General features: G+C 27.9%; 7 protein-coding genes and 1 non-coding gene across 10 annotated transcripts; 5 read left to right on the forward strand and 3 right to left on the reverse strand.

Moving 5' to 3' along the window:
• Window positions 1-1,405: 1,405 nt before the first annotated feature.
• On the reverse strand, window positions 1,406-3,241 carry LOC101266324 (lysM domain-containing GPI-anchored protein 1-like). Its single transcript, XM_019213166.3, has 5 exons — window positions 2,570-3,241; window positions 2,217-2,331; window positions 1,951-2,112; window positions 1,772-1,803; window positions 1,406-1,681 (listed from the first exon to the last, which is right to left on the reverse strand). Exons 1-5 carry the CDS (start codon window positions 2,928-2,930, stop codon window positions 1,461-1,463), a joined length of 891 nt encoding a protein of 296 aa, XP_019068711.1. The 5' UTR covers window positions 2,931-3,241; the 3' UTR covers window positions 1,406-1,460.
• A 1,102-nt stretch (window positions 3,242-4,343) lies between these two features.
• LOC101266016 (B3 domain-containing protein At2g32645-like) lies at window positions 4,344-5,072 on the forward strand. The gene has a single exon (XM_004236371.4). The coding sequence runs from the start codon at window positions 4,344-4,346 to the stop codon at window positions 5,070-5,072; it is 729 nt and encodes a 242-aa protein (XP_004236419.3).
• A 2,364-nt stretch (window positions 5,073-7,436) lies between these two features.
• On the forward strand, window positions 7,437-13,360 carry LOC101244654 (carbon catabolite repressor protein 4 homolog 5). Of its 3 annotated transcripts, none has more exons than XR_011220179.1 (14): window positions 7,437-8,002; window positions 8,151-8,314; window positions 8,652-8,717; window positions 8,813-8,865; window positions 8,947-9,169; window positions 9,779-9,825; window positions 9,907-10,044; window positions 10,971-11,063; window positions 11,148-11,180; window positions 11,279-11,355; window positions 11,500-11,605; window positions 12,429-12,514; window positions 12,615-12,699; window positions 12,911-13,360. XR_011220179.1 is itself a non-coding variant. In XM_010320307.4 (14 exons), exons 1-14 carry the CDS (start codon window positions 7,678-7,680, stop codon window positions 12,977-12,979), a joined length of 1,509 nt encoding a protein of 502 aa, XP_010318609.1. In that variant the 5' UTR covers window positions 7,437-7,677; the 3' UTR covers window positions 12,980-13,360. The 3 variants fall into 3 exon arrangements, 2 of the variants coding, with proteins under 2 accessions (XP_010318609.1, XP_004235772.1); XM_010320307.4 differs by having other exon boundaries at window positions 9,963-10,044; XM_004235724.5 differs by having other exon boundaries at window positions 9,088-9,169; window positions 9,963-10,044.
• Window positions 13,361-13,718: 358 nt separating this feature from the next.
• On the reverse strand, window positions 13,719-16,058 carry LOC101265720 (uncharacterized). Its single transcript, XM_004236370.5, has 2 exons — window positions 15,703-16,058; window positions 13,719-15,476 (listed from the first exon to the last, which is right to left on the reverse strand). Exon 2 carries the CDS (start codon window positions 15,281-15,283, stop codon window positions 14,090-14,092), a length of 1,194 nt encoding a protein of 397 aa, XP_004236418.1. The 5' UTR covers window positions 15,284-15,476; window positions 15,703-16,058; the 3' UTR covers window positions 13,719-14,089.
• Window positions 16,059-31,253: 15,195 nt separating this feature from the next.
• On the forward strand, window positions 31,254-31,855 carry LOC101261799 (uncharacterized). Its single transcript, XM_004235783.5, has one exon. The coding sequence runs from the start codon at window positions 31,401-31,403 to the stop codon at window positions 31,734-31,736; it is 336 nt and encodes a 111-aa protein (XP_004235831.1). The 5' UTR covers window positions 31,254-31,400; the 3' UTR covers window positions 31,737-31,855.
• Window positions 31,856-54,179: 22,324 nt separating this feature from the next.
• On the forward strand, window positions 54,180-63,166 carry LOC101261213 (uncharacterized). The gene has a single exon (XM_069295637.1). The coding sequence runs from the start codon at window positions 62,273-62,275 to the stop codon at window positions 63,002-63,004; it is 732 nt and encodes a 243-aa protein (XP_069151738.1). The 5' UTR covers window positions 54,180-62,272; the 3' UTR covers window positions 63,005-63,166.
• Window positions 63,167-66,619: 3,453 nt separating this feature from the next.
• Window positions 66,620-67,915, reverse strand: LOC104646555 (non-specific lipid transfer protein GPI-anchored 10). The gene is made up of 3 exons (XM_010320306.4): window positions 67,407-67,915; window positions 67,127-67,201; window positions 66,620-67,017 (listed from the first exon to the last, which is right to left on the reverse strand). Exons 1-3 carry the CDS (start codon window positions 67,741-67,743, stop codon window positions 66,872-66,874), a joined length of 558 nt encoding a protein of 185 aa, XP_010318608.1. The 5' UTR covers window positions 67,744-67,915; the 3' UTR covers window positions 66,620-66,871.
• Window positions 67,916-68,948: 1,033 nt separating this feature from the next.
• LOC101263098 (uncharacterized) lies at window positions 68,949-70,167 on the forward strand. Its single transcript, XR_011220240.1, has 3 exons — window positions 68,949-69,001; window positions 69,217-69,298; window positions 70,087-70,167. It is a non-coding gene; the product is annotated as an uncharacterized protein (transcript).
• The last annotated feature ends 1,922 nt before the right edge of the window (window positions 70,168-72,089 follow it).

The following is a 72,089-nucleotide window of genomic DNA, read 5'->3' on the forward strand; positions in this document are numbered from 1 at the left end:
GTCAAAAACTCCATATTTCTAAGTGTTTAAATAAATTTTGATGACAACTCCAAATTGTAACTAAATATTTTTATCAATGTTTAAAGCCAACAAACATACATATCAATCTCTTTTCTGTTAACATAAGTATCTGTCCACGACAATCGAGATCAATACTTGAAAAAGGCAGATAATTAATTTCTTACCACAATTAAAATGTATCAATAATATAAATAAAATTTACACCATAAATATATCTTTAATAATGTCATCTTATTAACTGGAAGACAAGATAGAAAGTGATGAAGGTGAATTGTTGAAGTCATGGACATTCGTATAAAGAATCTTTGGTACAACAATAAATTGACAGTAAAATAGACAGGCATAAAATTAATGTACTAGTAGAAACTTGCTGACACTTGTCTCAATTTGACGTGGTGAATAAGTTGTTAGAACTATCTTAATTCATGTGTACCAAATCTTCTAAATCACACAATTTTACCTATGATGCAAGGTAACTTTAGGATATTACGTAAAATATGCATGTGTCTATTTATTCAATTGTATACTAGATAAAGTATTTATTTGAAGACACTTAAAAATTGAAGATCATAAATATCAATTGAGACTAAATCAAATGATATATTTATATATTAATTCGTGAATAAACCTTTTATATTAAAAAGTTACAGTATCATAACTTATATATTAAATTAAACACAAAAAAATAATATTTATGTTCCAGAAACACAACACCTTGTTATCTTTTTTTGTCCCTAAATTAGAAGGTTTCTAAATTTTGATTAATGGGGGACCTCACAATTCACTATAGTCAGAGTCATTGCCATCATGTGCCCATAATCTTTGATTAATGACTACATTACCACTTAAACTAAGACCGGTGGAAACTGATTGGAACTCATCAAGATCCAACAAATTAGTTAACTATATTATCCATACCAAAATAAGTGTTGTCTTTTTAGCAACAAATTAGTTTTTTCTTTTTTTTTTTAATCGATTATAATTAGGTTTTCAAGTTCCAACTATTTAAGCACTACTTTTTCTTAACAATGCTAAATTCTCAAGAAATATCTTATAAATTAAACATAGCTGCAGTTTAATATATAATACCCTGTACCTAAAAAAATTAAAATGCAAAAAAGAGATAAAACGACATTTATTATAGGAGGGAGGGACTATTTGGCTATAATTGAAGAATAATCTCATACACCTATCATGTACCAAGGCCGAGTTATAGTTTAATGATTTCTACGTTATGTAACACATTAGTAATTTTCGTATTTTTGTATATCTAAATTTTAATTTTATAATATTGAGTTGATAAAATCTTTCCGAAAAAGTGAAAATTAATTACCAAACAAAATGGAATAAAAGAAAATAATATAAATCTTTTACACAATAGGTGTGACTGTAAGTTTGATTTTCATTACCCCATTTTCTCCAAGATAAAATCTTTTTATTTACAAGAATATTTCAAAGATAAGCTCAAAAAGCAATAAGATTATAAAATGTAATGGTTGAGATAGTGATTTTTGAGTATATCTATGAGCAGAACTGGAATTGAGTAGTCCTAATGAATGATTTTTGGGTGAATGTGAGTAATGAGATGGACCTAAATATGGTGCTATGTAATTACTTGGTGGAGACTCCATTGGTGACTCTGTACCCTCACTCTCTTTACCTACACACATCCCAAAAAATAATTAAACAACTAAAACACCAATATTATAACTGATAAGATTAAAATAAAATCCATGAACTGAAATATTACCTAAACACTTGACATCAGTTGAATTCACCAAACTGCAAACCAAACAAAGAAAAATATTTACTCTAGTTGATCCAAATTAAAATCGAAAAATGAAGTGTTGTGACCCTTGTTCCACATAAATTGGGCCAGAGAGAGTATTATATAATTATTACTTATTTTGGGACGGAGGGAGTATATACCTTCTAAATATTTTGCCTCCGAGATGTCCACGATAAATACAGGCTGTCACATTGCAACCAGATGTTGTATGATTTTCATGCCTTTCTCCAATGAAGATATTGGAATCTTTGCACTGTAAATGTGAACATTTCTCCACAATTCCAGAAGGTGAACAATCCAGGCTATGTTCGATCAACCATTTAAAGAATTAGAACAAAAGAAAAACGAAATTTATCTCTAAATGATTGCAAATCTGTAGCATTATACTAATTTCATTGTTGATTACCTGAGATCAGTAGGTCTGCATCCACATTTGATGCAATTGTTAGCAGTTAAAGCATAAGAACCCTTGGGAACTATTAAGCTTTCATTGTACCAATTCAGATTTGCTGATGAACATGCTGCAGGGGACATTATGAATAAAACAGTACTATACGAAATATCTTAATTTTACAATGAAGTAAGCACTGTATGACTCATAATTCATACCCTTAGGGGTTGTTTGGTAGCTGGTTAAAACAAATATTGTACGATGCATGACGATGGTAGGTGGAGTCAATTAAATCCTTCATCAGAAAATAGTACAAAACATGTTTTATTTTTTCTTTTTTTTGGTGCGTGTGTGTTTTGGTTACTTACCAGCAAGTGGAATAGCCAGAATATCCCCTGGATCAATTTGATTTTGGCCAAGTCCATTTATGATCTCCAAATTACCAATTGTTACACTATATTCTGTTGCAATTTTTGTTAATTCATCTCCACTTTGCACCACATAAGACATATACACACTATCTGCACCATTATTACTATTATTAAAACAAGTACATGGCAAAGGAATCACAACACTCTGTCCACTTGATAAAGTATTTTCTTCATCAATCCCATTAGCATTCCCAATTTGTTCTGCACTAACCAGTCTTCCATACACTTCCGATACTGACATCAAAGTATCCGTTGCACCAATCGTTGTAACGTGTGGATACAGATCGTCGTATTCCATCCACACATGAACATAAAATTGGTACTTTTACCAATGATTTTTGGGGTAGGATTTGATTTGGTTGATTTGAGTCGATAGAGTTCGCTACTAAGAGATCAGAGACGTTGATTCGGAATCTGAAAGCTATTTCGGAAATTTTGGAGTCCCATGGAAGGCGATATGAGAGATAAGAAACACATGAATCAGATGCACTACATGGTTCAATCACTGATTTTGGTAGTATGCGTTTTGGTAGAACGAGAAATAAAATTAGGAGGTAGATAGGAACAAGAAATTTGCATGTCATTTTTCTGATCTGTTTTTCCTTGTACAAAATGACAGTGTTCTTTTCAATTGAATTGAAGTAATGGTAGGTGAGGAAATTATTGCAAGGACAGAGAGACAGCAAAGAGATAACTGGGATTCGTAGTAGTAAAGTAAAACAATGGCATTAAAATATTGGAGGACCAGGCAATTTTCAGATGTCAGACATTTTGCTCAAACAACTATGTGTATTCACACTGCTAGTTTTCAAAATTTAAGCAAAAATATTGCCAAATTAGGTTTGCATACTATTATTTTCTCTTTTCGTGTACTATACTGGATATGTTATTGATATTTATAGCGCGTAGTCCAGGCAGACTCATAGGTGAAGGCATGAGGCATTACAAAGGGAGATGTAATTGTAAGCGTCTAAGCGATATATCATCTGATATATATGCGCGAGGATACATATACTAATGCATGAAGTACTAAAACTTCAAGTGATCAAACAACTATTCAAGACATGCCTCGAGTTTGTTCTCTAATTGTGTAGACCCAAAAAAATAAAAGTAACATTCTTTAGTTCCTATGTTATTTGTCAACAACAACTAGATACTTCACAAGATTAGGATAAAGTATATTTAAAAATAAATAATTTGGTTGGTAGGATAATATATCACAATGCTTACTCATGGAAACAAAATTCTTCAGAATAGCTTAATTATGATCTATAACTATAGTTTGTTATAACTGTTCAATGATATATATCTATCTATCAAATATAAATTGTCATTATTTATAGATAACATGGATAAATTTTCTAATAATGCGAAAAATATATATACGTCTTTCAGGTTTCAAACTTGCCGCCAAAATTCAAATCGTCCGGCAAAAATTGGCCTAACCGGCGACCACAAATATTTACCGGCGGAATAGCCTTCCGTGAGTATCAATACCTAAAATTCTAGTCTTGATAGGTTTTCAAGATTTATTTTTCTTTGGTTAAATTAAACTGTTTCCTTTTCCAAGTATAAGTGGGAGTTCTAGTTTGGGTTTAATATGGAATTCAGTTTTCTTATTTAAGAACTAATTGTGCGATTAGATTTGTAGAAAATCTTTTTCTTCTTCTTATATATTACCAAGATTGTTGGTCCCAAGATGAATATTACTATGGAAGATATTCCGATTAATCCTAATTGGACCCGTCTAGATATTTTGGCTGTTGTTTGTGAACGTGTTCTTGAAGAAGAAGAAGAAATCGTCAAGGAAACTGCAATGCACGAAGCAGAGAGTCGGGAAAAATTAATGAGAGTAGAAAACCCCAATAGACCAATAGATGATCAAGTTAAAACACGAATAAAAACAAGAAAAAGGGAGTATGATCCAGAAGATAAACGTCGTCGTATTATTGGAAAAAAGAGGAAAAAATCTGAAACAGGGAAAATCCTTCCAATGCCCCAAATTGTCAAGGATCGAATCAATCAGTTGGAGAAAGGTGTAAAAGAGGTGAAATTTATTATTGAAAAAGAAATATTCAAAACGGATTGTGGTGAACATCAAAACCGTCTCTCCATACCAATAACACAAGTTGTGGAAAAATTTCTAACAGATGAAGAAGAAAAGTATCTCTGTATGCCTAGTAATGGCAATAGAATTAACTTTAAGAAAGTCCGAGTGATTGATCCGTCCCTCGATATTTATGAATTGGAATTAAGGAGATGGAAGATGACAGAGAGCGCAATTTATGCGTTGAATGGAAAGTGGACTAAAATGCGTGTTCGTAATAAAATCAAAAAAGGCAATACGATTCAAATCTGGGCTGTTCGAATGGATGACGACGAATTAATTATTGTTATTATGAAGCTTTCTCCCGATGAGAAAACGAAGGTGATCAACTAGCAATAAACGAAGAAAATGATGATAATGAAGTTACAATACAAAAAGTTAATAGTGAAGAGCAAAACGATAGTGATAGCACAGAAAATCTTGCTCATTAGAGGAGTATATATCTATATCTATATTATATTATATAAAGAGAGATAGAAACAATACATTTATTTTTTTCCGTTTGATTGGCTTTTTTTAAAAAAAATTGTTTATATTCTAAAACATCTATAAATTTGTAATTTCTCATTTTTTACTTTTTTTTTTCTACTTGTGCGCAATGAAGTGTGATAATAGAGTATTTCTTAAATCTCTTTTAACATTTCAACATTGAGGTCCTCAACTTATATTAATATAAGGGAACTTTCGCAAATAATTCATATAATAAACTTAATTATGGTTTATATATTTATGGGTTATAGTTACAGTTTAAGTTGTCTTACATTGTATAATTTGCGGGAACATATATATAATTTAATTTTTTTTATAAACTCAAAATAACGTATTTATACAATTACAAACATTAAAAGTGTACACAGTTAAAAAAATCATATCATACAAAAGTTATCCAAATTATATTATTACAAATTTTGAATCATACAAACATGTGAATTATACAAAATTAAAAAATTGAACACTTATTATAGCTAAAAATAAGTGACAAATTGTAATTCACATAAAATACATATATTGACTAACTAGTATATATTTACTTATACACATATTTTCCAATAAAAAAACTCATATCAAATATTTTACATTAAAAGAACTCATATTTTAATAACTTGTACTTTAAATTTAAGCAAATAATAAAATATTAAGAGAAACTATGTATAACGAAAAGGTGTCGTTAGAACAATTAAAAAATAATAAGTTAATTTAGGAATTCAAGACAATAATTAGGTTTCGAATTAAAAAGATGGATAACTTTCACATATAGCAAATAAAAAAATCATATTTAGTATGTCATAGCAAAGTTTGCATAATTGCGCTTATAGCAAACATAGAAAATGTATAATTCGCTATACATATACAGTTAAAGCAAATTGTATAAAACGAAGTGTATAAAACAAGAAAGAGAAAGACACTTGGGCAGAAAACTATATAAAAACGAAGTGTATAAAACGAATTGTATTATTATAAGTTTATAGAATGATTATATACAATTTGAATTTGTATAAAATGAGAAAGAGAGAAAGGCAAAAGAGGCTTGACAAGGAATATACAATTGGATCGAATTGTATAAAACGAGAAAGAGAAAAATTAGATACAATTTGAAAATTGTATAGAACGAGAAAGAGATAAAGGCAAAAGAAACAGGGCAGGGGAGTATTTTTATTGTATAGTCATAAGTGTATAGGACGAAAATATATGTATTTACATGTGTATATACAATTTTCTCACGCTTTATACAAACAAAAACGCAATTTATACATTTCGCTTCTGTTTGTATAAGTGAGAAAGGTGAGGGTGGCGAGCGAGATTTGAGAGAGTGGCGAGCGAGATCTGAAAGAGGGGAGAGAGAGAGGAACAAAAATATATGTATTTATACAATTTTCTCTGTTATATATAATTAGAAACAATTTTATTACACTTGTATTTGTATAAAAAGTGAGGAAGCGAGCGAGAGATTGGGGAGGGAGGCGAGCGAGATATTGGGAGAGAGGCGCCTGACAATTTTTTACAAACGCTTGTTATGGAGCCCAATTAAATCAAACACTAGCTACTCCATTTATTTTAAGTTATTAGTTTGTTATTATATATAATTTTCCCTAAAAAGATTGCTAGTAAAGTTATAGAGAAGACCAGCTAATTCCTTATTAAAAATTTTAAATTAAAAGTTATGTACATTTATTTTAAATCATATTCTAATAAAGTGAAATTATGCGATTAAGCAAATATGTATTATTTAACTAATCACTACATATATTAGTGATAATTATGTCACTCGCTTTTTTCAGTTTGTATAAGCGCGTAGATTTTTGAATATAATTTTGTACAATTTTTGTATAATATAATTTTTGTAAGTATTTAAAATTCAAATGTTTGTGTTTGTATTAATTTGTTATTTCGAACTTATACAAAGATAAACACAAATCAATTAATATCAATCAATTTATATTAATACAAAAGAAAATGACTCAATTATATAAATATACTCGCGAATTATATAAATGAGATCGCTTATAACACCTTAAATTATAGCTAAAGCTCATAAATATGTAAACTATTATTAAATAAAATAATTATATTTATTATAATAACTATTTGGGAAAATTTGATAAACGGTGTAGGTAGCAGGTACACCGTACACCAAGCAAGGACTTAATTCCAGTTGAAAATAAAGGTATTAATTCTCGAGTTATGCCATAAATAAATAGAAAATTTTGTATTAAATTTAAATATTAATAATATTTTTTTAATCTTAAAAATACTTAAAATACTATTCTAACCAAACTTTGGCCAAAAGGATTTTTTTTAATTGTCATTATTTACAGATAACTTGGAGAATTTTAATTTTTTTCTAATATGCGAAAATATTCATGTCCTTTTAGTTCCATCCCTATTCGTCCTGTAAAAGGTTAAACACGCGCCGCCCAAATTCAAATCTCCCGGCAACATGGGCCGAACCGGCGACGGCAGAGATCAACCGGCGGAACAGCCTTCTCGATTTTCAGCAATGAAAAGTAGAATTCGTCAACATGATATCGGTAAACACCGTAGCAAGAAGAAGCAAAGAGTATCAATACGTAAAACTGAGACTGAATCTGCAACCGTAACCCTAAATCATACTTCTACTTCTTATACACATTCATATGCAAATTCGTACTCATACTCGTACAGTAGGGGCAAAGAAAAACGGCATAAAGGAAAAGCAAAGAGGGCAATTGCAGATGATAAACGCAAGTGGGTTTACTCTACTCACGACGTTTCCCCAAATCAAGGTTACCGATTGTCAATTGATAAGAAATTTCATCGGTTCTTCTATTTGTAGTCTTTAATGTGTCTGCAATCATATACAGTATTTTTTTTTGAATTTGGCATATGTGTATCCGCCTTTATTGTGTCTGAATAATCATCTTAATTTTGCAGATAGAGTTATTCTTATGTCGTATAACATACTAGGGGTAAAAAATGCAGCAGCACATGAGGACCTGTACCGCAATGTCTCTCCAAAATATTTGGATTGGGACTACCGGAAGAAGCTCATATGCAAAGAAATTAGGGACTATAATCCGGATATAATGTGTTTCCAGGTAACTTTTAATTTCAAAGTTTGTAGTTTTCTGTATATTTATTCTTCATAAAAGGGAAGGAGAGGAAAATAGAGCTAAGAAGTTAAGAAAGCCTACTGTATATTTATTCTTAAAAGATACACCCATGATTTGGTTCAGTGTGATAGAGGTTCGGATGCATTATTCATAGAGTTGGAAGTTGAAAACAACTGATTTCTCGATTATCCAAATAAAAACATTGTAAATGAAATTATTGTTTCACTATTTTCTCGCCGAGACTGTTTGAATTACTGTATGAACACATTGTGTAGATGTTCAGCCATTTTAGAGGAACTTATTTCTTCTTGTAAACCTGCAGGAGGTTGACCGTTTTGATGATTTAGATTATCTCCTCCAGAAAGAGGGCTTTAAAGGGGTTTATCAGGTCTAATGTAGTGGAACTTTTCTATGGATGACCTGTATGTTGAATTCTTTGTCACATTTTTTAATCAAATGGCGTTTTTCTTTTTCCTTTACCAGGCTCGTACAGGTGATGCAAGCGATGGCTGTGCAATATTCTGGAACAACAAGCTGTATGGTCTTTGATTCTTTCTTAATTTCTCTTGGATTTTGTTGCTGCTTACTAAGCTAGGTTCTTTTTATGGGAAATGAAGACCTGCTGGCAAAAGCTGCAGTTTTTGCTCGTCATTTTTGGCTACGTCTACGGAGATTGAAAACTGTCTGCTGCTAATTGTTTCCATTTCTTTCTTATCTAATTTATGCTACTTCCAATTTACAAATATATCTGGTTACAGATTTGACATTCTGCATGAGGAGAGCATAGAATTCCAGAATTTTAATCTACGCAATAATGTTTGCCAACTTTGTGTTTTTAAGGTAAATCTGCCATGCATTTCATTATTAGTTTCTTTTTTTTTTTGGGGGGTGGGTGGGTTTTGCACTAGGGATAATATTGCCCAGTGTAGTGATGATGTGCCTTATTTATTGGAGGCTTTGGTCTCTTTTAATTTGTTTGATATCTTTCTTTGGCACTTCCAGTGTGCTGATTATTTTGATAAGTTACTAAACAATGTTACTTTTGGTAGTTTGTACTTAGCAGAATCAGCTGATCAAACAAATCAGCTTGCTGCAGTGACTACATGCCTTTTTCTGGATTTACTCTCTGTTTGAGACAACTGCATGCTAAGCTTCATTTTATCAGGCATTTTTAATCTTATTTAAAGAATAGGCTACTAATCTCAGAATAACGGTGTGATGTCATTACATGAATGCACTCTACACATGCTGCACATATTATGACATGACAGGATATATCATTTCATCATCTCTGTTCTGGACATTGATGTTGCATGAAATTTCTTAGACTATCATGCAAGCCTGTTCTTATTTCCCCTGCACACTACAAGATGGTCGCAAAGAGTTTATTTTACTCTAATGTTCAAATGGGGTCTACTTTGATGTGTAGTTCTTTTAATTAACTTTTAGATGAATGTGAAAAGTTCAACCAAGGATGTGAGTGCTTCAAATTCGGAGTAAGTCTGCTCTATTTTATTTTATTCTCAAATGTTGAGTTTTGTATGATGCTGTGATTACTTAGTTTATGTAAGTTTTAGTTTCAGTTTCTCAATTCTGGTCAATATGTTATGGTTGCTCGAATGTTTGTGGTTAGGAGTGTATCCTCGCCAAGCTTTCTGGTTGGCAATATTCATGTACTCTACAACCCCAATCGTGGAGACATCAAATTGGGACAGGTATAACTTTTAAGCAACAACTAATGGTTGATCGTTTTACGACGAATCAACTAGTACTTTGGATAATAGTATTGTCACTGAACACTTGGACGAATGTTCCGTTAACTTGGTTTTTTATATTACTGCCAGCACCAATATTCCACCCCCTCCACCCCTTTTAAACCCCCCTTCCAAATAAAACTATAATTTTGTTTAGGCACGCTGTACTGAATGGTATTTCGTCTCTTTTATGCTTGGAAGCTTTTTCCCTTTAATTTGAATAAAGCAGGATAAATTCTGCTTGGGGGTTGGTCTTAACTTTTAAATTCCTTAATCCTTACTAAAGCGTCTTCGCTTCACCTGATGGCTGATGCATGTTTACATCTGCCTCCTTAAAAAAGACTAGTGGTGTGACTGTCACTGAATTTGGTTCTAGGACCAATAGTTTTATTTTGACATTTTTATCTGTCCTATAACATCTCTCTCTCACTATTTGTTTTTGTAAGGAGCGTCTCCATTAGGATTCTTAAAGCTTGCATAGCACTTCCCTTGTTTATTTTGCTTGATCATTAGTTGTTCTAAACTTATCAACTCTTCATTTGAAATTAAATTTTATGAACTAAATCTTAAACTGGTTTCAAATGGTGATTCTGTAGTGAAAAAGTTTCAAAGAACTAGAAATAATCAGTTTACATGAAATGCGCATTATGAAGAGAATGTGGCTGTTTGTGGGTTAACATGAAAAAATGTAGCTTGACATATTGTTTTTCTGATCAAGAAGTCTTACCTAAACTTATTCAAAATAGACAGCGTTCCTGTAGTTCAATCTTGAACTATGAGAAAATTTTAAATAAGTTATAAATATTTTATCAGGGAAAGTTTTAATAAAATTGGTTATAGCTGTTATGGGTTAATTGATTCTTGCAACTTATTTTTTGATGTAATAGGTTAGACTCTTTCTTGAGAGTGCCCAGAGGCTATCTCATGAATGGGGTGATATACCAGTCGTGCTTGCTGGAGATCTAAATAGTATGCCTCAGGTAATTTACCTATCCTGGAAAGTTTTTTTGGAAATGTTATATTTTGAAGCTTGCAGATCTAATTTCCTATTTGTTGCTGCTCAGAGTGCAATGTATCAGTTTTTGACTTCAAATAAGGTGAGACAGCTACCAGAACTCTGTTTCTTATACTTTTTAATCACTTTGAATTTTTTTTTAAGTTTTGCAATTTCTAAATCACGTTGCATTTGGCACAGTTGGACATCCAAATGCATGACCGAAAGCAAATCTCTGGCCAAATTTATCCATTGCAAAATAGAAGCTTCAACCCGAGGTTCTTTTTATGTGTGTCTTTTATTTCTGGGCACCTATTAATGCTTAGCCAATTTGAAGTAACAAATAGTTCTAACTTTAACATTGAGTGGCTAAGTAACAAATGGTAACTGCACATGCATGAAATCCTATAAGCCTTGAACAGATTAAGTTATAGATGGAGTAATGAAGAGCTATTGCTTGCTACCGGAACAGGAGCTAGTCAATTGATACATCAGTTACAACTGCGCAGTGCCTATGCTGGAGCTCCTGTATGTTTTCTTCTTTCCAAATTTCATCGCTTTCTAATTCTTTTAAATGGATCTCTGCCATTGTGTAGTTGATAATGTGAAAGATTTATCTTCAGTTGTTGAATTCAGGGAACACCAACATACTTTGACGTCAATTAAAATTTAATTTTAAAAAAGGGTTGCACCTAAACTGTTGTTTCCCTTGGCCACTTTGTTAATTTCTTATTCTGGAACTGTTCAAAATTTAGAACAGGAAGGGTATATTTCCCCTTGGAAGTAAAAGTAAAGAAAGGTTAGGAGAGAAAAAATGGAATTCGTTATAAGGGAAATTGGCAAAAAACCAAAACAAATAGAGAAGAAAGTCGGAAAAAGAAGAGCATGAAAAGAGTGGGGATAGTTTCCTTTATCGTCTTATTCTTCACTATCTCTTTCTTCCTTTTTCCTTCTTATTCTTCGTTCTCTTTTGTTTTTTGTCCCTCCTTTTATTCTTTCACTGTACCTTTTTTTTTGGGGGGGTTCCTGCTCTGGCTTCCTTCTGTTGTCCTTTTCCTAGTAGTATTTCTGCACTCAATTTTAACAGTTTTCTTTAGAAATATGAGTAGAAATTTTATGAGTTTAAGATCGAACTTCATATACTTAAGGATTGTTTGGTTGGTGGGATAATTATAATAATCCCGAGATATCCCACATAGAAGGTGAGATAGGTAATTCCATGGGGTTAATATGTTTCTTTCTCTAAATTTCTTACCTGCTTATTACTTAGTCCATGTCAAACAGGTTTCAGTTTATAGAGTTCAGTTTTATGTTGTGTTGCTTTCATAAGTCTTTATATTTAAATTTCTAGGGAAGTTCCAGAACCAGGGAAAACTCTGGAGAACCCTTGGCGACATCATATCATTCGAAGTTTTTGGGAACTGTCGACTATATATGGTACTCTTTACTTAATAGGAGCAGTGCATTTGCCTGAAATAGAGTATTACTGCCATACGTCAATGGTAGTTTCCTTTTTAAACATTGTAAGGTGATGCAGGCACACAACAGAGTTTGTTCCAGTACGAGTTCTTGATACCTTACCTGTCGACATTTTAAGGAGAACAGGAGGGCTTCCTAGTGAGGTAATAGCTAGCTATTTGATTCAAGGAAAAACATTTAAGTGCCTTGTGAGTTATTTCCGTAGAGAATATAATATTTGATGAAAGCTGAGAGACGATTAACTCTCAGAAGGCTCAATCCCAGTGCTTAAAATCACTTTTGAAGTTTGCTGGGCTATGATCAACTTCTTCAACTATCTTATGAAGGACTTGTTCAATTTTCTTGTTTCTGCAGAAATGGGGAAGTGATCATCTTTCTCTAGTGTGTGAACTGGCTTTTGCTGATGAAGGGAGTGAGACTTGACTATTCCTTTCGATTAAAGTTAAAAGTTGAAATGCAAAACGGAAGGTCTATCATGCATGACATACTGCTTCATGGGATAAGCAGATTCATCGGTGCATAGAAGAATCTTGTGCGAACATAAGTGTACAAGGAGGAACATGGGAAAGAACAGAGACTCGCGAAGTTACATTATAGGGATCAAAAAGACGATCCTTTTTTTTTTTTTGTCTGTCCTCTTCATCTTAGTAATTTATTAATCATAATTAATGTTTTATTAAATATAATAAAACCATCTGAATTATAGTTTTGTTTCCAACAAAAGATTGCACTATTCATTGTAACTTGTAAAGAAACATGGTAAGTTGCAACCTTAAAAGGAGAGACTGTCGCATCGTTCAAATATCTAGTCAAGTGCTAATTTAAAACATCTTCTACATTTGACCTTGTCATGCCTTAAAAAGCTGCTAACGTTGTGTTTTTTCTGAAAATTGGTTTTAATAACTTGGACATATCTGAAATTACAAAAATTGAAATACTTTTTAAGTTAAAACATTTATGACTTAAGAGTAATACGACCCTCTGTGTCATCCTCCACTAAGTAATTCTTTACCTCTTTTGATATTTCTATTCTACTTGGCTCATGAAATGGTAGATATCCATCATTTTCAGAAAATATTTCACAGCATCAAAGTAAATAAGTTCAGGTCGTGCCACAATTTCAGCCACCCACAACTAAAACGAAAGCAAAAGATCATCTATCTCATACAAAACACATATTCGCGTCGATTTTATTTCAATTTTCTTTTCTGGAAAACATGAAAAGGTCCCCTTAATGAAAGACAAAAGAAAAAGCAAAACAAGGGGCTCTACCTTACACCTTTCAGATTCTCCACATATGAAATCAAGAAAACCACAAACTTATGTGCATAATGTAACATATCTAAGCATTACACAATTGCTCAAATATATTGATAATAACATGAATAGAATTTCCTCTTCCTTTTTAAAGATGAACATCTGTTGAGCAAAGGCAAAAAATCCCAAGAACCACCCCGTTTTCATAGCTCACATTTTTCGACTTTACAACACACCCTCTTCAACTTAACTCAATAATTATGGAGCTGATTGATCTTATACCAAAACTGCATCTAACCATCTTAAGTCAACTTCATCTAGGTCGACTTCATCTTTGAAAATTTTGCAATAAACACACTCATTCCAACCATCACAGCATTGAAAAGTGTTGTCCAAGCATATAGCATCTGCATATGGATCAAATAATTGTGATATATCTTTATCAAATAAAGCATTGTCATCAAAGCCTAGAAGTTTCAAGCTATTCCCCGTAACTGCTGTTTCCTCGATGTTCAAGTGAAGCAGCTCTGTATGAATAGGAGACATGATTGTAGGCTCGTTTAATACACTGAAAATGGACTTGTCATTACTGTAGTCCTCAGTTCCCTTTGTCAATATTTTACAACTTGCTATCGTTGGTTGTCTGGCTTTCGTTTTCTTCCTGATATTCACTTCAGTCATCTCCATAACGCTATTGCTGATCGAGCCTTGTTCTATCAAAGGATGTTCGATCAATTCTGAAATGCCCTGTCTTTGTTTGATAAATTCATGAAGCATTTGGTCCTCAAAACTCAAGCTAAAATCTTCAGAACCTGAATCTGGCATTCGAGCCATATCTCTCGTTAGATTTTCATTGGACTCAACCGGGGCAGCAGCTGATGATGTGGGGACATCTAGCACCGAAGACGGGGAAGGGTGTGAGTACACACGATTTTTCCCATTTGTAGGATGAGACGTACACGCCATAGAACACTCAGCAGGACCAGGGCTCAAATTCTTACCCTTCCCCAATGAAATAATCCTATCAAATTCAGCCCTCTTTGCCTCGTATGCTTGTGAAGCCGCCTCCACAGTCTCAAAAGTCCCTAACCATATTCTTTTCCCCTGCGAGGGATCTCTGATCTCAGCTGCATATTTCCCCCATTTCCTCATCCTAACTCCTTTAGGCAACGCGGTCGATTTTAGCTGCACCTTCTTATTTTCATGAATCTTCTTGGAATCTTTAATCCTAATGTTATCAAGTTTAGAACATTTTTTAAAATCATTCTCCCATGAAACAACAGGAATAACAATTTCCTTAACAACACGCTTGATTCTGTTCACATTTTTATCGAAACGAGCAGCATTCTGATCATCATCGCTCTCAGAGTCCGTAGCATCAGGATCATCATAAACTATGCGAACTTTCCTCACTGAACTAATGCAACCATCCATAACCCTCTCCCTTTTAACATCCTTTTCAAACTTCATATCTTTAACAATTTGGGGCAAAAATAGATAAACCCTAAACCCTTTCACCTTCACATACACCAACACCAAGAATTAAATTTCTGGTAAAATCGTTAGTCCCAAGAAAACCCCAGAAATTCTACAACCAAATCAGAAAAAACACAACCTTTTCACATGAAAAGACTCAAAGCACTCCACTCCAAAACAAGTCCTCCTGTAAACACAACAAAAATACAAAACCCCTTTTAAACCCCATTGAATATCCATGTCTCACAAATAGTACTAATACAAGATTCAAATCATGTAAATCTGTTTCTTTAAAGAAAAAATGTACAAACAAAATCATGTAAATCATACATAAACAAGAATTTGTACAAACACCATACATCACATGCATAGATATATTTTATAAAGTACAAATTAAAAGATCAAGATCATACCTTTTTGGTCAAAAAAATGATGGAAGAAGGTAAGAGACACTTTTCTTGCCTACAAAATTGAACCAAGACAACAGTGAATGTGAAAAAGAAAAAAGCAAAGTTCTTCAGAAGCTCTAAGCCAGATCAATTACACCTCTGATCACAAACGACATATAATTCCTTTTTCTGTCTCCTAATCACCTCATGAAAAATGTTAAATTTTTTGTTTAAAAAAAATAATTAGATTCAAATAAAACTGATAAAATCTCTCACTGTAAACAGAAGTGTTAAAAGAATAGAACTCTGTTCTTTCTCCCAAACAAAGTGGAGAGAATTTGGGGGTAGAATGACAATTTCAAGAACCATATAAAGTGTCCGCGTGGACTCTCTATGGGACCATAATATAATACTACTTTTTTTTTATATATATATATATTTTATTAATTTTTCTAAACTAAAGTTTGAAAGAGTAATTGTTTTTCTATTTTTACTTGTATTTGTATTTTCTCAAAAATAAATATTTGTTTTTTAATGGAATTTTGTTAAAGTCTGAATAATTTAAATTTTGAAGGAAGGTTCTTTATTAAAAAATTTCTATATCAAGCTTAAAACTTTCTATGTTTCTAGTATTTACTTCCTTTTACCTTTTCTCAACTTTTATATTGGAATTTAAATTTTTTTTACTAATTTGTTTTGGTTACTTCCATTAATGTTAAAGAAATAACGTCCTATTTTAGGAATAACAATAAATGTTTCCTTATTTATTTATTTATCAATTAGTCAAGTCTAAGGATATTTTTAAAACTATTAATAATTTAAAGGCGAAACTAACAATTTTTGTCAAATTCAAGAGTGTTTTCGTTTTTCAAACTTTCACTTGAAAAGGAAATAAAATAATCCTTGCTATTTTATGAATATTGAAGGGGAGAGTGATTTTAATTCCACATATAATCTTAATAATAAAATAAAATTGCTAATGTTGTGTTTGGAACTTGAATTAGTGTGCATTTTTAATTGATAAACATGTATTCGAGGAGCTTTTGGGCTTGTTGTAAATGTTTTTCCATAGTTGGAGAGACAATTAATTAATTGACTGGTTAATAATTAAGGAGTGTTGTTTTTTCAATTTTTCATCACCCGTTTAGAGTAACTGATTTTTTTATTTTTTTTTTGACAAATTTTCAATTAATTTTACCACCCATATTTAGCATTTTTGTAGCAAAATGACCAAAGGTATTTTTAATTTCCAAAGATGCAATATTTTGATATCTATATTGATGTTTCGTCTAATTTAAATTTGTATTATATAAAATTTATCAAAGTAAAAGGTCATGTGTATTGGGATGTATTTTATACGTCATATTTGAATGTGCAATATTCAATTATGGAGAGATAAATTGTATTCATTTCATTTGTAATTTTAATGATTATTACAAAAATAACAATAAGTTTGAGTTATATTTTAATAATAATACTTATTTTCACCCCAGGGCGTGTAAAATATAATGAAAAATAGGATTGATTGTATGGTTGGGAGATTAAAATTCAAATTGTAGAAGGAAAAAAATTGAAGGTGATTTTTGTTATTTATTTAAAAATGTATTTTATTAGATTCATTAAGAGATTATTTGGTTAGAGAATATGTGAGTTATTCTGATTGTGAATTTGATAAAAAAAAAATTCATGCTTAGTTAAAAGCATTAGCAAGAATATTATTAAAAATCATAACAATAATTGGATAACTTATGTAGTAAAAGTTAGGATATGTTATTCATATATCAACTTGATTTTAATTGTAAAATTATAAGTTTGAGAAATATAAGTGTTAAATCAAATGGCCATAGAGCATTAACATTTGATATTTCTTATGATTTGTTGTTTGATGACATGATGTTGAAGAAAAGCGTGAACACAATAAATAAAATAATCTAAAGAAAAAACGTGAACTCAGTAGAATTTTATGACTCTAAATATATCATAACATTTGTGTGATTAGAAAAATTTTAACACATAATTTTATACTTATCAAACAATAATATAATTATCTTAAAAAATAATTAATAAAAAAAAGAAAAAAATAAATAGAATTAGAGAGGACAATAGGATGCACGGTAGAGCGGGATTGAATCTTTGCGGCATGGCTTACAAATATAAACATTTAATTAATTTCATAATTTATCTATACTATATTAAAAGTATAAAAAAATGGGCAACTTTCACATATAGCAAATAAAAAATTCATATTTGTATGCTATAGCAAAGTTTGCATAATTGCGCTCCATAACAAACATAAAACTGTATAATTCGCTATACATATACAATTATATAATTCGCTGGCCTATTTCGCTGCAATTGTATAATTCGCTATCCTATTTCACTGCAATTGTATAATTCGCTGCCTATTTCGCTGCAATATTTTTATAAAATTTGCTTTGCGTACAATTGAATCGAATTAAAATGTATGTATATTGCATAATTATAAGTGTACAACAAGAAAATATATGTTTTTTTCTCGCTTTATTGTATAAAGCGAGAGAAAATTGTATTTCACTGTAATTGTATAATTCACAATTATATAATTCGTTGGCCTTTTTCTCTAAAATATTTGTATAAAATTTGCATTTGTCTACAATTGAATTGAAGTAAAATGTTTGTAAATTGTATAATTAAGTGTATAACACGAAGATATATGTTTTTGCATGTATATACAATTTTCTCTCGCTTTATACAAAACAGAAACAGAATTATACACTTCTGTGTATAAAGTGAGAGAGGCGAGCAGAGAGAGAGTGGCGAGTGAATTTTTTTGGAGAGAGGCGACTGACAAACTTTGCCTAACGTTTGCTATGGAGCACAATTAAATCAAATCCTAACTATTCCATTTATTTTAGATTATTAATTTGTTATTATATATAATTTTCCCAAAAAAATCCTTATAAATGTTGATTGAACGCTTTGTCCTTCATAAAAAGCTTCATTTTAAACAAAACCGTTATTATCATTTTTTCCCCTAATATTTAAGAGTTTAAATCAATTAAAGTTTTATTTATTAAAACTTTCAAATTTGAACTATTTTATAGGAAGTCCTCAGTATATGTAGACCAAATATAAGGACTAATTTTATTTCTCCATTAGCAGTGTTTTCGGTTCACACTACGAATATTTCAACTATTTTGTAATCCTTTAGATTTATATGAGGGTCTTTTGTAAGTAAATTTCACAAAGTAATCTATCTATCTATCGTAAAATAAGAATTTTAAACGATAAATATTGATCGATTAAAATATTTTAAATATTATTATTATTTTAAATAAATATTATTTAATTATCATCCTAATATTTAAACCTTTCAAATAGATACGATATTGTAATATGAAGAATCAAGATGTTAGTTGAAATTGTATGTTAGTACCCCTTTATTTTAAATTGTTTATTACGTTCTAATTTTGATATAAAATTTAAAATATTAAAAAATAGCTTTTGAACTTTAAATATTTAAATATATTATGTGAAGAATTAAAATTAAAAAAATTCTTTTTTTAAAAATAGAAAAGACACGTTTTTTTAAAAAAAAAACTTAAAGAAAAGCAATATGAGATTAATTTGTTCTTACTTATTATAAAAGCACGAAAGTCTCTCAAAGAAAAAGGCTCAAATATGCCATTGAATTTTGATTATTTATGCTATCAGTTAAAAGTTTGGTTCATTTATTTACTTACCGTTAAAGAAAAGGTTTATTTATGCCATTATTTTTTAGCGGTGATTTTACAAAACCATTTTTGACACGTGGCCAATTATAATTCGGCCACATCATCAATTTTTTAATTTAAAAAATCAAAAAATATAATTCAATGTTTATTCAGAATTTTGATTTTTTTAATTTAAAAAACTGATGACGTGGCCAATTATAATTCAGCCACGTCATAAATTTATTTAATAAAAAAATTAATTCAATTTTTTTTCAAAATTATGATTTTTTAAATTAAAAAAATTGATGATGTGGCCGAGCTATAATTGACCACGTTCTAAAAATGGTTTTGCAAAACTACGATTAAAAAATAATGGCATAGATGAACTTTTTCTTTAACGGTAATGGCATAAATGAGTCAAACTTTTAGCTGATGGCATAAATAAGTCTTTTCTAAAAGTTCAAATGACATATTTGACTCTTTTCCCTTCAAAATATCTCACTTTTTTATTATTAAAAGAATATATATATATATATATATATATATATATATATATATTCTTTTAATAATAAAAAAGTGAGATATTTTGAAGGGAAAAGAATATATATATATATATATATATTATGAATGAGTAGGGGATTGCGTTTTCGCCACCCTATTTAAGTTATTAACCAGAATTTTTAATTCGATGGAATTTACATGCTTTAATTTGCTATAATGTTTATGAAGAGGTTGATCTTTTCGGTTTATAGTTTTCTTGATTGACGTGAGACACGTGTAAAACACGTATTATAATAAAAATAAAATTTAAATATAAAAATTTAGGTTCACGGAATACACAAGTGACATAAATTTGCTTATGGTTAAATATATAACATAAATAACCTAACATGTACCCTATAATTAGATAAAGACAAGTAGGAAAAAAATTTTAGGTTCACGTGAATGCATAAGTGATACGTAGATTAATTCATGAATTACGTTTAGAGCGTGAATAAAATAACATGTAGCTTAATATTAAATAAAATCAAGTGATTAAGTGGCTTTAGGTACACATAAATCCACACATGACACGTCAATTCACCATGAATTGGAGATAAAGCGTCGATACTATAATTAGTATTCAATACTAAATAAAATCAAGAATGTAAATGAATATTATTCGGATACCATATAACAAAGAATGAAAATCTTGTTCGAACTCATGACGTAAATTATAAAGTTTGGTTAAAGCTATATGAATAGACAATAACTCATTCTTTCAACTAATGGAGATATTCTATTAACTTGTGTGAATTAGAGAGAGCGTTTTTTATATAATCATTAGTTTATGCAGAGTAATTAAAATTTAAATATTAATTAGTTGGGAAATTTTCACATTAGCGACTCAAAAATAGTTTAATTATATTTCATAGCAATAGTTTGCTAATTACGATTCGTAACTACATGCTATAGAGAAGAGAATAGCGAGCGAGATCAGGAGAGGAATGAGAGATGCGGGAGGGCAGATAATAGAGAGAGATGAATTATATATATGTCAAAATAATTGTATAGATGGAACTGGTAAACATATGTATTTGTTTATTTGGCGACCGAGGTTGGGAGAGAGATGAGTGAGGCGAGCGTGAGAGAGAGAGCAACAATTTGTATAATCCGTGCGTTTTTGTATAATTAGTACTACAAAGTCTGAAATTATACAAATATGATAAAACTCAAAATAGCGAATCGATACAAACATAAACATATGAACTTTAAGTAATTACATTATATAAATCATACTATACAAAATCCGAAAAGTACACGTTTATACAACTTTAAAAAGTTATAAAAAAATTGATGGATATGGTGATAAAATTGCCAAATACAAGGAAATCATCGTCATATACGAATACAAATCATTGCATACAAATAAAAATCAAAAAAAGAATTGTTAGTTACGAATTTATACAAATGTGGCAAATTATACAAACATGACTGATGAAAAAATTTGAAATCAGCCCCAATAATTAATAATTAACGTTAATCGTGAGTGATAACTATAACAAATTATATCTATAATAACTAATTAAATAATATAAATTTATTTCATCGTATAATTTTTCCATAATCAGTTTCACAAAGCCGAATGCAGAATATATGGCCTTCTCTTGCAAACTTGCCAACTTATTTGGGCCACGCATTAAATTGTCAACATTTTAATAAGGGCCCGTTTGGATGGGCTTAATAAAAGCAGCTTTAAAAAAATACTTTTAAAAGTGGTGAAACTTATTTTAAAAATAAGCAGTTATGCGTTTGGATAAAAGTGCTGAAGTTGTTATGTCAAACGTGAAAAGGGATAAATGGAAGAAAGAAATGTTAGGGTTATATGGGTAATTTGGAGATTGTATAAAAATATTAAGCACAAAAAGATAAAAATGTGGTCAACTTAAAACAGCTTATAAGCTAAAAATAAAAAAGCACCCCTACTCCAGCTTTTAACTTTTGGCTTAAAATAAATTTTTTTTAACTTAAAATAAGCTCTTTTGAGTATTGCCAAACAGTTAAATAAGTCAAAAACCAGCTTTTAAGTCAGTTTGACCAGCTTTTAAGCTGAGCCAAACAGGCTCTAGATCAAGTTCAATGAAGGAAGATTTGCACAAATAGGATATTTCAGTGCCATTTTAAAATTTGACCCAATATTAAAATGTATTGCAATAAAATAAGATTTTAGAAGTAAAATTTTTAAGTGACAGTAAAAACTAGTTCTGTCGTAATAATTGTCATGATTTGTACACAAATCCTCATACTTTTTTAAAACTAGTACGTAAAAACTATCAAACAAAGATTGAGAAAAGCAAATTACTGTGTAGTGTTTCTAATAGTGTGATATCAGAAAGAATAACAATGAAATACACCGCAGTAATAACAGGTGCGGCTCAAGATAAAGTTAGTAAAGTGTTTGGCCCCAAAATTTTGAGGCATCAAAATATTTATATTATGATTTGAGTCACTATAAATATAATTTAACATTATTAAAAAAAAATAAAGGAAAGAAGAATTATTTACTTTTTCTCAAAAACATTTTAATCTTTGAATTAAACAACTAAATCTTAATATTGATAAATATAGTTTTTACATCAACATCCAACTTATATATTGAAATAAATGTATAACCTCTTGTTAAGCGGAATTAATCTTTATTCTTATAAATAATAAATAATAATATTATATGAATTTTTATGATTAATGTCTTTTAATTATATACAATCAAAAAATAAAAATTAAATTTAAATAAAACTAGAAAAATTCTGTAAATAGAAGTTTTAAAAGAGTAGAACATTGTTATGTTCGCTCTATTAAATGAAAACACATATTTTATACATAACTCAACATGCTTCATAACCCGCATATAAGACTTAAGACTCATTACAAGACAATATACAAATCAAGACTTCCAACATAATCATAATAAAGAAATAGCCAACTTATACATACTTAAACTTCATCTCTCATAATTCCAATCTAAGCCTACTAATGCAATGTACATATGAAGTCCCAGAACCTCAAATATACTTAGTAAATCAGCAAAGAAACCACAAACCAACATTATAAAGTGAAATGTTTATGGAATCTGTGAAAGTTGTTGTCAAATTTCAAAATGAATAATAATTTTTGTTAATATATCTTTTAATTTTGTGATTTAAAATAAATATGTTGATTTAGTTAAATAATTTCTGCATATATTCCTTGATTCATACTCTAACAACATATAATCTTTTTACTTTATAAAATCATCTTCAATACCCTTATTTATGAAAAAGCATATGTAGACATTGAAATTTTGTGGGACTTTACAAGATGCGTTCAATTCAAGTTGAGACTCTACAAATTGAGTTTAACTCAGATAAGGATTCTTGGAAGCTACTCAACCCTAAACCCTAATTTATGCCTATATAAAGGGTACTAAATTCTCTTAAAACGCATCTCGAAAAATCCACAAAGATATTAACATCTCGAATACTCCACATTGATAAATTATTCATATTCATATAGAGATGTCAAATCTAAATTATCAGTTCAAGAAATACGCTACGAACGGCCCTTGAATCATGGATAAATCATCTTAGAAAGTAGAATCAAGGGAGGAACAGATTTGTACTCACTGATGAATGAAATCATGTTTCTTCATATTTTATTTGTATGGTTTATTTATTTTCCATATCTTTAAAATTTGTTGTCAAAGTTATTCTTAAACTATATGGAATAAACCTAAATAACAATTGCTCTGAATTATATTAAAAATTATGAAATCAATATCACTATTTTAAATGATTTTTTATATATATTATCTGTATTATTTTTTCAACTAAATATTTATTTTACGATTTCCTTTTCAAAATTTCTATACAATCCTCACTGAAATCGATAGCAACTTGATATTACTTAAAGTTACAATGAGCAATACTCCTTTCATTTTTAATTTGTTGGATCTTATTTCTTCTTCTTTTATAATCCTTTTTAAAATAGTTAGATTATCTAAATTTATTTCCATTTATATAAGTAAACATCGAAAGCGAAAGCAATCTTAGGATATATTCATTATAAATCAAATATTAGTTGATAGCCAAGCATTGATATCGAACACCCGCTTTCGATGCGTCCAATTTCTTAGAAACTTTATTTTTTAGTGGTGTGATAGGGAATTATTATCAAAATTTCAAGTCAATCACTATGAACTTTGAATTTATTTTTTACCCAATTTATATTCTTTCAAAGACATCAGTACAAAGTAATATAACTTGTTTATCACCAAGTGATTCTTCAAAGCTAGTAGAGTCCAGTATTGAACTACATATTTAAGGGACGAAGATCAATGACGCTTGGTTCAAGAAATTTACGAGTTACATTAGCAAAATTTCAGCAACAATATGATATTTGAAAGTACATAGTTCATGTCCTTGTGTAGGGAGCTAATGATACTAAATAGGTCTCGATCATTTTAATTAATTTAACAACACGATCCATAATTACAAAAAAAAAAAAAAAATTTGAGTCTTGAACTAGTTTCTACAGGAGATTCAAAATCGAAATTTTAGTAAAGATTTAGCAACAAGTAAACGATAATAGAATCATTGATTTACAACATATTACAAGTATATAAATAACAAAATGTATATAATTTTTGGGGTGTTTTACACCTTTTTTTATAAAAATAAAAAATAAAAAATAGATTAAGATATAAATTGAAATTAATTTTTTTATTTTTATTTTTATTAATTAGTGTCAAATTTATGATTGAAATAATTAAATATTGATTGATTAATAATTACAATACTAACTAATGAGGGGTAAAATTAGAATAACATTATAAAAGTAGTCTTGAAAACTGAACAACCAAGTTAATTTAAAAAATGAAAGATGCCTAGAGAAAGATAGTAGAAATATGACTGTGATTAATAATAAGCGTAAATTAGGTACTAAGTGTAAATTATGTATTCATTTTATTAACTGAATAAATATTGATAGACATCTCAAAATAATATAATGGATAACTATTATTAGATGGAAGAGTACGTAAGTAAATGCTAGTAATAATTTATAAGACGTTTTTAAGAAAATGAAATAAAAGATAAATATTTTTTATTTGAAACAAGAAGGAAGAAAAAGAAAAATGGAGAGACTCGAAGGAATGAAATAAAAGCTACTCTAATAATTAAGGAAGAAAGAAGTAGATTTTGTTATAAGTTTTTTTTATCAAAAAGATTTGAAAAATATATAATCAAAATTGAAGATTTTTATTGGAATTCTAAGTAAAAATTTGAGGAAATGGTTAAATTATTACCTAACCAATATTAATATTCTCTTTTGTTACATGATTTCCTTTCTTATTTAAAAGTCATCATAATTACGTAAGGATTTTAATATTTAAGTATGTTTATAAAATTTTGTTCATAGTATTAAAAAGAGAGAGAATAAAGTAGCTATAAAGAAATTTTGAGGAAATGAAATAAAAGTCAATAACGAGGAAATTATATTTATTTTTAAAATTTGAAAGAAGACGGAAGAAGGAGAAGAAAAGAGACAGATTTGAATAAATGAAATAAATTTCAATAATTAATGAAAAAAGAAATATATTTTTTAATAAATTTTTTGATAAAAGAATTAAGATAAACGTTCAAAAAAAAATAGAAATAAAACAATAGTGATACTAACTATTGAGATATATCATTTCATATTTTTTTATTGTTCAACTAATAGTATGTATAAATATAGATCTTTAAAAGAACGAGTGATATGATTTTTTTTTTTTAAAAAGGACAAATCAAATTTGTAAAAATAAGATGCAATGCTTATAAAATTACAATAGTTAATTTCATGGGTTAAATACACAAAAGAAGTTCAAAGGAACAAAAAAGGAAAATGAGTGATGTAAGGAAATGAAATCAAATAATATTAATGATGAGATTAAGGAAATATAAAAAAAGAGATTAATAGCATTGATGATGAAAGAAATTAAAATATAATTATTTCAAATATAAAATTGTAAGTTAAAACTTGCCTTTTTTAAAATTAAAAAAAGAAGACAAAAGAAATTAAAAAGAGAGAAATAGCAAAGGAAAATAATGAAATGATCCCAATAACTAATTACTAGTGAATAAATTATAGTGATAAAATATTTAATTTCATATCGGATTAGGAAAAGAATTTTAGAGGACATCAGTGTTTTGTACTCATGAAAATGTTTTCCATTGGAAATGAATATCTAGAAAATATTTTTTTTAAAAATAAGTAAATTATTTTTAATGAACATATTCATATGCATAAATAAAGAATCTAGAATATTCTTTAACTGATATCTTTATTATTATCATTATTATTGTTATTGTTATTTTATTATTCTTATAATTGCTACTAGAAATAAATGAATGGTTTTAGCTGAATTATGTCCAAACTTAACTCATTATTAATGTAGCCCATATATACTAGAAATAAATGAATGTATTTAGTTGAATTATGTCCAAACTTAAACCATTATTAATGTAGCTAGGGTATGCGCTTGGTTTTTCAGTTCCGTTTTATATAATTCGGTTTGGACTTTTAATTTTTGGTTGAAGAAGTGCAACCCAATTCAAACCAAAGTAAATTTGGTTTGGTTTGGTTTTTCTCTTTTTGGTTTGGATTTTTTTGATTTGGTTAATTCGGTAATGTCAATAATTAGAAACATAACAAAGTTATATTTGCAATTTATGAAAAAATTATATACATATATATATATATATATAATTTTTTAAATATACTTTTTAATATAAATTACAAGTAAAACGTAAAACACAATACTTAAAAGTATATCAATTACGGATATCCAAACATAAAAAAGTAAACTAAATTATAAATTCAAAACCAAACCAAAAATTTTAAAAACCAATACAAATTAAAATTTAATTTGATTTTTCGATTTAATTCATGTGAGATTGATACTTGACACTTTACAGACTCTATATTACTTGTATGCCTTTATTTTATAATACATTTTACATAATTTTTAATGATTTAATACCAAAAGAAAAAAACAAGTTATTCTTTGATGCAATTTTAATGGCATGTGTACTTCTAATCCCTTATTACATAGTAGTATATATATACACATACATAATTTTTGTTAAAAGTGTATCTCCTAGCAATAACAACGTAATAATAACGGTATAACAATATATTGAATGTAGTAAATATCTTACCAGGGAATTATGGACAGTACTATATATCATAGTAACTAACAACTTCATATATATATATATATATATAATAAGAACTTGATAGATTTTACATTTTATCATTATGTCATATAAATTAAAATAGAAAAGGCAATATATATTGAATTCATACTGACATGTATCTAGTTTATTTTATAATTTTGTTCATGATTTTAACTTTGACATAAAATTAGAACTTGAAATAATTAGTTTAGGACTATTTTAAGTAGAATAAAGGTTTTGACCACAAATTTTAAAATTTGGACTTTTTCTCCAAGTGAAATCTTCGTCCCAAGTACTATTTCAACTTTCAAATATTCTTTTTCAATTTTAATACTCTTTATTTAACTTTAATTTTTCTCTCTACTTCAATTTTGTGGACCATTCGATTCGGTCCCAAAATTAATAAATAAATGAAGAATTTAATTTTAAAATTAGTTAGTTTTTAATAATTTTTTAAGTAATCTCTTTAAAATATATATATATTAACATTCTTTTTGTTATATTTTATTTTTATTGAAAACAATTTATTCGTCCCAATAAAAAAAGACAAAAAGTCTATGTATAATTTATTGTTACAGACGTGACTTATGATTTGTGAAATTACATAAAATATATTAATGACTTTTTTATTAAAAAAAAAGAAAGCAAGTAGTACCTAATTTTTTCATGATTTTTTTTTTATATATATATATATATATACTCTTATTTCCTTGGAAGAAATACAAGTATTGGTCATATTTAACTAATTAATACATTATTCTTTTACATTAATTAATATCATAAAATTTCCTACCCTTCAAGCACATTCTAGTCAGCTCCTTGCTTGTGGACCATTCTAACTAGGGGCGGAACAATAATTTTGCTTACGGAGTTTATTAAATTCAGTAATTTTTAACTTAAATTTATATTTATAATAAACATGTATGAAATATACATATAATCAAAAATTAAGTAAGTCGTAATTTAAAATTTTTAAAATTTATCGAGTCAAAATTCTTGTTTCACCATTGATTTTAATACAGAAACAATTAAAATTTCCAAAGTTAGAGCGTGTTTAGCTCAGCTTAAAAGCTGGTTTTTGACTTATTTAGTTGTTTGACAATACTCAAAATAATTTATTTTAAGTTAAGAAAAACTTATTTTAAGCCAAAAGTTAAAAGCTGGAGTAGGGGTGTTTTTTTTTTTTAGCTTATAAGCTGTTTTAAGTTGATCACATTTTTATTTTTTGCCCTTAATATTTTTATACAATCTCCAAAATACCCACGTAACCCTCACATCTCTTTCTTCCATTTTTCCCTTTTCACGTTTGACATAGTAACTTCAGCACTTTTATCCAAACGCATAACTATTTATTTTAAAAATAAGTTTCACCACTTTCACATATATTTTTTCAAAACTGCTTTTATTAAGTCCATCCAAAAGGCCGTTAGTACACTTGGTTGGTGCAGATTCCATCTCCACCCACATCTTTGTTTTATACGAGCGAAGTTTCCACATTGTTTACAGCACACTAATTAATTACCAAAAAAATAATGAAACACAAACAATAAAATGAAACAAATGAAATTGACATAGTTTAAATATATATATATATATATAAAAAAAGCAAGTTAGGAGATTCTAGAAGGTTTTTAACACACTATTAAACTAGACTATATTTTCATAAGTCTTTTTTAAGTAAGAGAGAGAAGATTTCTTATTTCCATCACAATCTATAGGGTGATTAAATTAAAATAATACTTTTAATATGGTAATATTATTCTCCTATTTAGTTCAAACCCTCATAATTTTAACGAAAAGATTTCAAACAATTAATACTATCAACTAGACCATAACTCTATATATATGTGATATGGTATAAATAATTCATATCTTTGTTAGATGGCAATTTAAATAATAAAATAATTATTGGACTAACGTGACTTGTTACATTTTTTATATTTAAATATGTTGACTCCATGGAGTCTTCTTCTTTAAATAAGTCGTTTTCAAGGAAACTTCGTGCATAATAATTTTCTTTTAGGTGATAATAAATAATTAGAAAATTTAGTCAGAAATTTAAAAATTTTATAATATTTTCTTAATTTAAAATAATGTTTTTATTTTTGATAAAAAATATTTAAAATAAAAAATAAAATTATTTAAAAATATAAAATAACATAAATAAAATATTCGAACTACTCCAATAAAAGGGGGAGTAAACTTCAATTGCCAATATGCTTGTTGGGTCGTTCCACCAATCACTCAAGTACTATAAAAAGCCTCCACACATGTAGGGTAAGAGCCCGTTTGGCTCAGCTTAAAAGCTGTTCAAACTGACTTAAAAGCTGGTTTTTGACTTATTTAGCTGTTTGACAATACTCAAAACAGTTTATTTTAAGTTAAAATTTTTTTATTTTAAGCCAAAAGTTAAAAGCCGGGGTAGGGGTGCTTTTTTATTTTTAGCTTATAAGCTGTTTTAAGTTGACCACATTTTTATCTTTTTGTGCTTAATATTTTTATACAATCTCCAAATTACCCATATAATCCTAACATTTCTTTCTTCCATTTATCCCTTTTCACGTTTGACATAACAACTTCAGCACTTTTATCCAAACACATAACTACTTATTTTTAAAATAAGTTTCAGCACTTTTAAAAGTACTTTTTTAAAGCTGCTTTTATTAAGTCAATCCAAACGGGCCCTAAGTAAAATGTTTCTACTTTATTAATTGTAGAATCGTTTGAAAATAAATTATTTTATTGAGATAAGTTATTTTAGTATGTGTATAAGATAATTTATTTCCTCATTTTGATAATCAAAGATGGGATATAATAATTTTATATTTCATAACATAATTATTAGTATATCTTATATCTCAAATCAAAAAATCTATATGAGTACGACCCATTATTTCAAAGAATCTCTTATATTTATTTGTAATCTATTAAAATTTATCTATTATTTCAATGATTACTCTTTATCTTTCACATAATATGTTTATACTTACAAAATTAAATTTCATTTTAATACAATTATCATACTCAAAAGTATCAAATAAATATTTTTTAAATTTTATATCAAATAAATTGAAATCGAAGTTAAACAGTCAAAAGTAAAGTTTAAGTGTGTGGAATGTGGACCCATAAAAAATTCACATAGTGAAAATTGATAAGTATTTTATCACAAGTTATAAGTCTTAAATACGAAAACACTTTAGTAAAAAATTATAGGGAACTAAGAGGGAATTTGGATGAATATGAAAGTTCATCAAACCTATTTTTAATGGGAAATTTTCACGTATAGTCAATTAAAAATAATTAATTACTCTCCATAACTATTGTTTAATAATTATAATTTGTAGCTATATGTTATATGAAAGGAGAGAGGCGAGTGAGATTGGGAGAGAGAGGTGAGAGAAGGGTGAGAGAAAGGTGAATTGTGTATGTATATTGGTTAGACAATTGTATATTATACTTATGTATTTGTATATATTGCAAGAGAGATTGGGAGAGGGAGGAGAGAGGCGAGCGAGGTTGGGATAGAGGGGAGAAAGAGATCAAGAGGGGGAGGAGAGAGGCGAAAGAGAGAGGGCAGAGAGTGGGAGAGAGGTGAATTGTATATGTATATAGGTTAAATAATTGTATATTATACATATTTATTTGTATATCCTAGCGAATTATACATATACAAACATGACTAATTATATAAACTCGAAATCAGCCCACATAACTAATGTATAATGTTAGTCGCAAGTGATAATTATAGCAAGCTATGATGAATTATTAAATGCGTAATTTTCTCATTTTTAAATTAGTTTTTTATTTTCTAAAAGTATTTGACAACAAATAAAAATTACTCAAAACAAGATTTAAAACAAATTTAAGTGCTTGACAAATTGAAAAATTACTTAATGTTAAAAAGTCAAGAAAAATAGATCCCTCCTATTTTTTTTTATTTTTAACTTGAAAAATAAGTAAATTTATTTTTTTTCCTCTTAAATAAATACGAATTAATCGAGTCGCAGAAAATGAGTAGCGCGTGAGCTAGCATTAAACATTGCGCATTGTGTAAAATATGAAAATGAGAAGTGCGATTCCGAAGGTGACATCACGTAACTGACGTCATGAAATTTGTTTAATGGACGGACGGACGCATTTATATTCTCGTTCAGCAGCAGGAAGCAACCAGCCAGGAAGAAAAAAATACACACAGAAAACATCGAATACACATTTTATATTATATCAATCGAATGATAGAATAAAGAGAAGTAATTGCAGTAGCAGTAACCACAAATTAATCAGCTAGCCGGCGTGAATGCTACTTATGGACGGAGAAAAGAAGAGGAAGAGAACATCAATCGTCGCCGGAGATCGGAGTAACGATGACGTAAAACCTACTGTGAAGGAGGAGGAGCCGCCGTCAGAGGCGGAGGTTAACGAGTTCTTCGCAATTTTACGGAGGATGCACATGGCCGTAAAATATCTTCAGAGAAACGCTCAGATTCAGCCGGAAAACGTTAACGCTCACGGCAGCAAGTTAACCGCATCGCCGGCCGGTGTTAACGGAGATGCAACTGGACAGAAGAGAGAACGGGGAATCGTGAGAAAAGGTGATTTGGACCTCAACACTTTGCCGGACTGCGGAGACTAACGCAGTTTAAGCATAGGTTAATTACAGAAATGCACCTTTAATTATCGTAGATTCTTAAGATTGATCTGCTGTACAAATTAATTAAATGAAGCCTTTTTTTATATATATTTCTCTGATAATCGGTTTGCTCTTTGTGATTTACTTTAATAAATTTAATTTATTTTATCATTAGATGTTCCATGCAGCCCATACATGATTTTTTTTCACTAATATAAATTACATTTTAAAATTTTTGTGTCTAAATTTATAATTAAATCGTAAAATATTTCACACTCGAACCGCATGAAAAATCAATATGATGAAAAATTGAGTTCTGCAATTAAAAACCAACCGTGGAAATTACAAAATGGATGAGAAAATTCAACTTTCCTAATTAACTTGTTCTTTTCCTGTGGAATTCAATAGTTAATAATATATATTATGAAAAAAGGTTTAAATATAATTAAGTAAACGGAATTTTATTATATGAATTTTTATTCTTTGTTAATAATCTATATTTCTATCATTATTTGATTGAGTCGAAATTGTCCTTGTTTTACACTAAGTTTAACCGATGACTAATAAGAACATATTTGAACTGACATGCATATATTAAGGTATGTTTATTCCAATTTAGTGTCTAACTACAGATATGTAATTACATGTGAAGTTGCATTTTCAAAGCAATTTAGTTAGTTAAACTATATTGATTTTTTTCACCATTTTAAGTCAACACAGTACGAGTCTAATTTTAAGAAACTTCATATCAATTTAAATTAGAATTTCTAAGTAAAGAACAATAATCATAATGTCATATAACAAAAATAAATAAAAAAAATATAATGTAATATGGAGGTGAAAAATAGGAGCCAATAGCGGACAAAAGTAAAGATTACAATGAGTTTATTCTTACAAATTGTTGATCCCGTTGTACTAGTTTTAAAAGATTATTGTTTTTTTAAAAAAAACTAACCTAAACAGATTTATTAATTGTACTAATTAATCGAAATATGTATTTTAAAAAGACTGTACTTTTGAGTTTTGTCATTTGTGTGTATTTAAATCGTCTTTTTCTCAATAGTTATTTCACCGTCTCATGAGAAGAAGAATAAAAGAGCTGAAAAAGTGGAAGGAATCTTTTACTCCGTTCTTCTCATTTTAGGTGACACTTTCCAGTTTAAATAAGTTTTTATTTCATTTTAGGTGACACTTTTTAAGTTTTAAAATTTAAATACGTTTATTTTTTATCATAAATTTTTTATATATTTTGAATAATTAATTATTGTAATTTATAATACTTTATATATAGTTTATATATATATATATATATATACAAGTTTTATTATTAAAAATTTAAAGATTTCATTTACAAATTTTTAAACAAATTTAAATTATTTGACTCTTAAAAAATAAAAAAATTCACCTAATATATATATATATATATTGTTTATTTTTTCAATTTCAGGTCTTACTAATCAACATATGGTAACCCATTAGTCAAAGACTCGAGAGTATACTTAATACTCTTTCACCACCAAGGCGGACCTACCTTGAACAAAGGGGTTCATTCGAACCTTCTTCGACGAAAAATTATGTTATTTTTATATGATTAAAATAATTATATATATATATATATAGTAGATATTGAATTCCTTCAGCTGTCTATTGCTACAAATTTTTAATCTCTTATCAAAAATATTAGCTTCACCTCTGTCTACTACCATCATATTACCTTAAATCGTATCACTTACGACTTTCAAAATCAGTTTATTTTGAATAATATTTCTTTTTAATGAAAAATGCTTTTACAAAAAGTTTTGAAGAGTAGTGTATTATGTCTGACTAATATATTTTAAAAACGCTCCTGTCAATAGAACAATATTTTGTGCTTGATTTATGCCTCAAAAGTGCTCTCGAGCATTATTTTTTTTTTAAAAAAAAAACTTGATCACATTACACAGAAATAATCCAACCATAAATTATGGAATTTCTTAAACGGTGAATGCATTTGGGAAATTGCAATGTATACTTCTAAGTAATGCCAATCAAATTTACCTTAACGGATTTTTTTTAAAAAATACTATAGTATATAATTAACGTGATTATTGACACGAGGGTAAGCACGTGGATTGACTGTTTGACTAATAAACCTCACGTAATGTGACAAAAATTTCCACCAATAATGTTAGGAAACTTTATATGAATTTTCTGTCAGAAAAAAAAAAGAGTAAACATAACAAGATTTTATTTTAATTTTAAAACATATCAAACTATATTGAGTTTGTGCACATAAATAAGTGCATTTATTGTAGCCGGAATGTTATACTTTATTCATGTGCATGATAATATAATGAAAATACATTATTTTATACGTATTCTTAATATATGTATCCATGTATATATGATGTCTTTGTCCAATTATATCCCTGTGAATATTAAGTGTATTCGTCGTATCCGATACTATAAATAAATTTTCAAATTATTAGTATGTTTTACTGCTATTTCAAATTAATTAGGATTTTAATCATGTAATTTACCTAAATTTCATAATTTTAATAGTTGATTACATTATTTTTTAACTCTTTTTCAAATTACTAAAATATCTTAAAATTTATGGATTTTGAATACATCAAAAGATTTCTGAATATGCAAGTGAAGGATGTATTCGATAGGAGAGTAATGTATCAGCGAGAGAAAAATGATATATTTTTTGATTTTTTATAAAATGATAGGAACTTTAGAGATTATAGTAAAAGAAAATGTATATTTAGGTAATATTTCCTTAATTTCAGTAATTTTAAGACTGGGGCTTCATTTCCTTATTACAGTTATGGAGTGAAACCGAAGGCCTTGGCAAGTCTTTTAGGCCCATGATCATGAGCTTATACTGGAGATCTATAATTGATTTCAATCAGCTATAACTTTGTGATTTATATTTAGATTATTTATATAACGATAAGGTTATATGTGAGTTATTAATATAAAAAAATTGTATATCAGGTTTAAATCGCACAACTGGAGTATATATGCCCTTGTCCTTAAACAACGAAGCTAACCAGTTAAGTGTGCGAACAAAATCTTGTAAAATTAATTTGAAAAAAAAGGAGCTATCAGCATAAAAAGTACTTTAGAGTAAGGATCCTAATGAAATCATGCAAATTTTGGTATACTATTTTACTCTATATACATATAAACTAATTTTAAATAAATATAAATAATATAATTTATCCGGCGATGGGATTTGGATGAGCCTCCTTCATACAATGTAGCTCCGCCCCTGAGATGAAATAATCAAGGTTATTCTATGAGTTGGAGACTAAAATGATAAGTTAAAACAACCTCATGAAATTTCTCAACATTATTATCCTTATCCCACCAATCAAAACAGAGAATAAAAGTCAAATTTTCAAATCAGTAACTTTATTTTGTATAGAATCATAATTTCCACAAAAAAAAAAATGTCTTCTCAATTTCTTATCACTTTACCTTGATTATAACATGGATCTTTTTAAGTCGTCGATTATTTATTCAAAAAAATATATTTAAAGTATGTACCAGTAAGTGTTTTGATTAAAGAGACGTAGTGGTATGGGTGCTTTTAAGTTCTTTAATGGAATAATAATTATAATAATAATAACGTGAATGTACCATGTTTTCTATTATAATAAAATATATTGACTCATCGAGTCTCTGTCTTTTTTTTTATCCCGGGAATATCGGTCATTTATTAATAGTGAAGAAAAATAGAAAAATATAAAGTGCGACCACCGAAAAATAATAGAACTACCACGACTTACAAGGAGCGTAAAGATCAATCGAGTAGAACTAAAAGCAATTGACCATATATTTTGGCAATTTTAATTATAAAATTATTTAATACAAAATACAGTATATTAAATACTCAATCTGTGGATCGGCAAAAGGGCAAAATTTAGTTTTCTTTTCAAAATCGCTCTCCCTCTTGATTTAAAAAAAAAAAATTAACGTGCCTTTTAAAATTGTTAATAATTTTTTTTGCCCTTTCAATCTCGAATTCCACATATTTTAGACGCTAAAAAATGTGCGAGAGCACACCAAACAACAAAGATGTTACTTTTTCAATTAAATTGAACGGTATTTTTGATTGAACCAAAAATAAATTATAAATAATAAAAATTTAGTAATTGTGATTGCAGTCTGATTAACTGCTTCCTCAAACACCCGATCACCTAACAGGTATTATATAATAGGATATGAAATTAGATATGTTCGAATTGAACTGCATTTCAATTCTTAAACTGTTAAATATAATATTTTTTTTTTCTAGGCTCTCATGTATATTTCATTTCAATAAATATAATATTTTTTTTTCTAGGCTCTCATGTATATTTCAAAACTCATTAGTTTTATTAAAAGCATAATATTTTGATCCAATCTCAAAACATAAGGGACTAATTTTGTCATTCTCCGAGTTTATGTACCAAACTGGAGCTGTTTTGTGACGCACAGAAGGAAGCGCGTGGGTGAATTTTACAAGTTGCGCATTGTTGAAGCATCAAAAAATCAAAAATGATAATGCCATTTCCCATGAGATCACATTTCTGACATCAGCATATTTGTGAAATCAGTGTAACGCATTAATAATTATCAACCACCATTCATAGAGAATAGACTTCTTCATAGACTATTCTAGAGAGCAGAGAATAAAATTAAAATCGACAACGGTGAGGCTACACTGATGGACCGGCACAAGAAGCGGAAGAGAACTGACAACGGCGGTGATCGAAGCAGACATGAGAGAGAAAGTTCTGTGAAGGCGAACACCGTAGTATCGAAGCCGCCGCCGCCATCGGAGGCGGAAGTTAACGAATTCTTCGCGATCTTACGGAGGATGAACGTGGCAGTGAAATATCTTCAGAAAAATGCTCAGATCGGTGAAGTAGAGGATAGCCATAAAAGAGTTGATTTGGATCTGAATACACTACCGGAAGGCGGAGATTAACGCCGACGAAGCTCCGAATTTTAGACGGTGACGGTCCGTCTGTACTCTGTACAGGTGAAGTGCTTGCTTTTTATCACCGACAACGAATTTGCAATCGCATTTTCGGAGTATTATAGCTGCTACTATTTAGTTAGGTTTTGAACTTTGTAACAAAAATCTCCAACATGTTTAAATTTGCATCAATAAATTTTCTTTAGTATTTCACTTATATAATAATAATAATAATAATAAAATATATTATTACCGTCAAACGAACAGATTGGGATCCCTCTACTTGGTTATTTAGCAATTTCATTTGTATATTTTATAAATTAAAATTGTTTTTTTCAACTATGCGCTTTTATATTAAGAAAATTGATATACAAAATTGTTAGAATTAGATTCATAAACAAAAAAAATATATATTCCCTGTGCAAGAATAAATTGTTATAAAATTGGGCACAAGGCATAACACTCATTGCTCCAGTTTACATTTTTTTAAAATTTTGTTTCTTGAATAAATTAGGCTAAACTTTTTGACTTTTAGCACATGTTGATTTAGTTAGCTTGGGAATAAAAGTAAGAAAAGTGATATGCAAAAAAGGAAAATAAAATTAATTATCCTTGTCCATTTATTTAGACATAGCGAAAGGGACAATTCAATGGAGGAAAAAAAAGACTATATATATTCTAATAAAATAGGAAATAAAGATAGCTCATTAAATTAAGGGCAACTTTCACATATAGCAAATAAAAAATTCATATTTGTATAATATAGCAAACTTTGCATAATTGCGCTCCATAACAAACATAAAAACTGTATAATTCGCTATACATATACAAGTGTATAATTCGCTGGCCTAAATCGTATAATTCGCTGGCCTATTTCGCTGCAATTGTATAATTTGCTGTGCATATAGTTGAATCGAATTAAAATGTATGTATATTGCATAATTATAAGTTTATAGCAAAAAGATATATGTTTTTCTCGCTTTATACAAAAACAGAAACACAATATATACACTTCTGTTGTATAAAGCTAGAGAAAATTGTATTTCACTGCAATTGTATAATTCGCAATTGTATAATTCGTTAGCCTTTTTCTCTGCATTTTTTGAAGTATAATGGTTGTAAATTGTATAATTAAGTGTATAACACGAAGATATACATTTTTGCACGTGTATATACAATTTTCTCTCGCTTTATACAAAACAGAAACAGAATTATACACTTTTGTGTATAAAGCGAGAGAGGCGAGCGAGAATGGAGTGTGGCGAGCGAGATTCCTGGGAGAGAGACGCTGGCAAATTTTAGATAATGTTTGCTATGGAGCACAATTAAATCAAACCCTAGCTATTCTATTTAATTTAGGTTATTAGTTTGCTATTTTATACAATTTTCCCTTAAATTAATTGAGATGCATCCAAGGAAATTTAAATATTATATTTATTCCAATTTATTTATCTTAGTTATCTTTATAGTTCGCTTCAAATCATAAAATTAAAGAGTATTTTAGTATAAAAGAACGTGATGTATATTCACATCAAGAGCAAATAAATTTGTTGTAATATTTGTTTAGAGTTTTACACTTTCACTAGTTAAGCTCAAATTGGGCTAAAAAGATGGGCCCTCCAAGGCCCAAGCCCATGAGCGTCCAATCTAGTTAGTGGGCCTCATTGCATGGAGTGTATGTCCAGTTAATTTGTGAAATCCAGTTCCTGTCCATTAGCCCAGTAACCTGTATCGTAGATTTTGGGGCTCATTCGATTCGAATTTGTGGTGTTTACCAGCCAAAGCGATTCGATTTTGTGCACACTTAGCTTTCGATAGAAAAAGATGGAAGTAAAAGCGTGTCATAGTCGATATTTCAAAAAAGTATCTTGTAATAACAAAACTATCTGTGGAGTCTCTATAGACCACTGTGGACAACAACTAACTTAAGCCTTAAGGTGTTGAAATATCTAAAGAAAGAGATATTCAACTTATTTGTCGATACTTTTTATTTTAGTTTGTCCCAAGAGAATGATTCTCCTTTTTTTTTGGGACTATTTTTTAAAAAAATTAACCTTTTGTATGATACGCACAGTAAAGATCATTTTACAATAGAACTTTCAAATATAGCTTAATTATTCTATATAGTTATACTTTGATAATTACGATTCGTAGCTATATGTTATAGGGAAGAGAGATGCGAGCGAGACTGTGAGAGAGAGCAGAGATGCAAGAGAGAGGGCAAAGAGTGGAAGAGATGTGAATTGTATATGTATATCGGTTAGATAATTGTATTTTACACGTATGCATTTGAATATATGACAAGAGAGATTGGAAGAGGGAAGAGAGAGACAAGCAAGAATAGAAGAGGGATGAGAGAGGCAAGAGAGAGAGGGCAGAGAGTCAGAGAGAGGTGAATTATATATGTATATTGGTTAGATAACTGTATATTATACATATGTACTTATTTATCCTAACGTGTTATACATATACAAACTGACTAATTATACAACCTCGAAGTTAGCCCAGGTATTTAATAGTATAATTATATTCGCGAGTGATAATTATAACAAACTCTAGTTATGATGAGTAAATTCGTAGTATAAGTTTGCTTAACAACATAATTTTTCCATTAAAAAAATATAAATATCTTTCGCTTAAACACCATAAGATTCAAAAAAAACTTCATTACTTTTTTCAAAATTTTAATATCAAAATTAAATTAAATATGTAAATTCATAAAGAAAGAAATAACAAATCTGAGACATTGAAAATGGGAAAGGAGCATAAAAACCTAGTGAAGTAGGTCCAAAAGAGTGAACCCAATATAATAAAACAAAAGGGATAAAATTTAGGAAATATTAGGAGAAATGACAAACATCTAAGTATATTATGAAATATATAGCTATATTTTGATTATTTTTTTTAATATGTGTATAATTTTGTAAAATTTTGTTATTCGAGTTAATAATTGTATAAATCAAGAATTTATATAATTGAATCCTTGTTTGATAAATTAGGAATTTGTAAAATTCGATTCTTGAATGTATAAAATCTAAAATTTGTATATGCTTACTCCATTTATTTGCATATAATTTATGAAGAAATCATGGTAATTATCCCATTTGTATATTAACAAACAAAATATACAAATGAATTTTCAAAAAATTCTTAAACATATGAACACATAATTCATATACACGTACCATGTTTGTATATTCAGAAACGAAATATACAAACCCGCACACAAAAAAATACAAACTTTAGACTCCATTTGTGTATACTTACCCCATTGAATATTTGCAAATGAAATATATAAATATGCAAATTAAAAAAATACAAACCGCATCCTCCTAGCAAATAGAACTATAGCTATAAAGCATAATTACCAAAATTTAATAAATAAAACTTAAGATATTATTATAGAGTTTTATAAGAGTGATTAATTTTGAAATAAAAAAAAAGGCATAGAATAATGCATGAGAAATATTTCTACTAAAAAGTCACAATTTGGATAACGACTTTTTCCAACTTATTCAAGAGTCACAAACTTGGAAAAATAGACACCATCTAATTTTTACCACATACCATTCCTTCTTGCCTTTTATATATTGAGATTATAAAATCACTAGAACTTCGATTGTTACTATCTATAAGTTTCAAATAAATCTTAAGGGGCGTAGCCGCCATTCGTTTTCAGGTAGAACTCAATAATTTTTAATCGAATCTTTTTTTCTTTTTTTTTTATGTTTCATCAACAATCCAACTAACAAAAATCATTGTACTTCATTATTAATTATTCAAAAATTCTAAACTCCACCTCATATTGTGAAGAAATGAAAACTCGTACAATTAAAAAAATAAAAGAGGAAATTTTGAGGTGAACGAACAAACAAACAAAAATAGAATAGATATTGAAATGGTGGGCCGTCGCTCTCGAACGTTACGATCTCTCAGCCCATGAAGGATCATAGCATGGCCCTAATGATAATGACATCCACCATAGACAAATTGACCCATTATTGAGCCCATAATTTTTTGCTTTTTCTTTCCCATTTTTTTTTTTTTAAAAATTCACAGGGCAACTAATTTTGACACCGTCGTTTAATTTACATACATTATTTTAAATATTTCGTTATATTATATATGTATATTCGAAATATGATATTTGAAGTAAGGCTTGATAAAATCTAACTTTAGACATTTTGTAAGAAGATATTTTATTATTGTGCGTTATAAATTGTCTTGAAGTAGAATACATATAAAAAAAACAGTCACAATTTAACAATGAATACAAATCGGGTGAAACTTAAGATATGTTACTCGAAGTTAGAATTTATCGCAACTAGTTTCAACTATTGTATGTCAAAAAATTTCACGAAGTGAAATATAAGCAAAAAAATAATTTAAAATAAACACAAATTAAGTGATGTTTGGCCATATTTCATTGTTTATTTTTTTCAAAAAAAATATTTTCAGAATAAAAATTAATAATTTATTTTCAAAATAAAAAATAATATTTAAAAATTAAGTTTTTTTTTTTTTGGTATGTGTGTGTGTGTCTTGTCATGCCTCAATGGTCAGAGATGCGTTATCTTCTTTTATTTGCCCGTTGCTATGTTTAAAAGTCCAAAATCCAAATAGCTTTTGGCAAGTCATAGATATATTGATTTATCTAATACTATATAATATAATATTATGATGTTGATTAATTCGATTAGTATACACCTCAAGAGCCACATTAAACATTATTATTGGATAGGTTTTTTTGACTTTTTGCAGAATAGGGAGGTAATTAGGAAGAGGAGCTAACAAGATGTAGATGCATTATCTTAATTAATTTTGGATAAGATCTTTATAATAATATATATTTCCTTCTGATATTTAATTGAAAGGGTTGCTCAGTAAAAAGTAGGTTAATTGCGAAACCTAATCATTTATTTTTGATGATCTTGCGCTAAATCCATCCGTTAACTAAAAATATTGTATCAGTTACGTGTCATTTAATTTTGACTGATCAAGGCAATGATTGATGAAAATATTATAGTAAATTACACAAACATTCCTATTATGTTTATTATTGGAAAATACATAATAAAGTGTTCTTAAATTAGGTGAAAAAAATTAAAATGTCTTTGTTATAGTTTGACTTAAAAATATCCTTATCATTAATACTTTGGTTCAAAAATACGTTTGCAGTCATTACTTCGATCCAGAAAGCCCCTATAGTTATACATGAGTCAAAATAACCTTTTATCGAATAAATATATATATTTTTTTTAAGCACTTTTTCTTCTTAATTAAAATATTAATATTGTATTCTTTCTTCTAAATAACTTAACAAATAAAAATATAAGAAATAATTTTTTTCAACTTAATCTTATTTTGTCAATCAAAATAGAATAACTTCATACCATTTGGACAGATAATAAAATTCACACACACACACATATATATAAGAACATATATATATTCTTTTTTGATATATGAACGTTTTTTTATCGATTAAATGACACTAAAGACATTTTGGATCAAAGTATTGACGGCAAGTAATTTTGGACCAAACTACAAACGGAGAGCATTTGTATTCCTTTAACATTGTTTAAGGACATTTTTCAACCAATGTATTGACGGTAATTAAGAGCATTTTTAGACAAACTATAAATTGAGGGCATTTTTATTCCTTTCACATAGTTTAAGGATATTTTTGACCCTTTCTCCTTTATTACTTTTTCTTTAGTTTGAAATAATTATATATTCTTTCACTACTTAATAATTTTTTATCAAATTTCAAATTAAGTAAAGCTAAATACATATATTTTTGCAATCAGGTATACTCTAAAATGCAGATATGTAGGAATAGAGGCAAAAAAGAGGGTAAAGGAGTTGAATGAGATAGCAAGCGGGAAAAAAAAGGGTGAGCAAATAAGAAAGAGCGGCGAAAGAGAACTTTATTTTAAACATAAAATATTTTTAAAACATCATTTTCTTCTATTCAAATTTAAGAAGATAAAATAATATTTTTAGGGATAGCAATGGGGCGAGGCTGATGCGGAGCGGCGTGGGGTGGATTAAAGACCATGTGGAGCGAGGCGAGTTTAAGGTTGTTGAGGCGGGTCGGATGTTGGGTGGGATTGAAGTGGGTTTTTAAAAAATTAATGTGAGGTGGAGCGGACTGGGGTATACGAGTGATAGAACATTATTTATTAAGATAATTTCATTAAAACTACTAAAATATTGAAGATAACAAATGAAAATGGTTCAATAAAAAATAATACAATTTCTTACATGTTTCTCGATTGATCTTAACAAATAAAATTTGAAGTCACTATCCTACTAAATCAATAGAACTTAATAAAAAAATAAATTTATTTTCATAAATTTTGTTGTTGATATCAAACGCAACAAGAAAAAGAAAATATTAAAAAAGTTAGGACGAATCTATGAAGCACGAAGTGGAATAGATTGAAAATAAAAATAATTGTTATGGAGGCCGGACGGAGCAAATTAAAAAATTTTTGAATAAAATTCAACCCGCACTATTCCCGCCTTAGATCGCCTCATTGCTATTCCTAAATATTTTACTTTATCTGAAAAATAATGTTCAAACAGGAATATTTCAAATTCGAGTAGTTTAACTTTGAAAAATGACTTATATTTTTTAACTCTCTTTTAATTGTTGGAGTTTTTTTTTTATTATTATTATTATTTATTTTTAGCTTATTTTTTTCATTTTATAAGAGTAACTCCGTCCTTTTTATATGAGACGAGCCACCAACCAAAATAAATATTCAACTACCATAACTACCCCAACTTTTTGGATAAACTAGTAAAATTAAGTGATTTTGTTAAAATTTTAGAATTGTGAAATATAAATAATATTTTTAACTTTAAAAAATATTTACATAGAAATATAATTTATATCTCCATTATTATTTCTTCTATCAAGTCATCCAATTTTTTTTAAGTCATCCAACTTTGAAAACACACATTACTTTATTTTTATAACCATATTATTAACGGCAGAACAATTATTATCAGAAAAAATGATAAAGAATAATATTAGAAATGTGCAGCACCCTAGATATAGATCGTCGGTGGAATAGCGTCAACAATAATACTTTATTTTGTACTTTTACATGCTTTTTTTTAATTTAAAAAAATATTATTTATGATGATTGTAATAACTTTTATTTGGATTTTTTTCAAAAAGAATTGGAAAAAAAACTAATTCCTAATTAGAGTTAATTTATTTTAAAAATTTAACCTCTAAAAATTATAATAATGAGACAAACAGTGAGTGGTAGAACCATTTCTGGATAATAGAGCCATAAGCTTTTGTCGGTGGAGTTCAAAATTGGGCCAATGTATTCTCACTTATTTTGATGCCATTTTCTTTAAAATAGAGACTCGTGGGTCATGATTCTCAAATATCTTTTTCTTTTTCTTTATATTCGATATTTGTAATAAGATTTAATAAAATTTGAATTCATATTTTTTGAGATTTTATTTGGATGTAATCTGAAAATTTTTTTTGTCATAAAAATTTTAACTTGAAACGTTTGATTAAAAATAAATAAATCCCAATTATTTTGTCACACCCGATAATCAGGGGGCAGCACCATCCTATAGCCAGGGACGAGGGTGTCCAATTTAGAAAATAATACACAGTTAAAAAATAACATATTTTAAACACTTTAGATAAAATATGATGTTGTGGTCCAATAATTTTAGATACTTTTAAAAAAGTTATAAATGCTTATGTATTTAAATTTCACTAGCAATAATTTTTTCTCTTCTCTTTTCTGACTATCCTTCGTGAAATTTTTAGCTACATCTCTATCTTCTTTGCTTGTACACAATACCTTACATCTTTGAATAATTGCACACGAGTAGGATCCATTAATTAAATTAGCAGAGTCTGTGATATTTCTTTAAATTAGTAGTACTTCTCTAATCTAAATAATAATAACCTAGTTTGATTTGATATAAAGTTCAAAAAAAGTAAAATAGATTTTTAAAATTTGATAAATTTAAAGTGAAGTTACATTAGATGTATTAAAATATTTTTTAACTGTTGAAGTGGAAATTTTGTTACTCTTTAACATCCCGTATCACGTCAAATATTTAGCATCTAGTGGATAGGCAATTTTAATTTTGAGGGCCTCAACATCGAATGAGACAGGTCTTAGCTTAAAATAAAAATAATTAAAAAAAGATTTTAGATAAATGTGAACCCTTGTTGTTTCTCAATATAAATATATATATATATATACATAATTTTTTTGAAGTTAATAAATACATATATACTTTTCTTTAAAGAGTGGATCCGCCTCTGATTACATATTAAATATGATATAAAAAAATTTTAAAAAATTAATACATGAATAAATACTAAACAAGCCTGAAGTGTTCATATTTTAAGAATTGCTTGCGTTAAACTTCACAGCCTTGTTAAGTTATTTTAGCTAAGAGCTTGCGTTAGCTTATTCAATCACCAAGAATTAATTTTTTATTTTATAATTTATATCAAAACAGTTTATATATAAACATGGAAAAAGGATAAATAACTTTAAACTATTATAAATAGTATGTGAATATATTTTATTATATTATTGTGATATTAATATTTTTATTGTAAAAAAATTATAAATATACGATTGTTAAAGAATGACAAAAGTCTCAAATCGATGGTTAATGAGATGGTTCAACTCTTTATGAGGCTTGGGCAATCCTCCTCCCTTTGATCTAGCTTTTGAAGTGTGAGTTAGACTTAAAACCTAATTTCACGTGGTATCAGAGCAGGGCCCATCTCACCCGATGTTGGGATCCCTTAAAATTAAAATTGCCCACGCACCAGATGCTAAGCACTGGGCGTGAGGTGGGGTGTTAAAGAATGACAAAAGTCTCACATCGGTGGTTAATGAGATGGGTAAACTCCTTATGAGGCTTGGACAATCCTCCTCCTTTTGAGCTAGCTTTTGGGGTGTGAGTTAAGCTTAAGACCTAATTTCACAATAATACAATTTTATTCCTCGATCCAATATTTATAATAATTTAAAATATATTTATCTTTTTTCTCTACTAACAAACAAATAAAAGGTTGTTGAGGACCATATCCTTGCATACTTTTAATTTCAATCGTGTGCGTCTTGTTCTCTAAATCTAAATTAAAAACAAATAAATACGAATCACTTTTGTCTTATTTAAATTCATCTAAGCAAAAGACCAAATCAATGGGATTAAGGTGGGGTTGGAGTTGGAGGGTAGCAGGTAGTGATTTGGACCGTGAATCGATAAACAGTCGAGAGAAGATAATAAATTTGAAATATATATAAGAAATTTTTTTTTGTTAGAAGGTCATTTTTTTACGAGTTTTAATATTTTTTTAAAAAATATTATCTATAAAATATAAAAGATTATTTTTTAACAAATATGTCCTCAATTAATAATACTATAGACCTCATTTAGGATTTAACCACCTAACTCTAACTTAATTTTTGTAATTAATGTTATTTTGTTTATCTAGTTTTTTTTTTTAAAAAAAATAATTCATACAACCTTTTTACAAATATGTAAAAACAATATATATAATTTAAACTTTTCACATTAATTTTTTTGAAAAAAGAATTATTACAATTAAATTTATACATAGGTGGTTAATGTCATATTTATATATGAGTGGTTAATGTCATGTTTACCTAATTCTAACGATTTTAAATTCGAATCTCCTATTCAAATATCGCCTTTTCTATTGAATAATTATAAATATGAGATAATTGAAAAACTTATTAGTATCAGAATAATTTGGGAGAAAGAAAATTGATATACATCTTTAATTTGGAAGAGAAAAAGATCTTTTAAAATATAAAAAAAAAATGTAAAAAATTTTTTTTTTTTTGAATAGGAGAGAGAGAGTAGTGTGTTAGCATTAATGCATGTGACATAGGTAACAACAACTAATAAAAAATGCATGGGTCCCACTCCCCACAATTAAAGGATCCATATTTTGTGGTAGCAGCTAGCACGCCATCCATATCCGTCCGATTGTTTCGTAATTTCAATATATAAATTTGTTAGCCTTAAAAAAATCAATATATAAATTTGTTAGACTTCAAAAAAAATTTCTTTTTTATATTGATTAATTAGTTTAATTAATAATTAATTAAATAACTAAACTCATGCCTATTTAGTAAAAAAAAATTTTCAAAAAAATTAAATTAAGAACACAACAGTAAACTTATTTTATTTTTTCCATTAAATCTCAAAAATGAGTAATTGATTAATAAAGTAGGAGAAAACATGAAAAAATTACAAAATTTAAGTCAAAAGGATACGAATAAATAAAGTAATGTTAAATTCAATAGTTTCTAACATTTTTTTTTATATTTTTATATTTTTACTAAGCAATTACTTATTTTTTTAATTTATCAAAAAAATAAAAATCAAACAAATTTGTTGAAATTATTGAATTTAAGGTTACTACATTTATTTGTAAATTTTTGGCTATTTTTTTTTCATATTTTTCCTATTTTTATTAAGAAATTACTCATTTTTTAGATTTCTCGAAAAAAATTAAAATTTAAAAAAAATTGAAATTGTTCAATTAAGATTACTACATTTATTTTTAATTTAAGGTTACTATATTTGTTTGTTTTTAACATTAATTTATCTTTTTCATACTTTCTTTAATTTTTATTAATCATTTATTCATTTTAGAAATTTATCGGAAAAAACTAAAAATAAACAAAATTGTTGAAAAATGGATGGTATTAGGTATTTATGTGTCTGAATTTTTTAGAGACATATTTGGTCTCTTTCCATTCTCATAAAAAATTAAGTGGATATATCCAACATACTAACTAACGCTCATAAAGGCATATCTGAACCAAAATTTGGACGATGAGAATTTCAGTGAGCCATACTTTAAACGAGAAGGAAATATCTAGTTTAAATTATTTAGGGACATATTTGCCTATTTTAACCAAAAAAAGAAGAAGAAGAAACTAGATTATTCCATGCCAAATCCCAAGCAGATAATATTAGCCACGTTCTGCTTTAGTTTTAGAAAATAAGTGTAACATGTGGGGGTATTTTTGTACTTGTGCAAATAGTTGGTCATTAAAGAAAATAAGAGTAACGTGTGGGGTATTTATGTAATTTTACAAACGGTTGGTCGTTAAAGAAAATTAGAGTAACGTCATAGGGCACTCTAGATACTTAGCGGTTGGAGTAGAAAAATCTGATTGGTCATGAAAGAAAATATAGAGTAAAGTGTAGGGTAGTAATAGAATTTCCTACTGAACTGGATAAAAGGAGTTGGTTGTTAAAGAAATTTAGAATAACTTGTGGGGACAGTAATGTAATTTGGGGAAAAAAATATCTAAAGTGATATTCCAGATCGCATCACAGGCCACTGCGGGGACCCACGATACAGAGCACGTGACATCAACTGAATATCAATCATCTACACGTGTTACTTCCTTTGTGTTTTCTCCGGTTGTTATAAAGCCTGTTTAGATGAATTTAAAAGCTGATTAAATTAATTTAAAAGTTACTTTTCTCAGCTTATTAAAATGTTAACAAATATCAAAATAATTTATTTTAAGTCAAAAATGACTTATTCTAGATCAAAAGTTAAAATCTATACTAGAGATGCTTTTTTCTTTTAACTTAAAAGTTATTTTATGTTGATAGTCTATTTTTTTACTCTTAATTCCTTTATTTTTATTTTTATTTATATTATTATTATTATTATTTATTATTATTATTTTATTATTATTATTATTACTATAATTATTAGTATTATTAATAATTTATTATTTATTTTTATTATTCTTTATTATAATTATATATTATTATTATTAATAATATTTTATTATTTTTATTATTAATAATATTATTTATTTATTTTATTACTATTAATTATTATTATTATTATATATTATCATTATTATTATTATAATAATTATAATGAAAATAACTATTATTATTATAATAATAATAATAATTATCATTATCATATTATTATATTATTATTATCTATCATCATTATTATTATTATTTATAAACAATTTGTGATAATAAATGATTATGTGAATAATAGCAAAATATAATTATCAATAAATGTAAAATATAAATTAATTTTGTTTCATTTTTTCAAGTATAAAAAATCTTAAATTAATAAATTTTACATGTTAACAACTTTTAAGGGTATTTTAAACATTTTTATTAAAAAAGTGTTTATCAGCCCTTATTTTCCAAACACATAAACATTTTTTTTAACTGCAACACTTTTATGTAAACACAAAGCTATTTATTTTATAAATAAATACAGCACTTTCAAAAATACTTTTTAAAAGATACTTCATCCATTTATAATATTTTGTCATGTAGCGTTTATCGAAAGTAAATTTAATTACATTAATTCGATACTTTAAATAAAACAAATCGATATTCTAAAACTATATGAAAAGTACTATAAATTTTAATTTTTTGTATATTACTGTGTTGAAATAATACATCTTAAAATGTTAATCAAATTTTTACGATTTTACTCTAAAAATATAAATTATAACAAATAATATTGGACGAAGAATGTACTTTTTAAACTTATCCAAATGGACTTATATAGTGTATTCGGTACGTTTGAGAAAACTTTTTTAAATTTTTTTATTAATCAGTCTGTTGATTATAATTTTTATATATATAAGATACGTATATAAATCATTTCTAAGAATTTCTACCAAATTAAAAAAAATTCTCTCTATGATAAATTTCTAATCTTTTCGGATAAATTTTTCTATTATGTATCTAAATGTTTCTTAATATATATAAATGTCATGTTTCCTCTATGATACATCATTTCTTCCTCGAATGTATCTAATATCTGTGAATCTGAATATTTATTAACATATCTGAAACTCCATTGATTTATATGAAATATATAAATTTTAAGAGATATTTATAATTTTAAAAAAAACATGAAAATAATGCAATATACTCTTTAACATTGTAGGATAATCTGTAAAACTTAAGATAAAAAATAATTTCATAGTAAAATTATTTTTATCTACAGTAATTAACATGAACCTTCTCTAAAAGTTTAACTATATTTGGACTTTTTCCCTAAAATAAAAATATGAAGTATAATTTGCTTTTCTTTCTTCGTTATTTTTACACTAAAATATAAACAACTGTCTTTAAGCATCTTATATTATTCCTTTGTCTTTAATATTTGTTCATTTTTTTCATTTTTAATAGTCTTTAATTATTTGTTTATTTTGATAGGTTAAATAAAGGATAAATGTTATTATCTGTTATATTTTTAATGAATTATTTAAAGAAACGTAAAAAGAAGATAAAAATTCTTAAGATTTCTACTACATTAATTTCATAAATAATACAAATAAAATTTTAAACTCACCATATCAACTATTATTTTTTCTTTCACATATATAGTAATTCAAAAGCGAACTAATAATTAAGGGAAGCAGAAACATATCACAAAAAGATTTATGTTATAACATTAAAATTACCATGTACTCTGCTTATTGATTAATTATTTCTTAATGCAGATGCAAATAAATAAAGATGATTTATAATATTAGAAGGAGGAAATACTAATATACCCAATAAAAAAATTAAAGTCATAAATTTATATTTAATGAGCTTAAAACGTCAAAGTAAATGACATTAATCATGGTGGTAACGATTATTAGTGCTCATTAAACAGACATCAAAATATCAATTTCAACTTCCAAACGTCAAACTAAACGACATTAGTCGTTGCAAAGAGATGAATATTGATCACCATACTATTTATGAAGGAACCAACCAAATTTCATTTGTAATAGATATAATATTAAATATGGAAAGGTTTAAATAAATTTTAATTGAAATTATTTTAACGATATTAAATTTTAATTTTTTTTTATTTATGCATTATTTAATATTATATTTTACACGTATATTAGTTATTTTATGTAATTATAAATAATAAGAGTCCCTCGTAAAGGACATCATAACAATAATTTCAATAAAAATTAAAATATTTTTATAAATTTTTTCCTATTAAATATATCATTTAACTTTATTTTAATAAAAAATTTTAAAATATATACCTTACATGAAATAATACGCACTATAAAAGATGCTACTTGTCACATAATAGACATGTTAAATATTATGAATAATCAAGAACAAAAACAAAATACATGTTAATATTTTAAAATGGATAAAGCTTATCCGCACGAATATATACATCGATCTAATATATATATGTACATGCTATATTTTAAATTTATAATACATCTTATTTAAATTTAATTAATTTACATTTATTTTATTTTATTAAAATATATAATAATAAAATAGATTAATAATTTGATATAATCACCAATACGGATAAGTTTTTTCCTATATTCAAAACACAAAGTCTTTGGGTGTGTTTGGTACGAAGAAATTTTTTTTTTATAGAGTATGTATTTCTAGAAAATTTTTCCATGGAAAATAAAGTAAATATTTGATTTATTTTCTCATGTTTGATTGATGAGTAGAAAATATTTCCGAAAAAATATTTTGGTCTTTATTTTTTGAATAAAAAATATTTTTGAGATATATCTTTTAAATTTTACTAGAATAAAAAATAATTCTTGAAGTTGAATTTTTTTAAAAAAATAAACTTAAAATTTTTTTCATGGTAAGATGGAATGGGTGGAAAAGAAGGTTAAAAAAGAATTTTGAAAAATATTTTCCTTAAATATTAAAAGGAAGTTATTTTTCTTAAATTTGAGAAAAATAAATTAATTTAAAAGAAAATTCCAAAGCATTTAACAAATCAAATAAGAAAAAATTAAAAAATATTTTCCGCCATACCAAATACACCCTTAGTAATGTCAATACACCCTTAGTAATGTCACTTAACATGAATTATCGGGAAAAAACTCATTTAATTTCCTTTTTGAAAGTTATGTAGATTCATTATATATTTTTTAATTCTCCTTGTAATTTAACTCACTTAATATATATTTTTCTATCAAATATATTAAGATTGAAAATAGAAAATATGAAAACAAAACGATCCAGATCCCAAAAAATTATCATCTTTACATACAAGAAAATTATATTTAACCCTAAATTTTAAAGCTTTTTTTTCAAATAATTAGTCATAGAGAAGGTGATTACGTGGCGGCCTGCATGCACCTCAAAGCTCGATCCCACTACTCCTATCTAGAAATTCACGCCCTCCATGGAGTAGGTTTCGTTTTATGGTTGATAATTCCACCTAATAATTCTAAATTATTTTTTAAAAAAAATTTATAACTAAATTATTAAAAGTCTGATTTTCATATGAATTATCACTTTTTAGTTTTAGAAATGCGTTTCTCTCTTTTAAACAATTCTCATCATGATATGTGTAATACACATTTTTTTTTATTTTATAGAATTTATAAATCACATTTTATATGGATAAAATATTCAATTTTGATTAAAAATTAATAAATTATTAGGATTAGTTAAAATTAAAAATTTTAAAAATAATTTTTTTTTATACAATAAAATGTAAAATATTTTCCTTACCCTACTTTAAAAGTTTTTTATTTAGTTTAAATTTCTTTTATAAAAGTATTTCATTTTTCATTCATCTTCTCTCCCTCATCAAATATTAATTTTAAATATTTTTTATTTTTTTAAAAATATAATTCTATCCGTCTCGGTTAATATTCAGTTTTTAATTTTTTCCCCATTGCTTAGATATACATATTAAAAGTATATTTTACTTGTCGCCACAAGACTTTTTATATTTTTTAGTTGTTTGTGTTATATTCGATACACTAGTAGAATTTTTTTCTAAAAATATATGTATATACATATAACACTAAATAAGAAAAACGTAAAATAAATAATAATTAGGAGCAAAAAATTAAATAGAATGGAATAAATTGTTTTAAATAAAATAATATCAATTTCTATTGGGAGAGAAGGAGGGCGAAGGGAGGATGAAATATGAAATTTTAAAAATATTCTATAAATGATCTTTTTTTTTTAAAAAAAAAGACATGATTATCGTAGGAGAGGGGTACGTAGAGGAGGTGATTAGATAGGAAAAATAATTTAAGTTTTTATATAAACAGTATCCTTTAATTTTTAATTAATATTAATTTTTTATTATTTAATTTTTATCTAGATAAAATATTTTATAATTTATCTAGATAATAAATTATAATTTTTGATATGTTAGGAAAATGAAAAATACATCCTAAATTTTCTATTAATTTTTTTTATTTATTTAACTCAAAAAAAGAAAAATTTAACAGGTAAAAGTGGATGGTGAGAGTATTAAAAATCATTTCAATCGAGTGATATCAATTACCTCATTAACCACTAATATCATTTACTATTCTCTTAAGTCTCATTTTATATATTATTTATACTTTTTAATTTAACATAAATTATATTTATAAACTTTTATTTTAATTATATATAAATATACACTTAAAATTATATAAATCTAAACAAATAAAAACACAAACAACATACATAATCACCATCATTAATCGACATACCATTAAGACCGCCACCACCGTAAATAGTCGTAAAACTTTCATTGATATCATTTGAGATCAACATAATATTTTATATATTCCGATCTAAAACTTTTAAATTTTAATACACATTTTATCATTTAAATATGTATTAAATATTATTATATTTTAATTTAATAGAAACAAATTATCCTTAACTACCGAAAATTTGCATTCAAAATCCTAATTTCACTCTCGATTAAGTGCGAACTTTTTGAGGTGGTTGTCAAGTCCAATCAAATCAGAAAAAAATTGTTTTATGATTTTGGTTTGATTGTTTGACATTGAGAAAAAAAATAATTATTCTTGATTTAGTTTGATATATATAAATTATTTTATTCGTAGATAAGAAATATATAATCAATCTATTTTAATAATATATTTTTAGTTAGTTTATAATTTTCAAATTCGACGTTGATAATTTATTTTGTAACTTTTTTGTATTATGTTTGACTATATCTTTTAATTTTATTAATTTAACATAATAAAAATTATCATTTTAATAAAAATATTGTCTTTTTGAAAATTTTTATTTATATAATTAAAAATATAGTAGATCTCTTTTTCAAATTTAATATAAGTATAAAAAATAAATAAAAAAGAAAAATGAAAAGACTACTAAAGCTGAAACTAAAAGGTCCGACTTTATATTTTAATTTAGTTTTCAAATTAATAAATTACATAATCAATTGGGTCCATTTGAATAGATTAATGGAAAGAGTGGGGCACCGCACCATGAATACAATTTATTTACCCAATTTTCCAGTGGGACCAACATTTATTAGCTCAATGAGACATGACACGTTCCTCAACTGAAATTTCAGATTGTACCGTTTTATTTTCTGTTTCATAGAAAATAAGTCTTTACTTCTACTTTAAGCTTCAAATTTCATCAATAGTTTCAGTACGACGTTATTCCTCTTTTTTTTTTCTTTCTAGAAAAATGGAAATGCTATGGAAATTTCCTTTCTGTGAAAATGATAATTTCCAAATCTTCGTTTAAAAATACTTTCTTTTTTTGATTAAATAAATTGAATTCTTTCTAATCATGAACGGATAACTTGGTCGAAGTAATTTGGAATTTGTCAAAGATTCTTTTCCTCCGTTCTCACCAAAGGTCAAGGTTCGTTTTGAAGGACTATTAAAAAAGTCGTTACGCTAAATGAAATTATTCAATCTTTTTGGTGTTCAACTGCTAAAGACTTCTAAATTCCATGCTTTAGAATAACATGAGCAATAAAGAATGTAGTAAAACTTGAGAATCTAAGTATCATTTTTCTTTTTTCCTATCATACATGATAAGTTATTCAAAATTCGATTAAATACTCGCTAATTTTCATCTAGTATTTTTTATTATAATTAATAATTTGTTTCTAATCGTATACATGTGAATATAAAATTCATATTTGTATGTTATAACAAAATTTGCATTATTGCGTTCCATAGCAAGCAAACGTGTATATATATGTATAATTTGCTATACATGTACAATTAAAGCGAATTGTATTAAACAAGAAAGAGAGAAACTATATACAATTTGAATTTGTAATAAACGAGAAAGAGAGAAAAACAAAAGTGACTTGTGAAGGAAATATTAGTATAGTAAAATTATAAGTGTATAAGACGGAAATATATGTATATGTATATATATATATAATTTTCTCTCGCTTTATACAATTAGAAACAAAATTTATGCAATAGCAATTCTATCGTATGAAACGAGATAAGCAAGCTACAGAAAGCGAGCAAGAGAGGGAGAGTGAGATCAAAAATACGAGAGACTAACAAACACTTTGCTATGAAACACAAATAATTAAAAAGATTACTACAATACTCATTTTATATTATTAGTTTGTCATTTTATACTATTATTTTAAAATAATAATAATATAAATTTTTCCTGCGGGTGAAATAGACGTGAGGCCTACAAAATTAGTAGGTGTTCCGTTTACTTTACGTCAGTGGATTTAAAACACAATTTGTTGGTGAGAAATTTACTTTTGAACGTCAAAAATATTTCCAAGTATATGCTATTTTCCTCCAATTTTATATTTTATCTTTCAGATTTTAATAATTAAATAAATTTATTTTTAATCATAATTTTTTCATAGTTCTAACAAATAATTTAAAATATTAATTACTGTAATTTATAATATCTTTATATAATTAACAAATACATAAATTTCAATTTAAAATAATTTAAAAAATTATATTTAAATTTTTGATCAAATTAAAATATTTTAATCCTCAAAACATAAAAAGTTTCATATAAATTCGATCCGAGAAAATAGTAAATGAATTGGTGGGGTCTAATTTCCATTTTTACTTTTACCAGGTCAGTCAGTACCATAGGAAGATTCAGAAATATAAAGGTTAAAGAAGTCCAAAGAAAAACGTAAAGAGAACAGTGAAATGTACAAGAAGAACCAATGAAATTCAAGGAAAGCGCAAAGAACACGCCATGAGCACAGAAAAGTTAAATAAACATTTACAAGTTGCTTAAAAATAATCATTTCCTTTTTGATAATGCATCACGACTTGTGAGATTATGAAGCGTGACTATAAAACAACTTATACGGCCAAGTGTTTATTTTTCTTATATATGATATTTACGTGATATTGACTTAATTTAAATTTACATAAGAAAGTTTTATATTAGAGTAAAATGGTTTCGATAAAAGTAACTTTATATTAAAGAAAGTTTCAATGTAAAGTCTCTGATTAAGAACAAATGAGAATTTATCACTTTACTAAAATCTTAATTATATAATTAGAAAAAAGTTAATTATTTTTATAGGGACAGATCTTAATTGAAATATTAATATAGTGTAATGTTCTCTATGAGCTTCATATTTAAACTATCATAAAAACAAGTTTCATTTCTAAACACATCTAAGTGGTGTGTGTAATGTACTTTATTTTTATTGAGTAACTATCACATATATCAAATATAAAAATTATGTTTGCAGGTCATAACTATAATTTGTATAATTACGATTCATAACAAATTTTATGTTTGTTATGAAAATTTTGATTTGCATTATCGTTAGATACATCCAATTTTTTATACCAATTGTTCAACTTTTCGTAAATTGATTTCTATATTGTGATTTGCATTAGTATGATTATAAATGTATGTAAGGACCTGTTTAGTCGTTTTGAGCAGCAGATTTTACTCTGGAAAAACAGGCTGAGGCGACGGACCCAACGACGGACCGTCATGGGCACGACGGACCGTCGCAGGGTCTCGTTTCAAAACACTTAGAAAATCTGAAATTGGGTACTGAAAATCGACTCTCTGAACTTCATAACGGAATGGCAGGACGGACCGTCACAGGCATGACGGACCGTCACAGATTATTCAGTGGAAATTGAGTCTATGACCCTTGCGACGACCTGCAGGACGCACCGTCGCAGGCACGACGGGCCGTCGCAGGTTGCACAATCCCAATCTGGGTCGGATTTCTTGATACGTTTTAAGGGACGTTTTTGACTATTCTTGCCTTAATTATAAAGTTAGTGGGTTAATGTTAATAAGTCTAATTACTTGGGGGTTAAAAGAGGTAACCTTAAGTTAATTAGTGGGTTATTATTGTCATTTTTTTATTTTTAATTATATACTAATTAGGGTAAAAGAAAGAGGGTTTGAATAAAGAAAATAGAAAGAACAAGAGAAAGAGAGAGAAAGTTGAACGAGAAAGAGGAGAAACGAAGAGGACACAAAGCTTTGGAAATTTGCTTGCTTGATTTCTAATCTTCGGTGGAGGTAGGTTATGGTTTTCATGCTATTCGTAGTAAACTCTTAATAGTGAATGATATGTGTTAGTAGTATTGTAAGCCCTTCTATAGGCTTTAATTGTATGCTTCCATGAATGATGTGATTATGTAATTATGAATAAATAAGCATGATGAAGCTATTGAATTCCAAATCTTGAAAAGAAACCCTAATCTACTTAGTTAATGATGATGCCTTGGTATAAATGAAGGCTTGATGAATGAAAGTAGTGAGATTAGGGGATCGGGTGCCACGTTCCGGTACCAGGATAGTATATGAGGATCGGAGTGTCACGTTCCGACACCAGGATAGTATATGGATCGAGTGCCACGTTCCGGTACCAGGATAGAATATGGATCGGGTGTCACGTTCCGGTACCAGGATAGTATATGAGGATCGGAGTGTCACGTTCCGACACCAGGATAGAATATGGATCGGGTGCCACGTTCCGGTACCAGGATAGAATGAGGATCGGAGTGTCACGTTCCGACACCAGGATAGTATATTGAGGAGCGGAGTGTCACGTACCGACACGAGGGGAATAAAGATAATGAAATCTTGAAATATGTTAATATATCCAATCTAATGAACTGAATTCCCAAATGAGTATGATGAGGAGGTGTGAGTGCTCATTGATGTGCTTGGTGTTGTAACCAAGGGTTATGGTAACTGTAAATGCTGCATGCTAAGGATATTAGGTTATTTTATGATATTGATTAATACATACTGTTTTCTATTTTGAGTTGGCCGATGATATCTACTCAGTACCTGTGTTTTGTACTGACCCCTACTTTTATTGTTTTCTTCTTGTTTATTTGTGGAGTGCAGCAAACGTGCCGTCATCTTCGACTCAACAGTAATTCAAGCCAGTCTTACTACATCGGAAATTCAGGGTGAGCTAATGCTTCTAGCTTGGACTGAATCTTCTTCTTCAAGTCTTGATGCCTTGAACTTCCGGAATGGACTAGCTTCTTACGTATTTTTAGCTTCTTAGAATACTCTTAGTTTAGTAATTTGATTATAGATGTTCTTGTGATGACGACTTCCAGATTTTAGGAATAATAATAGTTATTGATTTTATTAATGAGTTTAAGTCTTCCGCATTACTTTATGTTGATATTACATTGAAATGTTAAGGTTTAGATTGGTTGGTTCGCTCACATAGGAGGGTAAGTGTGGGTGCCAGTCGCGGCTCGAATTTGAGTCGTGACAATGTATAAGACAAAAATATATGTATTTGAATTTGTATTCGTTTAAACAAATACAAACATAATTTATTATATTTGTATATCAAATGGGTTATTGTATAACAAAAATAATTAATATTATACAGAATCAAATGACTAAAAGATTGAAACATTTGTTGGTAATCACAAATATTATAAATTATAATTACAATATTTAATTTAAATTAATTATTTGCTATTTCATAAGATTTACTCCTTTATTTGCAAAACCTTATCACATAACATTCTACAGAAATAACATATTCATCTTGATAAAATTAAATAAGCTATTAATAATAGTTAAAAACTAAAGACCGAATATAACCATCCCAATTTTTCTAAAAAAGGTAAATCATTTTTTTGAAAAAAAAAAAGAGTAAACTCGTACATCACCTTGTGATCTTGTTTTTTATTTATTTTTTTATAATTTTTTTTTAAAAAATCATACTTAATCACCTCCCTCACTTCTTAAAAAGAAATTTGATAAATTTTCAACTTTTATAATATTAATAATTTATTTAATTTATGTTAAAATGAAATATTTCTTTTCCTCGTAGAGAATGATGTGACAATTTTACCTACACCACATTTGTCCACCCAATTTTAGCCCAATCACCTATTTGATATCAATTAAATTAGATCATACCCTCCATTTAAAAAATAATACTATATAATTTCAAAAAATTAAAAAGTTTTATTTATAAATTTTGTGTTACTAAATTTTGAATTACATAATTTTTTAAAATAGCACATGAAATTAAAATATTATTAAAGAAAATGATATTTTTATATATTTTATTATAGTCGATGAACAAATATTAATAAGTTACAAAAATGTAACCACAAACACACATCTATTATGAAGGTAGGTGTGGGAGGGCAGGTGCAGGTTTCAGAAAGAAGACGGACAAGTAGGGAGAAAGAGACATATTTTCCGTCGGAAAAGGGTGGGCCCGGACGGACTTGAAATGCGGAATTGAAATTAAAATTAAAACGAATGGACACCAGAAATGCATGAGACAGGAAAAAAGAGAATTCAAATCCAACTAAATAAAGGAAAAGGAAAAAAGAAAAAGGCAAAATGTCCGTGAAAACGTGATGGTAGGACTGGATGGAGAAAAATGCCAAACACGCGCCTGTCAACATCTATCCATCCCACCTCCCTTCCTACTTTACCTCCTTTAATTATTACATAACTCAAAAATAAACTAAAAATATATATCCACCTCTCTTTCTCTCTCTTAATATTAATACTCTCTCTCCATCTATTTGATATTTTGTATTAAAGTCAAATTACCTCGATTTCAAGTAGAAATTCATGAAAAATAACAATATATTAGGTGTGGATTTAGGTGAATAAAATTTTCAAATATTTTTAATAAATATTATTTTAATATAAATTTAGGTAAAATTTCATCATAAATGATCATAATAATATATTTCACATTTTTAAAAAATATTTATAAATTCTAAAAGCTATCCAAACTAACTATATATTTGTATTACATGGCACATAATTTTACTACACTAATTTGATTATTCATCATTTTTATCAATAACCATATCATTATTTTTATATTCATAAAATATACTTTAAAGATATTTATGTGAAAAATTATGTAAAACACTTCAAATAAATATTATGAAGAGTACTCTTACAAAAGATAAATATTTAATATAAAATTCAAATTATTAAAAATTTCAAATAATGAGATTTGATTCAAAATATTAATTTCTATTAATATTTAAAAATTTAAAAATTACTTATTACAAATATTTATCAAATAATAATAAATAACGTGAATATACATTATCTGTCAAATTTTCCCTTATAAGTTCTCATATTGAGAATACAAATCAATTGTTTTAAGAAGATATATTCACTACACAAGGTGGCTATTACAGTTAGTACTGGCCATTAGGTGGCTATTATGGTAAGTACCGGCCATTAATCAGAATTACTAGTACTAGCCATTAATAAGAATTTATAAGTACGTTCTAACTTTTTTATATGGATGGCTGTTTGGTCAAATTTTTGGGCGGCCAGAAATATTTAATAGGCTTTAACCATAATATGATATCGTGAGATGAAATTAGAGTTCAGATATGTGATTTTATAATGATTTTATTTTATGATATTATATTATTAGATGTGAAATATTCTTCAAAAAGCAATGATATAAAATCATGTGGTGATTTCATATCATATTTTATTTTAATACTAAAATTAATCCATGAGTCTATTTGTTGTTAAAACAATTATACATTTATATTTTAAACTATTTATTTCATATGTAAATAAATTATATAATTACGTCATTACCTTTTAAAATTTATTATTCTTATCAACGTATAGTCACTTTAACTTACACCTATCAATTGTTAAAGCGACAAAATATTATGGCCTACAAGGCTACAAACATGAAAATATGTTGCGGATGATATTGAACAACAAATCACTCAAAGTAACAATGTTAATTTCTCTTCTCAGTCACATAATCGAAAAACACAAATTCAACTTGAGGAAATTGTTCGTACTATGTGAGAGGACTATATTAAAACTTGTATAATATAATCCATGTTCAATTTTTTAATTAAATTTAAGTTAGACGAAACAATTACTTAAGTGGAGAACAAATACCCTTGTAATAATTTATTATATGATTTTTTAATTTTTTATTTGATAAGATTGAATAAACAATTGATAGTGTGTTAATTATTTTACGACTTATGAAATTTTTTATGTATATGAGAATTATACAACACAAAAATTTCATATCTCATATTCAAACAAAACTTCAATTTTATCTTATAATTTCATATCATGATACCATATCGGATGATCAAAAAGAACCATCAATTTAAAAATATTAGCTGAAATATGTTATCAAATTTACGAAATGGTTAAAAAATATTAATATTTGAAATGTAAAAAATAGTTTTATAAAATCAAAGTTACAAAAAACACATATTTGAGCTTTTTCTCTTTAAAAAAATAAGGTATTTATCCACAATCGAAAAAAAAAGAAAACGTAATTTCAAGAGATACTGTAAAAAAAAATCTAGAAGGTAAAAAAATAATTGGTCGACCACTAATTACTATTTACAAACCTTTTTTAAATCAAATGGTCAAACAAACATTTTTTAAAATCAAAATACCTTTTTAAAATAAATACTTATTAAAAATATGTATTAATTTTCTGAAAAAATAATCTCTTTGTTTAAAACTTAAAACGAGAACGCTTTTATAAAAACACTTTACTTCCAATTTTTTACGTTGTATAAAAGAGAGATAGGTAGAGATTTGGGTCTTGACAGCATTAGATTTTTTAGTTTATTCATATTATATTAGAAAATAAAATAAATAATGTGTATATTAATATTAGATGTAAATTTTCAAATAAAATTGATTTAAAATTTCCCAGTTCCGCCTCTAATTCAAAGCATGAATATTAACACCCATTTTAATAATAACTTTAACATTAAAAAAAGTTGTTTAATTTTCATAGATATCATACTAAGTAATCTTAGATAATCACTTTTTAAATGGGGGAGTATACACCTCTTTTTTTTTGGGGGGGGGGGGGGCTAAACGGTACTTAGATTGGATTATAATTGCCACCTCCACTTCCCTACGCCTTTGCATCTTAACCTGAAAACAGCATCTTTTGTCCCCTTTCTCCCCTTCTCTCTCTCTCTCATGCACACAAAACCAAATCTTATCGCTGTCACCTTTTGGCCCCCCCCCTCCTATTCTCTCCCACTATATATAAACAATCGTCCCCTCCATTATCTCCTACATTGCTTCTCGAATTCTCCTTCTCTCTCTTCTAACCCAAAATTCAAACAAGGACTTGCAACTATCAAAAACCAAAAACAACTCAATTTTGATTTTCTTTTCATTTTCTCTCTCTAGATATTAGAAAATTCTAGACTAGACAACCTACTGTAGTTTCCCCCACAAGCCCCCACCATCTCATTTCTAATCATCCTGTTGTCCTTATTCTAAATTTCACATCATGAAAAAAGAGTTGAAAACCGAAAATAATAACAGTAACGGTAACAAGCGGTCCCGAGTTGAGTCAGGATTAGACTCAGCTGGTGACTCGCCTGAGTCTAAGCGAGTTAACACAGAGGTTGAGACAGATCCTGACTCGTCCGAGTCGAGAGTGAGTCCCAACCGTTCAAACTCGCCGGAATCGGATGATGTGCAAACAGATGTGTACCTGGATTCAACGGAGGCCAAGCAGATCAGAGAAGATATATTGGATATCTTAGATGAGCCTGATGCTCTGACGGAATGTCCTCCGGAGATTCAGGATCTGGACTCTGTCATGAAGAGTTTCGAGGAAGAGATCCTTCACCACTCACCTTTGAACGATACACAAACCGTCCTCGACCTGACTCCATCGAAATCTGGCGACTCACAACCGGACCTCGGATACCTCCTCGAGGCCTCGGATGATGAGCTCGGCCTTCCTCCTACAGTATCTCCGGCTAACGAACAGGTTAACGTCGAATCTGCCGTCATGCCGGAGGCCGCTGAATTTGCGAATATGGCTGGTTTTGAGGACGAAATGCCTAATTACGACACGTTCGACTTCGGCATGGACCACGAGGTTAGGGTAGGAGATAATGACATCGATAACAGCAACACCGACTTCGTGACGGTAGGAGGACTGTTTGATTACCCTGAGCCGTCGGATTTTTCCGATTTCTCATGGCGGCAGGAATCCTTACCCGCTCTATAAACAGATGAAATTTCTGTCAAGGTTTTGTGAATGGTAGCGTAGTTTGTACATCTGAAAACCAGAAAGCACAAGATATAAATAGGAATCCCATACTGTAGAATCAAATGTTTTCAGAGACTAGAAATTGGAGTTTTAAAGGGAATTTGCTCATTTGAACTCAAATCTGAATTCTCGAGAATCGATGTTAAATTGCACTATACAATTGAATTGATTTCCCGCCATTAATTATTGAAGCAAATTAATTAAGAACAAACATATTAATCATTTGTGATATTTAATTATTTTAAATACTATTTTAATATGAGGAAGCAAAATTTCAAATTGATTTTTTCCTTTCAGCTGTAGTACCTTGATTTGATTTAAGTGATATTTTTCTTCTTCGATCTCTGTAAAAAAGAATTATGGTATATAATTTATATGTGATACACAACTCACAAGCCAAAATTTGAAATGTTTTTGAGTTATATAATTTAAGGGTAGTAGAAAGAAAGATAATGTATTGGAACAAGATTAGACAATAAGGATGTTCTGATTTAGTGTTATGTCAACGAAAGCAAGTATTATTATTCGGTTCATTTTTATTTGTCGTGTTGAGATTTTTAAAGTTAATTTGATTAATTTTTAAGTTAAATTAAATTATATTAATTAAATATATTGTATATCACAATAATAAAAAAAATATAATTTAAAATGTCAGTTAAAATTTTTACGATTTAATTCTGAAAATAGAATTATAATAAATATTAATGGGTGGAAGGAGTAGTAAAAATCAATTATGTTGAATTATTGAGTGTTTGTTGTTCAAAGATTTTACATAACAAAATAGAAATAGCAGAAATGAATACTTTTGTGGAATAATTTGTATATGGAGTTATACAGGGGATAAGATGTATAAATATAAACTTAAAACACTTTTGTGGTGGTCAAGGATGGAAAATGAAGCTAAGATAAGTGTTGATGCGTGAGACGTAGGCGATGGATCTGATACCTCGTTGATGACTTGAATTAACAAGTTAATTTTCACTTATAATAAATATAAAATTTATATTTGTATGGTATAGCAAAGTTTGTATAATTACGTTTTATATCAAGTATATATATGTATAATTCGCTATGCATATATAATTAAAGCGAAACATATAAAACAAGAAAGAGAGAAATTAAATACAATTTGAATTTATATAAAACGAGAAAGAGAGAAAGGCAAAAGAGACTTGGACAGAAAAATATTTGTATTGTATAATTATAAGTGTATAAGACGGAGATATATGTATTTGCAGGGAGAGTGGCAAGCACGAATGATGGAGAGAAGGACTGACAAACAGTTTGTTATGGAACATAAATAAATCAAACGTTAGCTAATATATTTATTTTATATTATTAATTTTTCATTTTATACGATTATCCATTGATTAAACGATTATATATATATATATATATATTTTGTTTTCAGTTAAAAATAATTTTAACATTTATTTAATAAATAAAATAAAATATTATTCTAAGAAAACTCTTATGTCATTACACTCAAAATATCTTTTGTATTTTTTCAAAAAGTTTATTTTTTTCTTTTACTATTTTTGATATTTATTCTTCTTCTTTCTTTTTAGAATTGAAAAGAGGGAGAACAACAAAGAAAGAGAGAGAGAACAAATATGATATATAGTGTCGATATCCATTTTTTTCAGCAAAAAAAATAGAGGAAGATGATGGTAGAATTAAAAAAGTAATGAAATGAAGAAGAAGAAAAATGACTTACAATTAAAAAAAAAAAATTGACCTCCATTTAAGGAGTTTAAGCTTGAAAAAAAGGTGTGGGTGGTGGCTTGAAAATGGAGAAGAAAGAGAATAAAATAAAAAATGGCTAAATAATACTGGACTCAACAAAACACTACATATGATGTCTAAAATAAACAATGCCTAGTTAAAATGTTTAAGTGAAACATGGTTCTATCTTTAGATACACCGATGGATTTTGCTTTTTGAAATTTTGAATTACTCTTTCTTTTGTTTAAAATATCTTTTTTTCACAATTGATTAGTGATAGAAATTGTTTGCAATTATTTTTAAAATATTTTTATATGATTAGGTACTAATATAATAGAAACGAGATCTTATAAAAAATAAAAATCCTAATTTTTTATTTATCGTATCAATATATGTAAGTCGAAATCGAACTATATATAATTATCAATTTATTATATTGAAATTAACTTAAATCGATACTTTAAAATATGGAGTCCAAAGCTAAAAAAAATTCATAGATTTTGATTTGACTCCATTATTTTGTTAAACAATTAAAATCGCTACCTATCAATTATCTTTTATCCAATTCTTTTTCCATTTTTTAAAAGTAAATCGCTTCGTGCAGTTTTTTTGGGAAAAGTTTTTTTTAAAGAGACAAAGTCTAGCTATTTTGGTGAAACATTTTTTCTCATTTTAGTAGCCTTTTGTCTATTCACGTTACTGATAAAAATATTAAATTAATGAAGGCAAAGTTATAATTATCTTTCCGCTTATAGAAAACCAATTAAAGATTTTTCAAAAAAAAAAAAACTTTTCCGCCTAAATCGCGGCATTTTAAAACAATTTTTTTTATTCTTTATTTATAAAATATGTTTTTCAAAAACGCTATTCGAATAACGATTTTCTTTTTAAAAATAGAAAATATTTTTGGACAAAATTCGTAGGTCAGCGAATTTGATTGTTTAATGGAATATTCGCGTCAAAACAAATTTGCTACCCCATTAGCAATTTTGCCTCTTTTAAAATTTTTATCAAATTCTTTTGCCTCCGGACTCTGACTCTTAAAATATGTAGCATATCAAATTAATTTGGTATGATAATCCTCATTGCATGTATTGCTTTTGGATTCTTTGCGTCGTATGTACTAGTGGGCTTGTGATTTCTTTTGACGCTGTTATGTTGTTAAAATTCAACTTCACATCAATTATTTTTTTGTTGTTGAGGCAGAGCCTGCATCTTGTATTTTTCTAGGAATTTAATAAACAATCCTAATACCATTTCAATTTTGGGTAATTGTATAGTGTTATCTTGAATCGTTTGTGGCATTTTTGGACCCCTTATGATCTTCATTATACTAGTCTATGAGAATGACTTGAAGACTAAACATTGACAAGCTTCCGAAGAAGAGTATACATGATACTTGATATCTCAGGCAAATTTCACATCCAATTGAGTACTTGCGCCTTTGGGCTTTTTCTTTTTTCTCGAATCCCAGAGATGTAAACCGCACTAGGCAAGCATTATGTGATGGGCTCAGACATGAGGGGGGTCATTCCTGAGGACACTTTTGGGCTTGTTAATAACGTAGCATGAAGGGAAATTTGTGAGGCCTGATGGTTTGAAACATAGAATAAGTTCCATTTTAACTTTTAGGTGAACAACTTTCATTAAGGTACTTCAGAGCATTGCAAAAATAGTGAACATTTGGCTTCACTAATTTAAACCTATGATGAGGAAACTTTCCTGTTCTATGATATGATAAAAAAATAAAGAGAACTTGTAACTTTTGTAGGTTACTTCAAAGGGAATATGGCACCAATACTTCTAGTATAATTGTCCTTAAAATGTCACTGGGAATAGTCATTAGTACAGATATAAAGATATGCTAATGTTAAATTGGCATATGAGCATATATATATATATATGTGTGTGTGTGTGTTCTATTAAATTGGCATATGATTCTGGGAATAACTAGTTTTAAAATGTGTGGACCAACTAGTTTGTAATAGAACAATAACAAAACAATAACATGTATTGAAGCATATTCTACTTGCTAAATATCATGTCTGAGCTAGAGTTGTAGTCAAAATAATGAGTTAACAAACAATATGGAAACGGCGGCTAGAGCCAGAAGAATGCACCCCACGAAGTTAGCACTGTGATGATCATCAAGCTCTCCTTCGCGTTGATGTTTGCTGCAGAGCTGTTGTGAAAGCCAAATCCAAAAGTGCTGGACGTCTGAGGTGGTACTGTTACCATTGGCGAAGCTGAAATGCAATTCAAAAAAGGCAAAAACTTTGAACAAACGCGTAGAAACATTGTGTTATTACGTGATTATTGAACTATTGAGACAGTATAAAAAGTTCATATATATACCAGCAACAGATGAATTGTTATTTGTCCCGAATGAAACTTGAGGTGTTGATGACCTAGGAGCCAGTCCTTCAGAACCTAAAAATACAGAAATTAGATGAATGAATAGCACATTGAACTTTAAAGAAGGGATGTTTTTCAATAAAATTACAGTATTTTTCTACTGGGGGAAATATTTACGTACGCGTAGCACATATTTTTATACACTATATACAAGTTTGATACATTATGCAGTGTTATATATTGAGTTACTTGGCGTAAAATGATCTTTACTGTTACATACCTGAACAGGTATTATTGTCAACATGCATACTGCAAAGAAGTGGCAATTGAAGTGCCAAAGTGGTGTTTATTGGAAGAGTGCTGATGCCAGTTTGATTGAGCAACAGGCAAAGACAATCTGGTTGTTGGATATAGAGTTGCCTGAGGTTACTGCAACACCGCTCGGTCGGTGAAGGCGATCCGCCCTGCACAAACGGTCCACAGGGAGCCAATCGCAGCAGTAGTGGCCCACACGACGACGCGGTGGGCCCTGCAGGTAAGTTACCGAATGTCTGTGAAAGGGTTGTAGGTACAAAAACAAATAGAAGTGAAAAAATAAGAACAGTAGTAAAAGCCATGCTGTGAAGACTTTAGTATTACTGAAATTTGGTTTTCTATTACTGTATGGACTTTTTAAATAGAGTAAATGAATCAAATTTAGTGTGAATTGCAGCATACATTGAGTGTGGAAATAACTAATTATAATTACCATACGTTCATACAAATCTTATTTTTCATATCTTCTTAGTCAAAGAACCAAATGTTATGATATAGACGCTCCATGCTTTTATCATTCAGCAAAATGTGTAATTATTTTACTTATTACTACTAAAAAAAAAAGGCTTCAAGTTGAAGGGACAATCACAATGAATGGTGTACATTAAAAAGGGCTTATGATTGTTGGAAAAACGCGGACGAGCACAAAAATATATATAGTAAAAGTAATGGAAATAAAATGGTAAAATAATGACACCAAGAATTTTATGTGGAAATTCTTCTGAATAAAGGAAAAAATCACGGGCCAAGAGGAGCAATTGATATTACTATAATAAGGAATTTTACAGTGTGTAGTCACGAATATAATACTCAAAGTAACTACTATGTGCATTTGGGGTTAATCATAATTGGAAAAAAAAAGTGGATGCATGATACAGATTATTATATCACCTTAAGATAACAGAACAATAATTAATTATTATGACAAATTTGACAATAATGATAATCAAATCTCATCCTAATTAGTACTTTATAACACTAGCATCGTTTTGTACTATACATATTGGAATTGATGCAGCAGCCAATTATCGTTTTGTACTATACATATTCGAAATCTGAGGTGGATAGCACCAAGAACTAAGATAATGTAAAAAATATCAAGAATAGATTCACTCACTTTTTAAGCTAACTTGTTAAAAGCTAAGGAAATGAATACATAGATTCTTGGAAAAGAAAGGTAAAAAAGTGTGGGGAAGGGAAGAGTTTCAACTTTAGAATAAGAATATTTAGACACCAAAAAGGAGATGCTTTTAATTAATTGAAAAACATATATAGGCCCTTTTTTTAGAACAATCTTTTTTTTAAGGCCACAAGGCATGTGTGTATAAGAACAATAGGAGAAGTCAAGAATAATGAATGAACAAATTAAGTACCTAAAAATGTGCAAATGCTTGTTAGGTAGGAATCAGATTCCCAATCAGTCAATAAGACATCAAAAAAAAAAAGAGATAAATGAACAATCCATAATCTTTTTACAATTCATAGAATTTCATCATTTTCTTCCTAACTTTTTTTTTTTAATCTCAAAGAGAAAATCTTGCTTTCTTCATGACTCAGAAGGTAAAATATCGAGGTCCTTGATCGAAACGAATCTATAATCTAAACTTGATAGGTTGTCATGTGTTGAACTCATTATATGTACGTACCTTTGAAAATATGATATCAAAATTTATTGTTTGTTGAAAATTTAGTGCGTCTTTTTTTACATTTATGTTTATGTTGAAAGTATTAGATTCAGTTGAATTCATTAGACTTACTTTTTCTCTCCTCTGTAGTTGTGTTGCATGGTGATGAGGATTAACATAGACTGCAAAGGATGTTACATGAAAGTAAGTAGGGCACTTCTCACGATACCAGGTAATTAATCGATGATTTTTATATATTGTAGTTTGTTTGACCAAGCTTCTGGAAATTGATCAAGTACAAAATATTGCCATAATATTAATAGAAGTGTTTTTTTTCTTTTGCAACTTACTTCTAGCAAAAAGTACTTTTCATATTGAACGTATTTTTGTAAGATTGGTCAAACGTGCTATTAGTTTAATTACGTTTATAAGAAAGACTCTGAAATTGTTCTTGAAATATTGTGAATGAAGAGCTGGAGACAAGATTCATAGAGAAAAATCACAGCAGAGTAATTGTATGTGGGAATTTTATACCACAAGATGTGGCAATAAAAATAAGAAAGAAGACAAATAGGAGAGTTGAAATATTGGAGATACAAGATTTAAGTGGCAATGATGAACAAAAGCAAGAGGAAATGCCCTTAATAACTTCTTGTGACAACCAAGTTGAGACAGAAACACATGTAACATCACAAAATCCACAACCACACATGTACTTTCAAGTTTACCGCTAATCAAAAACATAATTGTATTTTATAATGACTTAATTTCTAGTGCCCATTGGGTAAATAGATCATTCCATTTTGTATAATTATTGATTTATTGTGGATGGAATCGTTGATAGCGTACTTTTTTATTTATTTTTTTGGATATTGTTGTGCTTTTAATTTTAAATTGTTATTTTTCTATAGTTCCAAATTAGATCATTATCATGGAAAGTTATACTTGTTAATGTAATCCATCTTAATCTATGGTTGAAAAAAATATTTATGTCTAGTAGTTTATACTTATTTATTGAAGGTGCAATTCCATTTGGAATTAATTAAATTATCAAAGGTGTTGCCAAGGGATTAATGAAGTTGGTTGAGAATTATGAGGTTTCAAGTTTAATTGCCAGCACAAATAAGAAACTTAGTGAGTTCTTCTCATATTTTCTAGCTTTGATTGACAAAGTTATAATTTGATATTTGTTGCTGATGAAAGATGACATATATTCCATGAAATAGTAAAGGTGCGCGTAAATTGAACTAGATACTATGATTTTACAAAAATTGGACTTAGTTATTTTTATTTTTTTTTAGCGTTGTTGATGAAAGATGACATATATTCTATGAAATAATATGTTTTTCTTTTTTCCAATTGAAGTTACTCGAAGAGAAAGAACAAATTCAACTAAGTTCAATGTGTTTGTTATAGTCGTTGTGATTACTGTGGTGTTTGAATTGGAATGTATAATAATTGAATAACAAGTTTATTAAGCTATTAATATATTAAGCCTTAATCACACGTAGAAATGTTCTCAAAAGTTTTGACATTGCGCCCACCTGTTAATAACTTTCTTTGAGATTGAAAGTGATATATCTATAAGTTCAATAAATGTATTGATACGATATTTTCATGCAGTAGCACGAAACAAGTAAAACTTTAATGTGGACCTACCATCTACTTTAATTTTTAAAAATCATATAAGGAGCTTACCTAACGTTCTGTTATACAAGTATTACAAATACGAACTCAAAGTCTAAAGGGTGAAAAATATTAATATAAATTTTAAAAAAGTAATATAAATTTTTTTAAAATTAAAATGGTAAAATCGCTAAGGATATAGTGATTTTGTTGACCAACGTTAAGGAAAATAGCTGCTATAGTAGCGATTTGTATAATTTACTTTTTTTAAAAAAAAATTTCAACAAATCGCTGCCAAAGCTGCGATTTTGTAAATAATTTTTAAAAAAAATATGTTTGGTTGCATCATTACGTGAACATATATTTTCCAGGAATATAATTGGAAAAAAGTAAAAAAACTATAACAGGAATATAATTGGAAAAAAGTAAAAAAACTATAGTCTTTATCACGAAAAAAGTTATTTTATTAATTTTTTTTTTTAATTTTTGAAGTAAATTATTGCCTTGACAGCGATTTATCAATTTACTTAATTTTTTTAAAAAACGAAACTACTGCCTTGGTGGCGTTTTGTTGATTTTTTTTAAAAAAAAGCAAATTGTATTTCCTTAACACAGAGCACCAAAATCGCGTTTTGATTAAAAAAAATTATACCGTTTTGAAATTTTTATTAATATTAAAGCTCCAAACTCTTACAACTATAATTAAACATGGTAGGATAATGTTATCAATCGCTTTTTTATGGAGTAATAAAAACATGAAATGTGTTACATGACAACGACAAATTAAATTTTCTTTTATATATTTAATCGCCATCCAAAATATATAAGTTTTTAGAAAATAATTATATATTTTCTTAGATCGACTTTCAACCTAATCCAAAGGCCAAGCCTGAAAGATTGTACTAAAGTATAGTGTGAAAAGTGCAGCTTGCAAAATAGGATAAGTGTTAAATTCATACAAAATTTCAAGATAATCATGGTCATTAAAGTTAAAACAAGATTAAGTGGTGATCATCATATTGATGCTTTGTGATCAAATATTCAAGATTCAATTCCATAATGCTATAGAATTAGTACACAAAGTAAATTTCAGTACCCCCACCCATCCACAACCCCCAACCAACTAACTATATACTTACAAACAAGGATCTTATAATGACTCATGTAAATTGAAAATATTTTTTGTGATTATTTATTATTAATTATTTTTTGCTCGCAAATATATTATTATCTAAATTTTATTTTTTATGTTAAAAGTAAATAATATTCTGATCCTCTCGAAATTCTGAATTCACCTGGCTATCAATTATCATTCATAATTAGCACTCATATGTCAAGTTGGTAACTTTCCATAAAGACGTGCCTACGATAGAGGATTGCCCAACAATCATTTATAA

The sequence above is a fragment of the Solanum lycopersicum genome, chromosome 3 (assembly GCF_036512215.1).
Source record: "Solanum lycopersicum chromosome 3, SLM_r2.1".
NCBI classification, from domain to species: domain Eukaryota; kingdom Viridiplantae; phylum Streptophyta; class Magnoliopsida; order Solanales; family Solanaceae; genus Solanum; species Solanum lycopersicum.

What these genes read in the sequence shown, in the direction of transcription:
- LOC101266324 (XM_019213166.3), bottom strand. Translation starts at nt 2,930, where the DNA reads ATGGAATACGACGATCTGTATCCACACGTTACAACGATTGGTGCAACG. An exon ending in GGAGGCAAAATATTTAGAAG is followed by an intron (nt 1,804 to 1,950) that starts GTATATACTCCC and finishes TTTGGTTTGCAG; the next exon opens with TTTGGTGAATTCAACTGATG. An exon ending in AACTGATGTCAAGTGTTTAG is followed by an intron (nt 1,682 to 1,771) that starts GTAATATTTCAG and finishes GGATGTGTGTAG; the next exon opens with GTAAAGAGAGTGAGGGTACA.
- LOC101266016 (XM_004236371.4), top strand. Translation starts at nt 4,344, where the DNA reads ATGGAAGATATTCCGATTAATCCTAATTGGACCCGTCTAGATATTTTG.
- LOC101244654 (XM_010320307.4), top strand. Translation starts at nt 7,678, where the DNA reads ATGGGCCGAACCGGCGACGGCAGAGATCAACCGGCGGAACAGCCTTCT. An exon ending in GTGAGTGCTTCAAATTCGGA is followed by an intron (nt 9,826 to 9,962) that starts GTAAGTCTGCTC and finishes GTTTGTGGTTAG; the next exon opens with GAGTGTATCCTCGCCAAGCT. An exon ending in GGAACTGTCGACTATATATG is followed by an intron (nt 12,515 to 12,614) that starts GTACTCTTTACT and finishes AAGGTGATGCAG; the next exon opens with GCACACAACAGAGTTTGTTC.
- LOC101265720 (XM_004236370.5), bottom strand. Translation starts at nt 15,283, where the DNA reads ATGAAGTTTGAAAAGGATGTTAAAAGGGAGAGGGTTATGGATGGTTGC.
- LOC101261799 (XM_004235783.5), top strand. Translation starts at nt 31,401, where the DNA reads ATGCTACTTATGGACGGAGAAAAGAAGAGGAAGAGAACATCAATCGTC.
- LOC101261213 (XM_069295637.1), top strand. Translation starts at nt 62,273, where the DNA reads ATGAAAAAAGAGTTGAAAACCGAAAATAATAACAGTAACGGTAACAAG.
- LOC104646555 (XM_010320306.4), bottom strand. Translation starts at nt 67,743, where the DNA reads ATGGCTTTTACTACTGTTCTTATTTTTTCACTTCTATTTGTTTTTGTA. An exon ending in TGACAATAATACCTGTTCAG is followed by an intron (nt 67,202 to 67,406) that starts GTATGTAACAGT and finishes CTGTATTTTTAG; the next exon opens with GTTCTGAAGGACTGGCTCCT. An exon ending in TAACAATTCATCTGTTGCTG is followed by an intron (nt 67,018 to 67,126) that starts GTATATATATGA and finishes ATTGCATTTCAG; the next exon opens with CTTCGCCAATGGTAACAGTA.